Genomic DNA, 71,793 nt, shown 5'->3' with positions numbered 1-71,793 from the left:
TGTTTTCCCAATTTAAATTTTAAAGGTTGGAGAAAAGACTTTGTTTCATTTATCCTTGTAGCTCTAATCACATCCACAGTATTTTGACTCAGTTTATCTTTTAAAGTATTTAACACAGAATACGTTGCCCTTGTATCAACCAGAAATTTAACATTATCTTTCCCTAGCTTAGCTACAACCGAAGGCTCTGCTGGGGTAGTTACCTTCGGTCCCTGTCAGTCCATAGTTACAGTTAGTTCTGAAACTGGGGGCTTCTTTTCTGCTCGTGATGGACACTCATTTTTCCAGTGCCCCTGTTTTTTGCAAGTTGAGCATTGGTCCTCAGATAGGGGAAAAGGGGGACCCCTTTTTGATGTGTCAGATGACTTTCCCTTATCATACTTCTTCTTGTGGTGGGTTTTATGATGTTTATCTTTGTCTGCTAAGTCTCTGTTCTGGTATACTTTCTAGGCTACATTCAACAATTTATTTATGTCCGGTCGCCCATCTATCTTTTGCAGCTTTTTCTTTATGTTATTAGTGGATTGACCTATAAACAGGTAGGCCAGGTGGATCTGCTGCTCAGGTGAGTCAGGGTCTATGGTACTGTATTTTTGTGCAGCTTCTTTAAGCCTATTTAGAAACTCTGTGGGGGTCTCATTTGGATTTTGTTTGATCTCATATAACTTCGCCCAATTCACTGCTTTAGGAAGGGCACATTTTAACTCAACAACCACCCATTTTTGGTATCACTTCCACTTTTCCATCTGTTCTGGGACATTGGGATCCCAGCCAGGGTTTGCTATGGGATAGATGTCATTAACTGACCCTTGGAGACTCCCAGTTGCAATTTGAGTTTCTATAGCAGATATAGCAGCTTTGTCAACCATTTCTCTCTCTGTTTTATCCAATAATTCATCTAGCATAACATTTAGATGACCCCAATCAGGGTTTTGGGATTTTATGGCCATTTCTACACGCATAGCTACTCTCTCTGGGTTGTCCCTGTACTTCCTAATTGAGTTTTTCCACTGCTGTCATTCGCCGAGGGAAAACGGTGTCTTTATATAAATGACTCTTTGATTTCCCACAGCCTGACCAGAGGTGCTTCTAATGCAAGTTCTTCCTCCCTCCCTTTATCTGTTTTGGACCTTGTGTGTTTAGCGACGGGACTGACTGCTCTCATAGCTTCTTGGGCTATCCTGCCCCTTCTTCTACCACCCTCTCTGTGAGAACCATCTGTATCAGAATCATCCCATTCGCTTTTGATTGAAATTGCTTCGTTGGTTTTTCTTATGGGTTAGCTAGCATAGTCCCGGAAGTGATGTCCTTGCAAAGGGTGGCTTACAGCTTCCTCTATGACCTGACAGAACCTATCAGATGGCCAGTTTGAATGTGGACAATTCTTTGAGCCACTTAAAATTGTGACTGCCTCTGTGATACACACTTAAGAATAGTAAACCCTGAGGCAAAGTCTCTCTCTCATTTCCGGTGCTGGGACAGGTGGCTGCGGGCCCCGTGCGGGGGCCAGTGGGCCTGGCCCAGGCCCTGCTCGGGCCAGGCCGGGCTGGGCCACGGCCATCCTGGAGCTGATGGGCCCTTTTCCACCTGTGGAATCGCCCCCACAGCAGGGCTGTGGGCAGCCGGAGCGGCTTGGCCCCCCCCCCTCCACTGCGATAAGCCACATTCCAGCTGCAAGGCCTAGGTGAGATTAACCCTTTTAGTACTGTGAAGAGCTGAAAACCTGAGGGAAGAGAAAGAGGAGATGCTTAAAGCTGAAAGTCTGTTGTGAAGCTATGATATATCAGAGTATCCCGTTGTAATTTCATGAAGATATGGGGGGTGGAGTGTTCAACTCGTGCTTGTGAGCAAAAGCACCTGTGCTGAGATAGGCAGATGCTGACGCAGCTGTAATTTCATGAGAAGTTTGAACAGGGAGACATGGAAGCGATGAGGACTTTTGCTCCAAATGGGAAAGGAGAAACCTCAGTTCCTAGAGATGCTCCCAGAGATAGTCCTAAAGATGAAGATGAGGAAGACCCTTTGCTCCCAGGGAAGGAGAAGGGCCTCTGTTTTTGTTTCTGAACAGCTCAACCTTAAAATTGTACCCCAAAAACCTTCAAGAGTGGACCCTCGAAAGCAGTCGTGGGAAATGCTGCAAGTTGGGGGAAGGGACTCGCATGCGAGCAGAGAGACTCCTCTTCCTAAATGGACTGAACAAAGTTATTTGGAAGTGGGCAGCTGTCTCGTTGTGATAATGTGTTCATAGCATGAGCAAGAGAGATTCCTCTTCCTAAATGGACTGAACAAGGTTATTATGGAAGTGGTAAACAGACTGAACATCTCAAGGGTTGTGTTTTTACATTGTCACTTGGAGAAGGGAGGAAGGTGGGGGGAGGAGAAGAGTTCTAAAGGTGTGGTATAATTTTTTTTCTTCTTTTAGGTCTGTTAATAAACTTCTTTATATTCTTTCAAGTTTGGTGCCTTCTTTGCGTTTCTCCTAATTCTTATCTCACAGAAGATAAACAGTAATGAGTATCTTGGACCAAGCCACTACAATTTTAAAGATTGTTCCAGCCGAATGTTTATCAGGAACTGTCTCGCTTTTTGCAGCAGTGGAGGGGTAGGGAGGCAGGGGCTGCAAGCAGCTTCTCCCGTCCCTAGCTCCGCAAGAGCCGCCTGCGTTGGGGCTATCCTGTCTGCCCTCATCTTTAACATTGGCCGCGCCACAGGATGGGGAGAGCGAGCGGCTCCTCCTGTCTCTGGCTCGGAAACTTGCGGTTCCCTGTATTGGGGAATGCCACCGCAATTGCCCGTGTCCATTTCTGCCTTCACTTCCATGTTCAGGGTACTCGGGGAAAGTTGGCCAACCCGCCCCTTCCCCGTCTCTGCCTCTGGAAAAGTCAGGGGGCGGCGGCCAGTCTGCACTTTCTCTACCTCTGGGGTGGTCAGGGGGTGGTGGCCAGTCCACCCCTTCTCTGCCTCTGGACCGGTCAGGGGGCAGTGGCATACCTGCCCCTTCTCCGCCTCTGGGGCTGTCAGGACGCGGTGGCATACCCACATCTCTCCCATCTCTGCGCCTGCCCTCCGCCCCTGACGAGGCTGGGGGCAGGGAGGCCCCGCACCACTCCTCTGGCTTAGAGCCGGCCGCTCGCTGCCTCCCCTGCCCCCGCTCAGACAGCGGCGGAGGCAGCCAAGGCGGCGAAGGCAACGGCGGCGGCGGCAACAGCAGACAGGGGGCGGACCCACCCCCCCCCACTCTCTGCCCCTACCCCCGCTTGTGCGGTGTTATAAACATATATTATAATATTGGCTTCTTGCAAAGAAAGTAGATATTATATAATGCTAGAAATGCTTTTTGCTGTGTGGATGTAGTTTTCTCTCTTTTTAGCAAGAATGTTAGCAAGTGTGAGCAAGTAAGATAACCTCCAAGCGGGCAGAGGATGAGGCCCAAGAAGCTGCTAATCAACACTTTGTCCAGGGAACAAAAGGGCCCAAAGGCTACTCCGCCCGGAGAACGGGCGGCCAGGAGGGTCCGAGAGCCGCTATCACCGCTCTGCCCAGGGGGCAAAGAGGCCCAAAGCTGCAATCAGCCCTGACTGTCTGGAGAATTAAGAGATCCACCCTACCATCGACTCTTACCTAGTGGGCCCAACCCCAAGAATCAAAAGAAATAAAACCACAAGGCCGAAGACTACGCATGCTCTAAAAAGGCGGACCCAAGGAGTGGCCATGCAGATCAATTCCTGGAAAAGTTTTAATATGAATAGAGAACAGACAGTAAAAATGGTATAAAAAGGACTCACCTCGAGCATCAGGTGTGCTCTTGGCAGAGCGCCAAGCCACCCGGCTGTTATCCCTTTGCTTTATTTTATGTGTCTCTTATTGTCTTTATATTAAACTCTTTAAATTCTAACAGGAGAGTGAACCTCGTTTTTCACATGCGGGCTGCCCCAGCGGCGGAGGCAGTGGCAGCAGTGACGGCGGAGCCACCGCTCCCCCACACCGCCCCCCGTGCAGGCTGCCCCGGCGGTTGAACGGGGTGGGGAGATCCCCCGCCCCATTGCGCAAAGCTGGTGCTACCATATCTGTATCTGTCATATCAATTTCTCTGTCCGTATTAGTATGCGAGTCAGCTTGCTGCAGCATTTTCTTTCCCTTTCTCTTCCTCAAAGTCATTTCCATATTACTTTTGTCTACTACATATGCTTCTTCCCAGTTCAGATACATAGTAAAAAGTTCTGCATATCTTAGTTCATCAAACCTATGTAATGATCTCAGTTCTGCCATCAGGTCAGTAATGATGTTACTTTCCAAACTCCTATAGTGAGGCCAATTTCCTTGACTTAATTTTAAAGTCGGCCAAACCCGTGTGGACAGTCTGATCAATTCTTGGGTGTCCAAAGTAGTTTTTCGTCTCGTCAGCTATTTCCAGTGTTTTATTATCAACTCTAATGGGCTGTTAGGAGGGATTTTTTCATTCACACCACCCATGTTTGCTCACAGACAGAAAAACTCTGCCAGAGGGAAGCTCTTAACTCCGGAATTCAGCCTGCAATCCGGCCTTGTTGCAATTATTAAAGGATCAGGGGCATGGATCATTGATAGAATTATGGGATCAATAAAAGAACTGTAGCAATAGGCCTGTAAGCAAAAGGCCTGTGTGTGAGAAAAACTCTCCATGAGAAAATTCTTGTGGGAAAAAAACAGGGCTGGGAACAAAGAGAGAGTTTGAAGATTTGCAGCTGTTCAGATAAGACCCGGAGAAGGGAGGTAAACTTTGAATTCTTTTAATCATAACATAACTGTAGAAGCTTGCCAATGCAAGTCCAATTATGTAGAAGTAGAAATGCGCTAAGTTTTAAGCGACTTAAGAGTTAACGAGCTGGTATACTATATAAGTGCCTTTGGATTGCTAATAAACGGAGTTTTGCTCTTATCAACCACATTGGTTTTGGACTGCAATTTTCTCCCCCCGCCGGAGCCACCGGGCCTTTTTCTTTTTTCAATTCCAACATTTGGCACCCGAACTCGGAACTCGGACTGGGACTGGCACTTCATTTTTTTTTCTGACTTTGGTGGGAGCCAACGTGGCCCCAATATAGCAGCACTTGGGGGGCAAAAGATCAGCACCTGCAGGCCAGTGTCTGATCCATGCCTGGGCTGACCTGACATCAGGGGTCCGCCGAATCGGCTGACAAGGGCTAAACCTGCAAGGCTGCACGACCCTGACAGCAGGGACAGCGGTAAGACGTGGATTTTGTTTGCGGTTAGACGCAGTTATTGCGGTGGGACGCAGTGCGGTTGGACGCAGTTATGGAAACAGAGGTGGCCCTTGGTTTATGCTTTTTAGAAAAGCGGGGACTTAAAGAAGTACACCTTTATAAGGAACTAGCTGATCCAAGATCGTTTAAAAAGAAAGCTAAAGAAACAAAAGCTCTCAAATTCACCTGGAGAGAAGTAACTAACACTCTTGCAGAAATAAAAACAGAACAGACAGTGGCCACAGCCGCCATAGAGACTTTAGAGAGTGGCAGCACTGGCTGTAGCAGCTCCGAGAAAGAAACAGACGGGGGTCTTACGGAGCGGCGGGCAGAGACCGGAGCCGAGTCTGGGGTAGCACGGTCCTTCGGGCTGGCCGCGAGAAATCCAGTTAAAAACACAGCAGCACGCGTCTGCTTACTGCAGGAGCTGCTAAACTCGGCAGAGCCGGATGTTACCCCTCCGACGGCCGAGGGAGAAATGGCCGCGAACGCAGAAGCTGAGCCGCCAGACCCAGGGGGCGGGGCGCAGGCGGGCCAAGGAGACACAGACAGTCCTGGTGCCCCGCCAAAAGCGGCAGAGCAACAGAGAGGTCCTAAAACCCGGCAAAAAGCGGCAGAGTGTAACCCCCCCCTGCTGAACTGCGGGACGTCTGGCAGCGGCGGGGCTTCTGCGGTTTCGTCTCCTGCAAAGCCAAAGCCGGCCGGGGCGGCCCGGAAGTAGCCCCAAAAGAGGGTGAAGTACCAACAAATGCAAAAAGTAATCTAAAAGCTTGCTGACTTATCTACACAAAGCATTTTGCAGTCTATCTTTACAGCAGATGTCCTGTGTTCAAATGATTACATCAGCATCGTACAGTTGTTGTTAACCCCTTCACAGTTCCTACTCTGAGAACGAACGTGGACTGCAATGCTGCAGAATGTCCTGCAACAACAGGGACAAGTCATCGCTGCATCACTGACCAGAGCTGTGCCCAGCAAAGTGGTGCCATGCTACAGGACCCCGAAACGAGAAGGCACAGTCAGCATCAACTCCTGAGGAAAGTGACGCCACTACTTCAACAGCTGGGACTCTGAGACCTGTCCCGAGGAGTCTTGGGAGAGGCTGCAGACGTGGCTGAGTGAAGGAGCTGAGGGCTTGCCAGATCCCCCACTCTCTGTAGCAGGAGAAATAGCGAGACTCTGGGGCGAATGTAACAGCTGCCCTAGGTGGTTGCTAGTGACTTGTGGTGGGTGTCGGGGAACCCTTTCCAAAGACAAAACTAAGAAAAAAAATTGCATAAATTTTTGGGTATATTGCATAAATTTTTGGGTATAACACCAAACACAGAAGTAAAGTGAAAAATTGTTTTTTGACTTTGAGACAAGAGCATTAGCAGGCATTTTCAATCAGCTGTCTGCCCATTTAGATAAAGTGAAGGCAGTCAATTTAGTTAGCATTTATGTTTTTACCTGGTACTTTAGCAGCCAGGGCTCACGCTATTTTGCTTAAACTTGCTTGTTGGGAGAGGGATAAGTTTAATATGACTTTGCAAATGCTTAATGAGTTAAGTGTGAATGTTATTAGTATTAGACATATAATATTACAAGATTAAGCAGCCATTGATTTTCTACTATTAGCTCACAGCCACGGCTGTGAAAAGTTCCAAGGTATGTGCCGTATAAATCTCTCTAACCACTTTTTCCTACTTCACAAGCAGATAAGTGAGTTACATCAATTAACTACACAATTACAGAAAAAAGAAGATGCTCTCAGCTTAGAGGGATGGTTAAAGTTATTAGGATTAAAAATCGTGGCTAGTTTTATTTGTGTAGCATTTGATTACTGTAGGACTAGTAATATTATTAATAATAGTGTGTTCACCTTGCCTTCCAATGCTTGCAAAAGATAATATACAAAGTCACTACATCTGTGACCAATCAAGTACTGCTTGTACAAAAAGAAAAAAAAAAAAAGAGGGAATTTGTTGCAATTATTAAAGGATCAGGGGCATGGATCATTGATAGAATTATGGGATCAATAAAAGAACTGTAGCAATAGGCCTGTAAGCAAAAGGCCTGTGTGTGAGAAAAACTCTCCATTGTCGGGTGGAGTCGCGGGAGACAAGCACTCAAGGCATGATGTTCAGCAAGTCTCGATTTATTTTTCAAAACTACACTTACTTATAGTACCTTTAATTAGCTCATACATATTGCAAAAGTTGAGCTCCTCATTGGTGGGAGCTATTCCGTGGGATCTGCAAACACGGTGGTCTTATCTTCCTCTTCCATATGGTTTCTGTCTTCTTACTTATCTGAATGCACATTCTGTTATCTATGCAACTTCTTGCTCAAGGACTCAGTGTCTGCATCTTTTCTAAGCCTCCTGTGTTATCATGACCTTTGCTTTTTAGCCATTCTTCAGAAAGACTCTCAACACTTCCCCTGTTTTCTTTTTGCATGATCATAGTCATATTGACTGACTTCGAAATTAAATTTTTTATACATGACATTATACAGCTAAGCATAAGTAAACCAAGCAAAACAATTATTAGCAACAGCATTAAGGATTTAATCACACTTTTCATCCATCCTTCTAAGCCCATCCACTCTGTAAGTCCTTCTAATCCGAAAAATCCGGAGTCTTTTTTTTATTTTTTGGGAGTGTTCAATCAAATTCTTAATTTCGGCGTGGATGGACTTAGAATGATCCTCAAGATCCATACAGCACATTCCTTCAAAGTCTTCACAGCCATGGCCGTGGGCTAAGAGTAGAAAATCTATAGCTGCTCTATTCTGAAGCAGGGCGTGTTGGACTGAACTCAGATCTTCTGCAAGTTCAGACAACACTCGGCTGGTACCGTTTGCCTGTTTAACTACCCAACATGCCAGTTTTTCTAAGTGACGATGGGCTCGTGCCGCAGCTGCACCAGGAACAAAAAGGGAGGTGAAAAGCACTTCTGATTTGCTCCATAGCGTGAGGTCATTCTGACATTCAGGTGTTATAGTTTCTGTTAAAGACCTCTGCCATTGTGTTCGGTGTGTAGCATTAGGATGGTGCTGTGGAAGTGCAAGACTCAGTTGGCCAAAGGTACAGGGCCCACCTACAGGCCTGGATGGAATACCTGACCAGGCACGATTCCCACAAATTAGGAAAAACCCTCTGGGTAACTTTCGAGGGAAAAACGTTCCAGGGGCTGCAAGAGATCGATTTCTCACGGTAACGTTGCACCATTCTAAATCTCACTGTGAAGCATTGCCAATAGGATAAATCAAGGTGGGGTTGGATTCATTCAGTCGACAGCCATTAAGGCTGCCCTCTTGGCATAAATTACGTGAACTATTAATATAAATACAGGCTGTAGCGTTAAGAGAATCAACTAGTTCTATCTCTTGTGGCTCAGGACCCACCGGGAGTTTATCATCCCAGCTATCATACTCTTGTAGGCCAGCGGTAATATTCATTGTGGATTTTAATGGTCTAATAATTTTGAACTGGTTCTGGGTCTCGATTACGAAGTTACGCCATGTATTATCTGTTAGTGGTACTCCAACTAAGCATGTCAAAAATGGGGTACTGGGTGTGGCTAAGGAGGCACAGAATGTTGTGGTGTTCAATTCACGTGCCAAGGAGACTCAGATATTATCTCTAGGGTCAAACACTTTAGGAGGATAGGAAAGGGGGTGACCCATTACTGAGCCTGCGATTAGCAGCACGATGCTTAAACCGCCGGCAAACATGATCCCACTTTCTTGGGTCAACTTGCCACTGAATGGGGACCCCGATATTTGGTTGGCATGAGGATTGCAAAACTACAGAGTAGCTATCGGCTAAGATCTTTTTTGCTAAATGCTGTACTGACCACGCTAATTCTCTTAGCCGCAGATCTTCAAGATTTTCAACTAATTGCAAACTGTCAATGATATTTTTGCCTGTGAGTTGTACTAATGCTCCTTGAGCCGTCTCACGGTGCCAGTGAAAACTGCAAGACTGACACCAAAACCCTTCTGATAGATGTTGCTGGTGGACCCACCACTGTAAATTACAGCCTCCGCAAAGCAATCTTACCCACGCCTTATGATTATTACAATTACATGCAAAGCAACTAGACTGGCAAAAAGCGCAAAAAGTGTCTCTGCAAATGTGGGAGGAGATAACCCTCTATCTCCTGTTCAGAGTCCACAAGGAAGGTAATGCAAAACCGCTGCTCAACTTCCTGCAGGATCTGTGATATCTTCCTCTGTACCCTTCTTTTCTTCCTCTGTTGTGGGTTGCTCATCAGTGACAACAGGCTTAGTCCATTTGGCCGGAACCCATAGGGGACCTGTCGGAGTGGACACACATAAGTAACCTCTTCCCCAGTACAAGGTTTTTACAGGATCTTGCCAAGGTCTCGTCTTGGGGTCTTTGTAGCGCACCCAAGGCATGGGCGTCGGGGGTTGAGGATAGGTTCCAAGGTGATGGACTCTGCCTGATGCAGCAGGAGACAACGCTTCCGTGGGCGGGAGGTGAGATCAATAGTGAGTAAGGTCAGAGATCCAGTAGAGCCAGGACTTGGCTGACACCTAAGTGCATCACAAACAGGCAGAATGCTTGAAGCCAGATGTGGTAATGGTACTAGTTGTGCTAACTTTTGTCCTGCCGGGATCTTAACGGGAGGATAATCGGTATGTGCTAAAATAAAAATTTCTCTAGCGGAGTCAGCATCAACAAGACCAGTCTCTACTAGGAGTCCCATTGTAATTGCAGATGAACGACTTACAATAAGTCCTTCCATAGCTTGGCCATTAATGTACACAGGTCCGATGACACCAGTGGGAATGCGATGGATTTCTGATGTTAGCAACTCGGTATCTACTGAGGTTGCCAGGTCCAGGCCGAGACTTCCACTTGTCGCTGGGCGGGGACAGGTAGAGGTGCTGGAGCGGTTACTTGTGTCGTCGCGCGGCCGCTGTTCGCGCTGGGTCGCTAAATTCTTGCGGCTGTACATTCGCGACGAATATGACTGGGTGTCCCACAGCGATAACACTTCATGCGGCCACCTGGAGCTGGGCGGGGACGTGCTGCTGCCGCTTGGAGAGGAGCAAGGGCTGCCATAACCTGATTTTGAGAGCTAATAGCCTGTTCTTTAAGCCCTTCACCTAATTTTGCTAAGGCTTGTGCTAAGAACAGCTGAGAGCCAGTGGGCATGGTAGCAGCCTTTTCTAGGAGCTGCTGGACAGTCCAATCCCCTGGGGTGGAAGTAATAAGAGCACGGGTGGCCTGATTGCCATTTTGTAAAAGGCATTGCTTAAGTAACGGGTCATGCATATGCTCTTGAACCCCAGCTTTTGAGATGGCTTCCATAACTTTGTCAACAAAAGAGCCTAAAGATTCTTCTCTGCCTTGCTTAATGTTCATATACATCGGGATCCCACCCGGGGCTCGGACTTTACCCATAGCTTTCTTAGCAACTGCCATAGCTTCCTGTAGCTTGGCAGGGCCTAGTGCAGCCTGAGCCTCAACCCTCATATGTTGACCCTGTCCTAGAAGTTCATCTACAGTGATATCTGCTAACGGATCTCCCTGGGGTCTAGCGAGATCTGCACTAACAGCTGCCTCCTCCCTCCAGCGAGCCTCAAAAAGCAGTCGCTGATGCGGGGTATACATGAGCTTAGTAATGCCTTTAATGTCAGCAGGAAGAAGGGTAAAAGCGTTAAAAATATAATCAAGCATCTGTTTAACTGGTTCACTGGTGACACCGTAATTCCCCACCGTTGCTCGTAGCTGAGCTAACAGCTTCCAATCCAGATTAGTCACCTGCGCGATATTGCCGCCCCCTTGCGGATTAGGGACAAATAAGACAGGGAACGCTATGCTGTCCTGAGCAGCCGCTAGCATGTCAGAATCACCCTTTTGTAAGCCCTCACGAGCAACCGCAGCCCAAAGTTCTCGATGGCCCCTAGCCATGGCCTCCGCGAGGTCAGACTCTGCCCCAGGGACAGGCTCAGGGCTAACAAAGGGGTTTCGCGAGCGAGAACAGTCCGGCGGAGACGGGTGAGGCAAGGGAGGAGGAGCAGGCTGCGGCAAGGAAGGCGTGGGAGGAGCAGGAGGGGGGGGGGGGGGAGACGCGGAAGGCAACTCAGAGGCAAGGGCCTCAGGGGGTACGTGAACCGTAGCAAAGGTGGGGGGATTAGGCGGACCAGAGAAGGGAGAGGGACCATGTTCCCCGTAAAGACGATTACGGTCCTGTGCAACTTTAATCTTTTCTGCGGCTTTCTTTTCTGCCTGTACCATTAAAAGTTCATTATAAACAACTCTCCATAGTTTAGCTATCTTTTTAGCTGGCTTATCGTCATCTAAGACAAGATCCCAAAGTTTGTCACTATACGCGCGCCACTGACTTAATTCATGAATGGAGTGGGGGTCAGCGAAAAAACCGTAAGAGCGCGCATGCGTTAAAAGAGCGGGGAGGTCTTTATCAAGATCAATCCCTTTAAAATTATGCTTAAGCAAAAAAGCCTTGAAAAGTTCCTGTGCTGCTTGCCTTTCTATACTTACGTCGGTACCGTTGCTAGCCCCTCCAGGCTTCGGCAGCACGTATCGGCGAGCCCGCCTGTGCGGTCGCTCGGGCGCGGAGGAAATCGCTGCAGTATACGAGACCTCTTTCGCCGTCCGTCTAGCTGCGGGACCCGACCCCAACGCAACTCCCCCGTCGCATAAGGCTAGGGCAACTTCTCCTGTTCGGGCGCCAGATGTTGGGTGGAGTCGCGGGAGACAAGCACTCAAGGCATGATGTTCAGCAAGTCTCGATTTATTTTTCAAAACTACACTTACTTATAGTACCTTTAATTAGCTCATACATATTGCAAAAGTTGAGCTCCTCATTGGTGGGAGCTATTCCGTGGGATCTGCAAACACGGTGGTCTTATCTTCCTCTTCCATATGGTTTCTGTCTTCTTACTTATCTGAATGCACATTCTGTTATCTATGCAACTTCTTGCTCAAGGACTCAGTGTCTGCATCTTTTCTAAGCCTCCTGTGTTATCATGACCTTTGCTTTTTAGCCATTCTTCAGAAAGACTCTCAACACTCCATGAGAAAATTCTTGTGGGAAAAAAACAGGGCTGGGAACAAAGAGAGAGTTTGAAGATTTGCAGCTGTTCAGATAAGACCCGGAGAAGGGAGGTAAACTCTGAATTCTTTTAATCATAACATAACTGTAGAAGCTTGCCAATGCAAGTCCAATTATGTAGAAGTAGAAATGCGCTTTGATAAGTTTTAAGCGACTTAAGAGTTAACGAGCTGGTATACTATATAAGTGCCTTTGGATTGCTAATAAACGGAGTTTTGCTCTTATCAACCACATTGGTTTTGGACTGCAATTTTCTCCCCCTGCCGGAGCCGCCGGGCCTTCTTCTTTTTTCAATTCCAACACGGCCTCGGAATTCCGACTTCCCAGGCAGTTTATTTAGGTTACTACACAAACACTTCAAAACAGCACTTTAAAATACTAAAAAGCAACTAGTTTTAGGAAACAGTAAATGCGTGCGCGCGAAAATCTGTTCTCAACAGGATTCGAACCCACAACTTCCCGACGTCCCAACCAACCAACCAACCAACCTCTGAGCCACTCCTGCGTCTGCATAGGGTGCAGCCTCTGGGCTCTTGTGGACTCTATGGAGGGCGTCCCCTCCTTTTCACAGTTTGCAGGGGAAAAGTTTAAGCTTTTCCCTTTCATGGGCTTTTATGCCCCCAACCTTTCCAACCCCCTCGGAGATCTCCTTCCCTAGTGCTAGCACAGTCTCAGTAGTACTGATCCCCTTTTCACTCACCTCTTTCCGTGCTTCTGCCTTTCCGTGCTGGGTCCTAAAGTCCTGGTCACAGTCTTAGATTGTGGCTCCAGCCCCTCTGTAATTTGCCGGCAAAGAGAGGGGCAAAGCAAGATGTGTTCCAACCCAAGACTGCGAGTTTCAAGGTCTTTAGGGTCCCTTCGTGGTCGCCAGCAAATGATGCCTTTTCCTGGTCTTAAAATCAAGAGTCATACACGGTTAGAAGGGGAAAGGTATTTTACCTTGGTATTTATTTTAAGGATCCTTAGGTGCACACGTCCAGGTCATGTGCATCGAGATGCACCCCGCCGAATATGCCCCAAAAGATCGGGTATAACATTATAGGTTTTACTAATTAGCATATCTATCAAAGATTCCCCAATGAGAGGCTCAAGTGAGCCCCCCTCCCCAAGGAGCCTTCCCCTGGATGATTCTATCTTAGTTTACAGAATGTGTTCTGGAGAGGACCTTGGGGTCTGGGGCACACTGATCTCTAGCTATGAAGCTTCTAAAATGTTTAATCTCTCAGCTTGACAAACGAGTCCAAGAATGTAGGCAAAAAGCACTAAGAATACAGAAGTTGTAAAAAAGATATAACAAGAGTATAAAAGAAAAGGCAAAAAACCTTCATGGCATCTGGGGTATGGTGGCTACCTGCAAAATGTGTTCACCCTGACCTACGGCACCAGAGGCAGAACAGGCAACCTCGAAATGATGACCAGAATGCAGACCATCCAAATGGCAACCAGAACGTAGATCATCAGCCTAATGACTCTTCTGATGATGACCAGGATGTCAACCGTCAGGCAGATGGTCCTTCCGCAAGCAGAGACTGGTGTGGGGTATGCCGAGCCCCCGCCCTGGAGGGATGTCTGCTGAGAGAAGGAGAGTGCTTAACCTCCCAGCAGAACTCCCCTGGAAAGGGAGCTACTCTTCAGTTACGGCGAGAAGAAGACAAACCCAGAATCCTCTGGGAGACCCTATGCAGATCCTTTGTAACCCATCGGCCCTTACACTCTGATACCCACCCCCTGTATCCCTATAAAGCTAGCCCTCTGCCCCTGCAAGGGCAGAGAGTGTGCTCGTCCCTAGTCTCCCTTCGTCGAGTGCGGACTAATAAAGCTATCTTGTGCGGAACAGCTATACGGGCCTCTCGTCTCTCTCTCCCTGGTCTGGCTTGGAGGCTGCCCTGCAGAGCTGAGCTGAAATCACGAGCTGACAATCACTAAAGAGCTGACAGCCTCTGCACGGGCCCTCCAACTAGCAGCTGAGGGAAGACACCGGGCCTCGGGAAGACGATCTCTTTCGGGACCATCTCTCTGGACCGGTCACAGCTTCCTCGGTCAGAGCTACTGACCCCATACTAGTTGCTATAGACTAGGATGGTCCTTCCACAAGCAGAGATTGAACTTTAAATTTCTTGTTATGGAGTCAGATAGTTAAAGCCCTTAAGGCTATGTTTAGAATTGATAACTGATGTAAATTTCTATTTAGGATTAATACCTAGTAGAATTGTTATCTTATAAAACAAAAAGGGGGATTGTGGATACAAATATTGCTGCTAGCAAGAATTTTTCTTGCTTCTTTCCAGTCCCGTGAGATACTTTTCTCTCTCACGGAAGATAGTAGCAGAGTTCTATAAACTATGAACACCTGCGACTGTGCAGAGCTTTGTTTATGGTGCAGTAGAAAAATATTTTGACAATGGATATTTTAGGATTTTAGCCAATCACCCCAAGGGATGGCTGATCCTTTGACCAATTAGACTATGAAGAAAAAAGTCTATAAAAGAATTTGTAAAATAATTACTTAAAGGAATCTTGCTGCACAATTCCTGCTTGTTGGATCGCTCTTCTCCTCCCTACCACTGCGGGATACCATGACACAGAAATGTTTGAGAAAGGAGAGAAAATCATCCAGAATCTCCTGGAAGCTGGTTTTGCCATCAAGAAGAGCAAAGTCAAAGGACCTGCTCGAGAGATCCAGTTCCTGGGAGTGAAATGGCAAGATGGACAGAGTCAGATTCCCACTGAGATCGTCAGTAAGATCAAAGCAATGTCTCCACCAACCAACAAGAAGGAGACGCAAGCTTTCTTAGGTGCCATAGGTTTTTGGAGGATGCATATTCCTGAGTACAGCCCAATTGTGAGTCCTCTCTACCTGGTTACCCACAAGAAGAACAATTTCCATTGGGGCCCTGAACAGCAACAAGCTTTTGCCCAGATTAAGCAGACCACTCATGCAGTAGCCCTTGGCCCAGTCAGGACAGGACCAGAAGTGAAGGATGTGCTCTACTCTGCAGCCAGGAGCCATGGTCTGTCCTGGAGCCTCTGGCAGAAGGTGTCTGGTGAGACTCAAGGCTGACCACTGGGATTCTGGAGTCGAAGCTACAGAGGATCTGAAGCCAACTACACCCCAACAGAGGAGGAAATCTTGGCAGCCTATGAAGAAATCCAAGCTGCCTCAGAGGTAATCGGCACTGAAGCACAACTCCTCCTGGCACCCAGACTACTGGTGCTGGGGTGGATGTTCAAAGCAAAGGTTCCCTCTACCCACCAATGCCACATGGAGCAAATGGATTGCTCTCATCACACAGCAGGCCTGTATCAGAAAACTGAATTGCCCTGGGATCTTGGAAATAATCACAAATTGGCCTGAAGGTGAAAACTTTGGTCTCACTGATGAAGAGGAACAAGAACAAGTGACACATACTGAAGAAGCTCCACCGTACAACCAACTGCCATCAGAAGACACACGCAACGCTCTTTTCACCGATGGTTCTTGTCACATCGTAGGAAGAAAACGAAAGTGGAAAGCAGCCATATGGAGTCCCACAACGGGTTGCAGAAGCTACTGAAGGAGAAGGTGGATCACGCCAACTTGCTGAACTCAAGGCTGTTCATCTAGCCCTGGACAGTGCTGAAAGAGAGAAGTGGCCAAAGCTCTACCTCTACACTGATTCATGGATGGTAGCCAATGCTCTGTGGGGATGGCTGGAAAAGTGGGAAAAGGCTAATTGGCAGCGTAGGGGAAAACCAATCTGGGCTGCTGCAGAGTGGAAAGACATTGCTGCCCGAGTAAGAAAGCTAGTTGTGAAGGTCTGCCATGTAGATGCCCATGTCCCCAAGAGTAGGGCTAATGAGGAACACCGAAACAACAAGCAGGTAGATCAGGCTGCAAAGATAGAAGTGTCACAGATAGATTGGAAACACAAGGGAGAGTTGTTCCTAGCTCTATGGGCCCATGATGCCTCAGGCCATCAGGGCAGAGATGCCACCTATAAGTGGGCACGAGACCAAGGGGTGGATCTAACCATGGACAGTATCTCCTAGGTTATCCATGATTGTGAGACATACGCTGCGATCAAGCAGGCCAAGCGAGTGAAGCCTCTGTGGTATGGTGGGCGGTGGTCCAAATACAAGTATGGGGAGGCCTGGCAGATTGATTACATCACACAGCCCCAAACACGCCAAGGCAAGCACTATGTGCTCACAATGCTAGAAGCCACCACTGGATGGCTGGAGACCTACCCTGTGCCTCATGCTACAGCCCGTAACACCATCCTGGGCCTTGAAAAGCAAGTCCTTTAGAAGCATGGTAGCCCTGAGAGAATTGAATCTGACAATGAGACTCATTTCAAGAATAGCCTTATCAACACCTGAGCTAGGGAACATGGCATTGAGTGGGTGTACCATATCCCTTACCATGCACCAGCTGCAGGCAAAGTGGAACGGTGCAATGGATTGTTGAAAACCACTTTGAAGGCACTAGGTGGGGGAACTTTCAAAAATTGGGAACAGCATCTAGCAAAGGCCACCTGGTTAGTTAACACCCGAGGTTCCACCAATAGAGCTGGTCCAGCCCAATCTGAACCCCTTCATACAGTAGATGGAGACAAGGTCCCAGTAGTGCATGTCAGAGGTCTGTTAGGAAAGTCTGTGTGGATTAATTCTGCCTCGAGTACAGACAAACCCATCCATGGGGTTGTTTTTGCTCAGGGACCTGGTTGCACATGGTGGGTAATGCAGAAAGATGGAACAACACAGTGTATACCGCAGTGAGATCTGATTGTTGGGTGAAAACCATGTGTAATATGAAATGCCTGTATATCACTGCTTGCTGAGTGTCACTGTCACTGTTTGTACATAACTTTATATATATATATATATATATATATGAATTAATGTGTGTGTGTAGAGTTAGAATATCTTAGTTTGGGCATTGAGCCGACGATATGGGAAAAGGGGTGGAATGTTTTGGGGTGACTTTATTATGTGTATCCCATATCGCTGCTTTATGCCCGAAAATTAATTTTGTGCATTTCTGTGCCTTTAAACTGAGCCTAAAATGGGGGAGAGGAAAAAAAACTGAGCAAACTTTTCAAAGCAGTTGTTCAAGGATACATATACACACTCCTCTGCTTCTAACAGCAGCAAGAGTGGAGGAAGCAACCTGCTTGCTTTTCAGCCAGCTTTCGGCTCCTCTTCTCCGGAGGGAGACTGAGAGTTGAACTTTGTTTTCCTGGAACTTCGGTTTTTCCCTTCTTCTCTTCTGGACTGTTTCAACATCAGAACACATTGGGTCAATTTTCCAGCGAGGCCCTGGAGGTGGGCCTGTGGAGTATGCCCAGCCTCTGCCCTGGAGGGAGGCCTGCTGAGATAAGGAGATTGCATAACCTCCCAGCAGATCTCCCCTGGAACGGCAACCACTTTTCAGTTACAGTGAGAAGAAGACAGACTCATAATCCTCCAGGAGACCCTGTGCAGATCCTTTGTAACCCATTGGCTTTTACCCTCTGACACCCACCCCCTGTATCCCTATAAGATCTAGCCCTCTGCCCCTGTGAGACCTGAGAGAGCTCGTCCCTGGCCTCCCCTTCGCGGGGTGCGGACTAATAAACTGCCCGATGCGGAACTGCTATACGGGTCTCTTCGTCTCTCTCCTCCTGGTCTGGCCTGGAGATTGCCCCACAGAGCAAGAGCTGAAATCACGAGCTGAGAATCACTAAAGAGCTGATAGCCTCTCTGCAAAGGCACTCCAGCTACGGCTGAGGGAAGACACCGGGCCCCGGGAAGATGGTTCCTCACGGGACCATCTCTCCGGACCGGTCACAGCTTCCTGGGTCTAAGCTACAGACCACACACCAGCCACCTCATGGGCCCACGACCCAGCTCCAAGGAGGAGGAGAGAGACCACACCTACAGAAGGACTCTGAAATTTTCCCAGGTTTCTCTCCACAGCGAGAGGTTTTATTATTTAGCATTATTATCCTTTTCCTGTGTGTTCATTAAATAAATAGTTTTTACCTCTTTCACCTTCCTCTGAGGAAAATTTCTTTTTTCCCGAACCTGGTGGGGGAGGGGTGGTTTGTAACCTGCCTTCTATCAGAGGATATTTTTCCTCCAAATTTGTCCAAACTAGCACAAATCTCCATTCTCTTTCTGATTTGTGCACAGGCCAGATGGGACTGTTGAAGGGTGAGTGGGTTGTGCTGATGACCCCTTGGCTCTCCAGCTCATGGATCATCTTGTGGATGGGAATCACAGCATCTCAAGTTGTCCTGTATTGCCGGCGATGCACTGTTGAGGTGGCAATTGGTACTCTTTGTTCTTCCCCCTTCAGAAGGCCTACTACAGATGGGTTCTCTGATAGTCCAGGCAAGGTGTTCAATTGCTTAATGCCCTCTGTCTCCACAGCAGCTATTCCAAAAGCCCACTTGAGTCCCTTTGGGTCTCTGAAATACCCGCTTCCGAGGAAGTCTATGCCAGAAATGCACGAGGCCTCTGGACCAGTCACAATGAGAAGTTTCTTCCACTCATTTCCGGTCAGGCTCACCTCAGCTTCCACTAGGGTCAAGTCCTGTGATCCACCTGTCATGCCAGCAATAGAAACAGATTCTGCCTCCACATGTCACAGTGGGATTAGCGTGCACTGCGCACCAGTGTCGACCAAAGCATCATATTTTTGTGGTTCTGATGTACCAGGCCAATGAATCCACACAGTCCAAAAAACATGGTTTTCCCTGACCTCTACTGGGCTAGAGGCAGGGCTCCTCTAGTCCTGGTTATCCTTCCTTCCCTGAGCATATATTTTAGAGGTTCCTTCAAGGGGATCAGACATGTCACCTTCTCTTCCATCATTTCTGGTGGTTCGGCTATGGGCAACTGGAGCTACTTCCTTTTTGGTGGAACTTCCTTTCTGAGTCTTGCGCTTCTTCAATTCACGCACCCGTGCTGCCAGAGCAGAAGTGGGTTGTCTCTCCCACCTCCTCATGTTTTCCCCACTATCACACAGGAAGAACCACAGCTCACCTCGTGGGGTGTCCCTTCTCTCTCTATTGGGGAACGTCTGCGTCTGGTAACAGAATCTCTGGTTTGTACTGCTGAGATTTGGAGAAGGTGCTCTTTAATCTCCTTCTTGTGTTCCTGGTGATTTTCCTCCATCCTATCTTCCACTTTCTGCAGATGTGTTTCCACAGCTGTGATTCTTGCATGTGTTGGGCCATGCATGGCATCTGCATATGCTCGGAGCTTCTTTGCCATATCACCCATGGTCTCATCCCCATCATCCAGTTTCATTATCGCTAAAGCAGAAGCATGTTCTTGTAGCCCAAGTCGTATGAGTTTTCGTCACATCAATGGTGTAATTTTGGCCTTGTCTGGACTCCTGAATCCTGGGTCACCTGTTTAGACAATCTCTACCACCACTAGTTGTCTCAAGCATTGGATCCCTTGTTCTATGGTCTTCCTTGGGGTTCGCTGCACATAGAAATCATCTTTGCCCCACACTTCTCAAGAGCTGTGTCCAAAGACTGAGAGGTTCAGGCCTCCTTACTATCCCTTGGTCGATAGCCGGATCATGTGACAAGGATCCCAAATACCTTGCTTCAGCACTGTCCTGAATTGTATTATTGCCTGCAGCGTCCCAAATATAGACCATCCAACTTAATATAGATTAATCAGACCGTCAGTATAATCCTATCTCAGGCCACGAAGGTCCTTCATGGACATGGACTCAATAATGATTTCTGGTTCTGAGTCAGTTGCTGGCTTTGAGGATCCTTCACCCCCATCATCATCATCATCACCTTTCACTGGGCGATTGGTTTTGGTTGTGTGTTTTTTTCTCATGGTAGGAGCAACTCAATTGTCATTAGCGTAGGCTCCCTGTCTGATTTGGCTGCAGCCTGAGTGACTGGGGTGTCTGCTGATTTATCTTCCTGCCCCTCTACCTTTATCTGCTGCCCTACAGTATCTAGCAGGGTGCGATAAGCATATGCCAAGGCCCAGCATATTGCAATGAGCTTTTTCTCAATAGAGATGTCATTGCACTTCTCTTTCAGATATTTCCCCACCTCAGCTGGGTTCTGAATTTGTTCAGGGGGGAAATTCCAGGCTATTGGGTCAGAGAATTCCTTCAGGGTTTGGCCCATATCCTCCCATTCCCCACACCACCCAGGATTTTCCTCACCTGGGTCAGGTGTCTCATCAGCCACCCTGGAAATCTCAGCCCTCATTCTAGACAAGCTGCAAACAACACAGAGGAAGCCTACCAGATAAAATACCAGGAAGGTGGTCTCTTTAATATTCAGGGGAGACTGAACATTCTCAAAAGGAAATGTATCAAATTTAAAGGGGAAGGAGTTTAAAGGCTGGGAAACCCCATCCCCTCCTCCTCTAACAAACTGGGTGGAATTACTAATAAACTCCCAAAACAGATTACTGAAACTAGGATTGGGGTTAGGATGGAGAAACTCTCCAGTCAAAATATGTCCCAAATATTTAACCTTTTTCTCTACTAACTGCACCTTCTTTTCAGATACTCTAAGTCCCTTTTTAGCAAGAAAATTAAGCAGCTTCACAGTAGCCTCTTCAACCACCTTTTCCTGTTCCCCTGATAAAAGCCAGTCATCCACCTACTGCAACAACTTAACTCCTGAGGGTGGAATAAACTTTCTTTTCTGCAAGGCTTGCCCAAACAAAACAGGTGACTCTGTATATCCCTGCGGGAGGACTGTCCATGTCAATTGTTGTTTTACCATTTTCTCTTCTTCTTCCTGTTCCCACTCAAATGCAAAATACTGTTTAATGTCCTCTGTAATTGGACAACTCCAGAAAGCATCCTTCAAATCCAGTACTGAATAATACTGATGTGAAGAAGGGATTTGATTCAGGATGGTATAGGGATCTGGAACTGTGGGATGCCTTGGTTTAACAATTTCATTTATTATTCTTAAATCCTGCACCATTCTGTAGGTTCCATTTGGTTTCTTAACCAGCAGGATAGGAGTGTTATAGGGAGATATACATGGCTCCAAAAGACCTGCCTTTAGCAGGGACTCAATGACAGGCTGTAATCCCTTCCTTCCCTCCCTTGAAAAAGGGTATTGCTTTTTAGACACCACTTGTCCTGGTTGCTTCAAAGTAACTTGGAGAGGCTCTATATCTAATTTTCCATATTTCCCTGGTGCTGCCCACACTTCTGGGTTTATTTCAGCATAAGCCTTCTCAGACATTTTACACAAAGTTATCACAGTGTTAGCCTCTGTATCATTTTTCACAATACTAATTTGCATTCCCACTTTAGCCATCAACTCCCTTCCCAGTAAATTACAATCACAGTTAGGAACAAACAGGAATTCATGCATTTCAAACCTATCCCCCACATCAATAACAGCAGTTGAATAAAATGCACTTGCTCATCCTTTCCACTCACCCCTTGAATAATCAAAGATCTTTTTGACAATTTTCCCCCTTTGGGGATAAAATTCAAAGTGGATCGAGAGGTCCCTGTGTCTACCAGGAAACGCACCTCCTCTCAATCTGGACCCACCTTAAAAGTTAACAAGGGCTCCAGTGTGTTGGGTCCCTGGTATAATGGGAGCTCCTGACACCCCTAGCAATCCATCTCCATTATCCTCTGGACTTCCTTCTCCTGAGGATCCAGCTGTTCCTGCGGACAGTCCCGCTTCCAATGTCCTTCTGCCCTGCAGATAGCATACTGATTCCTTCCCAACCGCTGTTTGGGTTGGCTCTCCCCTGCTGAGGAGGGAATGCTTCTGCCACATCCTTGTGGCCGACTGCATCCCTTCTATCCTGGGGGACCCCTTGGGCCCTGCAGTTTATCCCTCTGGGGCCGTAAAAACTCTGCCATCACCTTTGCCTTTGTTTTTGCCTTTTCCTCATCCCTTCTTACATACACTTGCTGTATCTTTCTAACCAGTTCATCCAGGGACTTATTCTGTCCTTCCTCTGGTTCCCCCCAATACTGCCTGTGGGTACTCATTCTCCCACAGCTCAAAATCATTCGTTTCTCCAGTGACCCAAACAAAATCTTTAAAAGAAAATCCTAATCCTTCCACGTACAATCTGCATTTCCTGGATATTCCTTCCTCCTCCTCCTTGTGCTCACTCTCCTCACCACACACCGTATACCAGAGCCAATCTCTGTGCTGCAACAGTGTCCAAACGGCTCTCCTGCCCCCAGTGCTCCCGGCAGGCACGGCCGACAGCACTACAGGCGGCCAGGGCATCCCGCAGCCTCATGGGGGCCGGCGGCCACTGCCGCCCCTGCCCGAGGGTGGCAGGGTCAGGCACTGCCCGGCGCTGAGCCCTGGCTGCCCCACAGCCCCCACAGGCCCCCAGCCCGTGCTCCCAGTCCCACAGCTCTGTACCCGGTCCTGTTGCTTCTTGCCTCAACCATATTTCTCTACATTCCCCTTCAACTAATTTTTTTTCCTCAACATCTCAACACTATTTGTCCATCTCCTGTTGTCAAGACTCATTCTCAACTCTCTTTATTGCCCCTTCTGGGAATGGATTGTCAAGACCTTTTCTCAACTTTTCCTTATTGCCCCCTTTGGGCATCCATGTCCTTAATTACCTCTGACAGAATGTGTAAACTAACTCCACATTCTTCCAAGGGATTCTTCGGAGATATTTTGGGATCGTCATCTCTTTTGCCGGGGCCCCTTCCTGGCTTTACCTTTGCTACCCTCCATGGGTGCCTTGTTTTACCTGTGCTACCCTCCATGGGTGCCCTCCCAGGTTTACTCCCCGAAGATCCCATTGTACTCACCAGTGGGATTTTCAGTGGTCCTTCCTTGTGGACTCTTCACGGACCCCCCTGGTCCCCCACTCATCTGTCTCCTGGACAGTCTCGGGAACCCAATCAATCGCCCGGTGCTGGCCGCCACCAAGGGGAGCCGATCACCAAAACTGGGTGAGGCACGTCTTCAGCTCTGCTCACTGCCCACCAGCCCCGGACAGTAGAAATATCCCAGACAAGAGCCCCCAAATTGTCAGGAAAATTAATCCACAAACACCAGAGGTTTATGTCCAAAAAGGAGACAGAGGAGTCCTGTTACTTTATTCGAATAAAGGGAGAGGTCATGGGCACTTCCCATGGGGTCTCTCAAATTGTTGGAGGGCACAGCCTCATTTTTATCCTAATTTCCCGGCTGCATTTCCCTCTCTCTTTCCCCATTGGCTGAGGTACTGGAGAGGTACAGACTTCCCGAATCGCTTAATACAAACCCCCTTTCTAATTTGTACCCCCCTTTTTTTCTTTTCCTTGTGTCTCTGTTCTTTTTCTCTAAATCCAGGGATTAGCACAGTCTTGAATGAGTAACAGCCTGTGTCAATTAACTGGAATTCCTATGGAATTTATGGTTCCTCTCATTGCTTCTTTCACCTCTCAGTATCTGGCTTTATCTACCATCAGGCCCAGAATTTGTAAAGACGCCTCCTTCTCATTCCTTTCAACACGATGACAGAAAGAGGAACCGGCACTTTTCTGAACAGCGCCTCAGCGTGCTGCGGTTTCAGTATGCAAAGTCAACGCAGCTACACCACTTCAGAGCGTTTCCTCTCCTTCTCTCGGGCACGGCTGCAGGCGGGGCGGTTCTAAACGAGATCGAGGAACCGCTGCTGCGTGCAAAAGAAAACAACTATTTACAGATTTATTTTTAAGGGTTCCTTTTAGATATTAAGGGCCCTCCTCTCGGTCCCCTCTCACAGCCCCCAAGTGGAGTGCAGGCCTCCCCTCAGCGGAGCCGCAGTCCCGACGGGGCCTGGCTCCAGGTAGGGCCCTGCCAGCGGTCCCATAGGGCTCCCTAAATTGGAATGATGCGTAGCCCCGTGGAAGCCAGGGGTTTTTTGCGCCTGTCCTAGCCGGGGCGGGAGAGGTAGGAACGAGTTAGAAAGGTACGCGTCCCCTTTAAACACCTCCCCCTGCTCCCTCCCACGTGGTGCAGGGCTGGGGCGGGGATTCTGCGATGAATCTCTTCTGTTTCTTCCATGGTGTAGAGGAGTCGTGTGCGAAGTAAGATGTGAGCATTTGGGTTCTTTTGCGTGTTTAGTTACGGCTGTTGTCGTGTTCTTTTTCCTCCATCCGCAACTGTAGGGCGCTCGGCATCTCCTAGCCTGGTGTAGGAGAGGCGCGCTGGGTAACCGTGTGGTGAGGCTTTCCCTTTTCCTCGGGTGCCCGCTATGCTCTGCGGGAGGAATGCTCTGCCGTGGAGCGGGAGTAGGAGCCGCTGCCGTGTTGGGGGGGCAAAGAGGATTTGAGTGAGGGAGAAAATGGCGGTGGGGAACCGCCCAGCTCCATTCACCCCGCACCGGGAGCAGGCCCTGCCCGCTGACGACCCTCGGCCTTTTTTTTGTGTGTATGTGTGTGCTGTGTTGTGTTGTGTTGTCTTTCCTTCACCGCCGGTAGCCTGCGTCTTTCTTGCTGCTACCCTGCCATGGGAGGACCTGGGTGTTCTTGCCCGCGCCCCCCTGCCGCGTCCTCGCTCCTTTCCCTTGGGGGGGCAACACGAACCGTAGGAAAGAGGAAGAGGGGAGGAAAATGGCGGCAGGCATCCGCCTATCTGGTGTTCCTAGTTCGTACTCGCTTGTCTTTTTCATGTTACTTTCCCTTGTCTTCGCTTGTCCCGTCTCATTCCACCCTTGTTCTCCCCGGTGCTTCGGTGTCCTCACGCTCTGCTTGCTAGTTTCTCACGAGGGGACACCCACCCCACCCCATTTATTTTTCCTTTAGTTTCCGCATCCATCTTCCTCCATGTTGTTACTCTCCCTTCCTGATGCGGACTCTGGAATTGTCCTCTGCAGGTGTCCCGCCCTCCGCGTATCAGACTTTTCTTGTTCGGCTTCCTTATTTCATGTCATTGCTGTGCTTATTTTTGTATTGTCCCGTTCCAGCTCTCCTCTGCCTGTCTCCATCCTGTAGCGTGGTTTATGTGTGCTTCCCATACCCTGTTTCATTTTCAGTGCTACAGCTTCTATCGTTGTGCTCCAAACTATTATAACAGAATTTACTCTACTTTAGAACCACGTTGATCCGTTATTATTATTCAGACTCTGTTTTTTCCTTTGCACATAGTTTATTTCATTGCCAGTTTAAAAACACTGCTATTCCTTTTTCTTTCCTGAGGTATGCTTCTTTAATACTTTATTAGCCTTTCCTCGCTAGTTTATTTTATACAGATTCTCCATGTGATGCTGCTTTGTATTCTGAAATCACAAACGAGCTAGTTATTTGTTAGAATTTTTAGTAGCAGGCAAGATGTTCAACTGCTGTATCTAATCATGTTTGCGTACTAGAGATGTAGAAGTACACCTGGCAGCATGCATTCAAGGAAAGTTGAATGTCCACTTGTCTAGTAAATGAATAGATTCTAGTGACTGATGTGGTAAAGTGGCAATGGAAATATTAATTACAGCACTGTAGTTCTCTGCAACGGAGATATTTTCAGACTTTTCTATTACTGATGGGAACTTTAGCTTCATCTATGACAACTATGCAGCTGTTACTCGCAATTTCAACTAGGCAAAATGCTCATGTAAGAATATATGTAGTGTTGGGGCCTTAATTGTTTATATTTATGAATGTTATGTTGAGAATTCATCTGGACACCAGTTTTGTATTGCCTTTTTTTTTCCATTATAGTATCTACCATACCTGGGAGAATATGAAACTGGTGAAAAATTGTCCTTTTGTAAGCAGTTCAGAATCTAAAATACTGCATATAAGGCAGTCACAGCAAAAAGGGGAAGAGCTATAAGAGGGAATGGTGTTTGTGATCACATCTACAATGAGTATTAAAGGTTATATGAAAAGGCAGGAAAGTCTTCAGGAGGATTTTGAATAAGATGAGCCTTTACAAACAGGTTTGAAGATGGCTTTCTAGCCATAATGGGATGTATTCCTTGTATAGTGTTCTCATGTTATCTTTCTCTTCCTAGAATGCCTAAGTCAAAGGAACTTGTGTCTTCAAGCTCATCTGCTAGTGATTCAGATAGTGAAGTTGACAAAAAGGTGACCACTATATGCAGTCTATAACTACTATGTTAACTGTTCTATTTCAGGCTGGGGCTAAGGAATTAGTTGAGTGTTATGTCACAAAATGCATGTCATTCCATATGATTTATCTGACACTTAAACCCCAAACATCCCCTTCCAACCCCAAACCAAACCCAAACAAAACCCACCCCCCAAGATTATGGTTTGGGTGGATGCTTTTTGCTTTGCAGTACACTTTTTTTCTTAAGATGCATTTTGCTTCACGTTTTTCTGTATGGTATATTTAGCCACAAGCTTCCTGGAATTCTTTGCTGCTTTGTGGCAAGTGATAGAAGGCTTCTATATAAGCTGCCTTTGGTGGCAAGAATTTGAACTAATTTTGAGGACACCCCCCACCTTCATTTTGATATCTGGATTACTTGCAAGTCCAAAACGAAAACCCCCACTTGCCTTGTCATCCATGTGCCGCTTGCTTATCTTGCTCACATTCTTTTTATGTTTCAGAGTCTTACGTTTACTGTAATACCATCTGCTAGTTTCTCACTTAAAAGTGGAGTCAACCTGAATGTTTTTGAGTTGATAATTTTAACATTAGCTGTTTTAAATGCATAAATGTAATGTTTTCTTTTATTTTAATAGTGATTTAATTTATAAATTTGTATAGATGTTTCAGTCATTGCAAACAAATTGAATACAATAGTCTATCTTTTTAAGAAATGCTAGGTGGTAATGCAGACATTGGGTCTTTTAGTGCAGTATGTGAAGAGACTCAGTCTGATATCCTGAATTGGTTCAAATGTGAAAATGTGATTTGGTTGCACCTAGCAAATTAGGTATTTTGTGAAATCTTAATATAAGAGAAAATGGTCAGGTTTTTTTTTTTTAGTTGTTTGTGAAATGTATTCCTGATAAGACATAGTGTAGCAATCAACTTCAGTGGGCAGTAAGGTGGTTGGTTTTGGTTTTTTTCTATGACAACCTCCCATATTTTTTTGAGCTGTTGCTCTTTAAAAGAGGTTATCTACAATATGATTCTAGCAGGTGAGAATAATTTTTGGTATCTTTGTATTATTCTTTCTTTATGGTGGGCATGATTACTATATAATCATTAGTGGAAATGTAGCATTCTCTGTAGCATCTGCTAGCAAAGTAATCTGATTTACAGGTGATATTGCCTGAATGTTTTAAAAACATGTTTAATTTATCATGCTATGAACAGAGATTGGACTTCAATTAAAAAAAAAATTCTCTTGTATTTGATTTTTCAGATCCTTTTTTTCATTATCTTATCTACTTTTATTTTTTTTAAACAGAGTTGTTAGCTGTTCCCCATTTTTCATTGCAGTCTCTGGAAAGTGAAGCTTCAATCAGACTTTAAGATTTTAATTAAAACTGACAATATTATTGCACAAAGAAAGTAGGCTTTCTGAAATGTATTTTGATCTAATTAATTTCTCTTTAAAGCCAAATTATTATGGTAAGCTTCACTGAGAAGAGAAATAGGCTCATTTGAAGATTTTTTTTTTTTGTTCCAGTCTAAATGTACAGTATTGGATTCCTGCCTTCACAGGAGGAAGGTGATAATGTGTATTGCATAATAGTAGTTTGTGACCTCTAACATAAACTTTTTTTATAATTTATAAAATGAGTTGTGATTCATTACTTTTTTTTTTTTATTCTTGCTCCAAGGCAAAGCGGAAAAAACAAGTAGTTCCAGAAAAGCCCATAAAGAAACAAAAGACTGGTGAAAGTTCAAAAGGTGCAGCTTCTTCTAAGCAAAGCAGTAACAGAGATGAGAATATGTTTCAGGTAAAATTGATGACTGTCTTAGAGCCTGGTTAAGGTAACCATTTACATCATAATCTGTATAAGTTTTATGAGGCTATCTGAATATCATGATAGCAGTGCTTGGTCTCCTGAAATCTTGGCTGAAGGGGATTACGATGCTAGCATGCAGATGAGATCCTGAGAAAAAGCACTGTTAGGTTTCAATAGAGTAAAAGAATCAGAGTTGTGGCAATTGATTCTAACCCTCATGTCTTTGCATGTCATAATTCTCTGGGTAGTCATTTTGTCTGTAAATATTAGATCAGGACAGTCTTGGAAACCCAAAATATGGACTCTTAATTCCTATTTAGCTAGGTCAAGGGAACTTGGCTACTGTCTTCTGAGGCAGTATCTTGGAATAAGTTTTGCTTGTTCCTTTATGATGCAGGTTTTTCTCACTGAAAATCCAATATTTCAATTTTTGACATTGTCAAAATAGGATGAATGTACATTTTTTTCAGTAGCCAGAAACATTTGTGAGTTCAGGGTATTGCATATCCTGGGGTTAGCTGAGGAAGCAATGTATGCTGAAAGCTGTGCAAGAATATGAATACCTCAGAATTCCTTTTTTTAGGGGTGTGGATCAAGACTTATTAAATTTCTGACTGGCTGGCTTGAAAGGGGCAAGGGATGAGAAAGGGACTTAAATTCTTAGAGACTTTGATTCTTAAGTTTGTGAAAAGTTATGAGAGAGGTGCCTAATAAGATGGTTCCAACACTGAGTAAGGCAAAATAAATGGTTTTGGGCTGTAGCTGTGCAAAGTAATACATGGGGGGGAAACTCTAGTGAAGGCCCATGTCAATTTTCACTTTACTCTGTATATATAGTTGGAGGGAGAGCTTCAATTGAAGACCCTGGGCATAACTGCTTGGACTTGTCCATTGAAGAAAGAATATAATACTTTTAGTTCTGCTGGAGCATGCTTTGATCCATGTAGGAAAAATGAGATAGTATCTTCTGCATCTAATGAGGTGAACTGCATTTAGAACTCAAACATCGCATAAAGCCTATATGTTTGGGATTTTTTTGTAATCGGTTCAGAAATTGCAGCCTTGGGGAAAAGTTAATTTTAATGCACTCCCAATGAAAAAAAAAGAGAAAAAACAAAAAACAAAGCAACATAACAAACCAACATAACCAAACCAACCAAAGCAAAAAAACTTTCAAATAAAAGCAAAAGTATTTGTGTGCTCTGATTTCTTTCAACCTTTTTGACCCAAGGTAATAAGTTACTAAAAACAGACAGTAGAGGACTCATATTACTCTAAGAGCAGGATTCTTCTAGTGTTGACTACAAAGCAGAGAAATATTTCAGTATCACCCTGACCTAAACCATCAGTGTTCCTAAGTTTCTGCCTGCCTTTAGTTACTCAAGAACAAAAGTTTTTTTAGATTGTTTGTTGTGTTATGTGCATTCTTTTTTCATGCAACATCAGCTTATGTGTGTTAACTAAGATGCACCTGTTTCAGTGTAGAAATAGCACTGTAGGTCTGAGGATGCTCCCTCTCTCTCCTTTCTACCCAAGAGAGCATGCTAGATATAGTTGCATGTTAATTTTGTAGGTATTATTTTGTTTGTTCTAAGAATATTAATAATACTAGAATCTCTCCTTTCTGCTTCCCCATGGTAATAAAAATGATCAGTGTACAAGTGATTTTGCAGCATAACTTACAAGTGTGTCTTCAGTTGATGGAAATGAGGCTGTAAAGCATTCATATGATACTCAGAAATTCTGTGGCATCCATATTATGTGTGGGAATGATAGCAACTGACATGAAACTTAGTGGTTTGCTGTTTTACACCTTTGGGCTGTGTTCTTAAAGTATACAGCTTCCTTTAATATTGAACTCATTGTGACTGCTGTATTCAGAAGATTAAACATTTCCGTAAAGATCTATACTTGATTATTTTTGTTTGAAACTAATGTTAGTGTAATGGTATTCTTGAAACTAATTATGAAGAATAAAATAATTGTAAGAAGGGAATTAAGTATAAGAGACCAAGTATGTTTTATTTATTTACGTCATTGTCTTTTTAGGTTTTATAGGTAGCCTAGTATACTTTGGAATTTGTTAAAGGATTTGAGTGCAGTTGAAGTGTGGAAATTTACCTTACTCCCATTTGTGATGTATTACTAGAGGCCCTAAGGACAAGCATTATTCATGTTATATTAGCTTCCTGTCTGTGGCTTCAAGCCAATGTGAGTTGTTCATCGTGTACCTTGGTTAGTTTGAAAAATCCCGTCATCGACCTATGCCTTATTTGGATAAGGTTCGTTAATGCTGATGGGTTAGGTATTAATATTAATTATCCAGAGTGGAACCACATTACATGATTGGGTATTTCACAGAAATTGTTACTTGAAAAGTAGTTTTCCTGTTGCATGTGTGCCCCCCCCCCCCCTTTATTTGAGTTTGGGTCAAAATTGCTTTTTTCACTTGTGAGAAATAAGTTCTTCAGTTTCCTGGTGTAATGTCTTTATCTATCATAGGCTCGTACTAGTTTGAAAACAAACCAGTGGGAGATTGCAAGTCAGAATTAAAATTTAATAGGAAAATTAAAATAAATGCATTAGTACAAGAACACTGACAGAGTCAGGATACAACCTGACACCCTGTTAGTCAGGGTGGTGGTAGCAGTTGAGATGAAGTGGTGCTGTTGAAGTGGTGATCCTGTAGAAGGGTCTGGTCTTCACCTGAAGTTCCAGTGTCCAGTGGTAGCTCTTGTCCTCTGGGAATCCAGTAGGTAGGGCTGACTGTAGTGTTCCAAACTTCAGATTATATCCAGGTAGGAATGCTCTGTTCCTTCCCCTGGGTGGAGCATCTCACAATGGGATGATGTAATTTTATGAGTCATGCAGTGAGGCTAGATGGCCTATTAACAGAAAGATATCTCTCTGGAGGGAGTTATCAGGGATGTGTCATGGAAGAGATAAAGAACATTGCCCCACCTGGTTTTAACAGATGGTGATAGAATACATACTTTTGGTCACATCTTACATTGTAACCCAAGACACTCCTGAAAGTAGATAAGTAGGTAATATATGTTTGTGATGCTCTGGAATGTGATTGTGTGTCATTGATTAGCAATAGTATTCTCCAATTTAGTCCTTGCACTAAAAAAACCATACCCATGTGATGCTCCCTCTTCCCCCCTGTCCAATTGGAGGCGCAAAAGGCAAAGATCTGTAGAGAAATGGCTGAGTGAACAGGGACATGTGTACGTGCACAATCCAAGCTATATTAGTGAACTGTCCTTGACTAGGGAAAAAAGAGAGGAGCAATGCTGATGTGGCAAGACAACAGGATGTTGCGGAGGGGGATGCTGACCATAGAAAGAGAAAGACTTATGTTAGTTAGTCGCATGCATATTAATCTGTAACCAATCGCTTGCTATTAAAGGCCGCGTGAACAGTAGCTGTAACCCAATAGTATGGAGCTTGCTTATGTGTGCTTGGGGAATTAGGGTATAACTATGGGACTGACAATAGAATAAACAGAGTTCCATCATATCTCTATGAGAAGCGTGGTTCATCCCGGCAGATCTCTGGCTATTAACCTCCTCGCTGTGGAGAAAATCGGTGGATTCAGAGTTCTTTTCTGCAGCTGACTCCGGCTTCTCCCGAGGTCTGGGGCCGGGATATGGTGTCTCCGTCGGTCCACAGTGTCCGATGATCTGGTTCTCGGATCACAGCTAAGCCGAACAGTCTCAGGAGAAGCCACAGAAGTCACTGGAGAATGGCTATTACAGTCTCGGGAAAACTTCTTGCCTCAGCTAACAAGCTGGCTAAAAGCAGAAGAAAACTCTCCCACCTCAAAGCTGAGCAACACGGGGGAGTGTGTGTGCTTGAACACAAACCGTGCTGAGGAATTTTCCCCAGCTTCCACCACTCCTCCTGAACCCAGCTTAAAGCTACAGGACCCATTTCTGGGCATAAAGCAGATGATGGGGAATACGGTATTATCATAAAATCACCCCAAGACATGCATGAAAAAAGAATTCGTCAGAAATGACTCAATGCCAGAATTGCAGGTAACTGAACTTCAGGAAACATCACTTTGCTTAGCCAAAATCTAGGTTTGAATTTTTTAAACTGTACTTTGAAAGCCTATATAAAGCTTTTCAGCAGTGACAATGGTTTTGTATTGAGTTTACCTAAACATTTGAAATTTAATGTGAGTGTTCAGCTGAAATCTAGACAGTGATATAAAATCTAACAGTTTTAGCATTTTCATATGGAACTGTTTGTATTTAAGGTAGACTTACTGACTGAATAAATGTTGTGTACTTTGTATTATTGCCCCTCGCCTTACTGTAGTTGAATTAAGACATGTAGCCTTATCTTTAATAGACAAATTATGCACCAGTTTTTACTGTATTTGCAGATATAATCTGCTATATCATATCAGATTTTTTCTTAAAGTAAATCTGGAGTTACTTGGCAATGGACTAATAGTCTTTGATAGATCTCGAGGAAAAAAAAAAAAGGTGTTGAGGAGTATTACAGCTTGAAGCTGGTTTATAGATGACCTTAAAAGTCACCGAAGCATTATAGGGAAAACCAATAAATGTTGTTCATGAAGGCTATTTAGGATATCCTTTTCCAGCAGTGCTGATGGACTTGGACATGTTACCAAGTTTGGTCTGAAAGAACTCAGCTACTGTGACATAATACCTTATTTTTGAATGTTAAATTTGTAGTGCTGTGAAAGTGTTTAATAAATCAATCACAAAATACTATCATAAACTTTTTTATTTTAAAGGATGCTTTGAAGTAGGAAAACAACTGCTTCAGGCTTATGCTATTTAAAGACATCCCAATTGTTTAAAAATAAATTTTTAGTGTTAATTTAGCATGATCTGCATAAGAAGAAAAATTAGTTTAAGCAAGCACAAAGCCTATTTGTTTATGTATATTTTGTGAAATAACTTTTATGACTTTGTTTTGCTGGTGGGTAGGGTCAGCACCAGACACAGACACCAACTTAAGGAATAGTGTAATTTACTATAATGCAAAACTGCAAAGAATCACAAAAGGATAAGCTAAGCAATGCACCTAATCATTACTACAGAAGATTGCCCATAGTGATTAAGAAAGATACATTACCAGTTACCCTAATACTTTACCCCTTCATCCGGATCTGCAGTCATCAGCTGGGGGAAGCTGTCACAACAAAGGACTGGAGAACCACTCCCGGTAACTGGGAAATTCTGTGGTGCATCCACCTTTGCAGGCAAAGAGGCTTCCGACTTTGCTGTGAGGGTAGCCCAGCTTTTATAATAAACAAGTTACCATTACTTCTAATGTGTGAACATCTGGTTTTATTCTCCTGTTGGGTTTCTCCCCAAGCCTGGCCAGGCCTCAAGAAGGAACCAAGGGAGTTGTCTTTGATCCTACACCCCCAGACAAGGCCAGATGTGGCCTTGTCTGGTTGCTAAATACGGAAAGGTAAATACATGTTTTGCCAAAGAGTGGATACATATATCATATTGCTAATAATACTTCATTAATGAGTGGATGCATATAACATTTGGTTGGAAGGCTCATCTAGAGGTCAACTTTGGCTCAGGGCCTGTTGTTCAGGCCTTAGTATTTCAGATTTAAACATCTGTGGATGGTTTTAGTTGAGAGAGAGAGTTTAGTTAAGAGTTGGAGAGTTGAGAGAGTTGGACAGTTGTTCATGCTTTCTGGTTAGACTTAATGCTAGTGAGATGTGTTTTGTCGCCTGTTAAATTACGTCAAAGTGCAAGATGTGTAAATTAAGGAAGGTGAAAACTAAAACTAATGTTTTATCAGGAAAGAATATTCTATTTTTAAAATTGTTTACTTTATTGTGTTCTTTCTTCACAAAGTGTATCCAGAAGGTGCATACAGAATACTAAGATTTTTTTACATTAATTGTTTGACTGATTTTATTATTATCAAATTTCTGATTCTCAAATTCACATTATATTTTGAATTTGTGAACAATTTTTTTTTTTTAAATAAATTTTTTTCAAATTTGATAAAGCCTAAATAATGTAATGTGTAGTGTGCCTGTTGTCTCTTTTTCCCTTTGCCCCTTCTTTGGAGAATAAAAAAAAAGCCCTCATAATTCAGTTAAGCCACTGTGTGAAAATCTGTTATTTCAAAGTCATTTCATACCATTGCTGTGTTGGTAAACTTAAAGTATTTGGATAGGGGTTTTTTTGGGACATTTGGTACAGTCTTTTAACCACAGTTCCAATAAAGTGTCCCAATGAACTGGCGGAAGCAGGCATGGGGCAGTTGGTGTCTTACTTCTGTTTCCATCTGTATTTACTGTGTTTTAAAAAAGAAAAAGGAAAAAGAAAAAGGGGGGGGGGGGGAACCAGTTAGAAATTGAGCCCATCTCATGTGAATATCTAATTTGATTTCTGTACATATGGAATGGACTAAAACTTAGATTTGGGAGTAGAGCTCCTTCTTCCCTGTTTGTTTACAACTGTTGCTAACAAAGATGGTTATAACAGAGGCAAAACTTTATTTCAGAAAACAGTAAATTTTAGTGGGTTTTATAAGATGTAAGCTTGTTAAGAAGACAGGTATTTTTTTGTTTTAGGAGAGAGCCACTCTTGCACTGAGCATTGAATGCTGAATGCTCAACAGATTTTAAGTCATTCATCTATTTATATTGACATTACTTATTTGCCTACTGATTGCTTTGGATTAAGCTTTTGATCTAGTTGTTTTACTGGTGTCTAAAATAAGCTGCAGTGTGCAATGTCACATATCCATGTCATACTGCTGGGAAAAGTGAATGCTGTAATATGTAAAATATCTAAAAAATATCCTTATATGTGTTTTGACAGATTGGCAAAATGAGGTATGTCAGTGTTCGTGACTTTAAAGGAAAAGTCTTAATTGATATTAGAGAATATTGGATGGATCAAGAAGGTGAAATGAAGCCTGGCAGAAAAGGTATTGTTCTGCTTCATGTTATTTTGTATTAAAACATTGTCTGCAGTTTGCTGGAGATCTTTGTGTATCAGATTTCTATACTTTGTTGCTACGTGGTATTTTTAGAGTAATATTTTTACTTATTAATGATTTATATTTTAACATATAATTAGTTTTATCTGTAGACTATAAACAAAAGCAAAGTGGTTTCATTGGCCTGAGTCTGTTTTCCTAAATGGTTCCCCCATAATTTATGGAAAACAAGGCATCGAATACAAACAGATTTGGTATGGGAGTTATATATATAGCCATACATTTTCCCATTGATTAACTTCACTTCTTGCTTTTATTACAATTGGATTTCCATGTTGGTTTTTGAGTGCTAGGGAGTGGTAATAGTATGTCCAAAATGTTACTTATAGTTTGTTATTCACAGTGCTTTAATAAATGTGAGGGGAAAAAAACCCCAGAATTATGGTACTTTAAAAGTGCATAGAAGTTCAGTCCACAGAGGTATGGCTTTTAGAAGCCAACAGGAATGTGGTTGATTTTCTTATTTCTTTTGTACTGCCTTCTGTTAAGGCCAGCACGGTATTTCTGTGTTTAGCCTAACACTTGTGAATTAATTTGTTATACTGGACTCATTTTCTTTGTAAGGAGATAAGCTAAGGTCTAAAGTTTAACTGAAGTGTTCCAAATGAGTAGTTTCTTTGTAACCGAGGTGGTTGTTACACCTGAGATAGGTTAAGCATTAATAGTTGTGACATACACTGTGTATGAAACCAGCCTTAACAGTAATTATGCAAGATTCTGCACTACAAATTTTTTTTTGTCCTAAGTATTTCTTTTTAATGCGTTTCAGGTATTTCTTTAAATCCAGAACAGTGGAACCAGCTGAAGGAACAGATTTCTGATATTGATGATGCAATAAGAAAACTGTAAATACAGAGCTATACAGAAACCTTTTATCATTTTAGTTGTTTTAAGTGGTCTTTTTACATTGGCATTTGTTTTTTAAAATATAGTTTTCCAAGCTATTGTATATTTATTTGGATTGCAAAATGATTTGTAAAATGAATATTTTGTGCATTAAAAGTGTATTCTGAGTGAGGCTATTTGTGTATACATTACTAAAAGGAAATGTGTTGCTTTCACCTCATAGTATAAAATAAATAATATGTAAAGCGTAGATGTTTATGGCCTTTTGATTGAAGATACTGGTAAGGTTGCCTGATAGCTTTAATTTTAGTTTTAGTTTAGTTAACCATTAATGTGATTTTTTTTTTTCTGAGATTTCCTTGAATGTCTTCATTTTAATGTTTTTTTTCTTTTATTTCATATTATTTGGTATCGCCCTGGCAGCTTTCAGCTTTAAGACTTGATACAAACAGTGAATACCTGGTAAAACCCATTTTTGTAGCTAATTTTAAATACTGCATTTGCTAATTTACTGTATTTATTCAGATGTAAACAGTCCTGAGTATATAGACTTTTTTGCATTACTTGCATGAAGTGTTATGCTAAACAATAACATTTGAAAACAAGCCACACACTATTTCTCCCCATTTTTCTATAGCTTGATTGACTTAGAAAATACAATTAGCTTTTATTCTTAGACCCCAGATTTTGAATGTGATAGGGCCTTTCACCCCCTGACACAGCAAAAGACTTATCTACTTCCCCCATGGCTAAGCTAGGCCGGAATGGTTTGTCTTGTGATGAATTATCTCAGCTGAAAACACCCTTGGTCAGCAATAAACATCCTTCCTTGAATGATGGGAAAGGATAAGCCAGAAATAAGTGACTGACAGACAAGCACTTTTTACAACTATAAAAGACCACTATGATTTTCATGAAATCAGAAATCTCTTATACACTCTGAGTGTTTAGAGAGTTCTCCTCAACGTGGAGACGTTCACATTGAGATACTACCCTGAGACTGAGAGAAATGAGGAAATTCTTTGCACACCACCATCATTCGTTGGTAAGTGACATTGGTTCCTAATCTATACGATTTCTTTGCTATCTGTAATATAGGTACCTTTATTATCATGCACTATTTTATCTACTAGTAGTTCTTTTTGTGTTATCCTGTGTAGTAAGTAGTCTGTTTAAAGTCTTATGTCTGTTTTCCTTGGTCTATTCAATAAATAATTCATGTTGTAATAGGTTCGATCGGTCATTATTAAGAACTTGAGAGCGAGAGTGGGTTTTGGGGTGCTGGCTGCCTCAATAAAGCTGCTGTCTACTGCCAGAAACCTGGAAAGGCAGGGACTTGTCTAAGCTCTCCCTTCTCATTCATAACAGTGATGCATAAACTTTTACAGTAATAGACATACCTCAGAGTAAGATAGTATTTAAAAGCTCCAAATGAGAGTATTGTGTAAACAATGATGTTTAAACTAGGCTATAACACAGATTAAACAATGAAAGGGAGTTAAGATTGCTTCAGCCAAGACAGCTGGCTATCATGCTTCTGCCTTGTCCACACTGCCTGCCCAAGCCATTTAACTTGGCTTGCCTTGTGTGGCTTACATGCACACAACTGTTTTATATTTTGTACAGAAAGTACTTAGTGCTTACAATGGAGCACTGGTACAAAGTAGATCATGACTAGTGAACTTTGCTTGTCTACCAGTGTACTATTCTGGTAAGAGTCTTCTGCCCAGTGGAAGTTCTATTAGACTAGATGCTGCCCCAGATGAAGGGCTTCTTGGTAGGTGTGACAAACTATGGAATCAAGAAGGGAGAATATGATATTCGAGTAGAACTTGGAGTATGTCATAGGTTAGCAAGCATAGTCCCAGAAGTGATGTTCTTGCAAAGGGGTGCTTACAGCTTCCTCTATAACCTGACAGAACCTATCAGCTGGCCAGTTTGAATGTGGATAATTCTTTAAGCCACTTAAGGTTGTGACCGCCTCTGTGATACACACTTAAGAATAGTAAACCCCGAGGCAGAGCCTCTCTGTCTCATTTTCGGTGCTGGGACCGGTGGCTGCGGGCCCCGTGCGGGGGCCAGTGGGCCTGGCCCAGGCCCTGCTCGGGCCAGGCCAGGCCACAGCCATCCTGGAGCCGATGGGCCCTGTTCCACCCGTGGAACCCCCCCCACAGCCTTGCTGTGGGCAGCCGGAGCAGTTCAGCTCCCCCCTCTCTCCACTGTGATAAGCCACATTCCAGCTGCAAGGCCTAGGTGAGATTACCCCTTTTAGTGCTGTGAAGAGCTGAAAACCTGAGGGAAGAGAAAGAGGAGATGCTTAAAGCTGAAATTCTGTTGTAAAGCTATGATATATCAGAGTATCCCGTTGTAATTTCATGAAGATATGGGGGGTGGAGTGTTCAGTTCAACTTGTAAGCAAAAGCACCTGTGCTGAGATAGGCAGATGCTGACGCAGCTGTAATTTCATGAGAAGTTTGAACAGGGAGACATGGAAGCAATGAGGACTTTTGCTCCAAATGGGAAAGGAGAAAAGCTCAGTTCCTAGAGATGCTCCCAGAGATAGTCCTAAAGATGAAGATGAGGAAGACCCTTTGCTCCCAGGGAAGGAGAAGGGCCTCTGTTCTTAGAGGTGAAGTGCTCCCAGAGATGGGTGAAGAGAACTTTTTTTTTGTGAACGGCTCAACCTTAAAATTGTACCCCAAAAACCTTCAAGAATGGACCCTCGAAAGCAGTTGTGGGAAAAGCTGCAAGTTGGGGGAAGGGACTCACATGCGAGCAGAGAGACTCCTCTTCCTAAATGGACTGAACAAAGTTATTTGGAAGTGGGCGGCTGTCTCGTTGTGATAATGTTTTCATAGCATGAGCAAGAGAGACTCCTCTTCCTAAATGGACTGAACAAGGTTATTATGGAAGTGGTAAACAGACTGAACATCTCAAGGGTTGTCTTTTTACATTGTCACTTGGAGAAGGGAGGAAGGTGGGGGGAGGAGAAGAGTTCTGAAGGTGTGGTATAATTTTTTTTCCCCTCTTTTAGGTCTGTTAATAAACTTCTTTATATTCTTTCAAGTTTGGTGCCTGCTTTGCGTTTCTCCTAATTCTTATCTCACAGAAGATAAACAGTAATGAGTATCTTGGACCAAACCACTACTGTGTTGAGAGTCTTTCTGAAGAATGGCTAAAAAGCAAAGGTCATGATAACACAGGAGGCTTAGTAAAGATGCAGACACTGAGTCCTTGAGCAAGAAGTTGCATAGATAACAGAATGTGCATTCAGATAAGTAAGAAGACAGAAACCATATGGAAGAGGAAGATAAGACCACCGTGTTTGCAGATCCCACGGAATAGCTCCAACCAATAAGGAGCTCAGCTTTTGCAATATGTATGAGCTAATTAGTAGTACTATAAGTATGTGTAGTTTATGATAATAAACGAGACTTGCTGAACATCATGCCTTGAGTGCTTGTCTCCCGCGACTCCACCCAACACTACAGAGTGATAAGGGGCATGCCAGTGCAGAAGTTAAAGGTGACAGATCAAAGTTAGCTGACAATAATACCTACAGTGAAGAAATGTGTTAGCAGAATTGGATACGAGTTTGTTTTCTGACTTTATTCAGTTAATCAAAGGAAGAAGATCATAGAATCGTAGAATAGTTTAGGTCAGAAGGGACCTTTAAAGGTCATCTAGTCCTGCCCCCTCCAATGAGCAGGGACATCTTCACATAGATCTGCACAATCCAATCTGACCTTGAATGTTTCAAGGGATGGGGCATATATCACCTTTCTGGGCGCAATATTCCAGTGTCTTACCACTCTAATTGCAAGAAAATTCTTCCTTATAGCTAGTCTGAACCTCCCCTCTTAGTTTAAAACCATTGCCCCATGTCCTATCATAACAGGCCCTACTAGAACGTCTGTCCTCATCTTTCTAATAGGCTACCTTTAAGTACTGAAAGGTCGCAATAAGGTCTCCCTGAAGCCTTCTCCAGGCTGAACAACCCCAACTCTCAGCCTTTCCTCATAAGAGAAGTGTTCCATCCCTATGATCATCTTTGTGGCCCTCCTTTGGACCTGTATATTTGGATTTGAAACAGCTTAAGAAAATTGGCATTTCAAGACTATGTAGCGAATATAACAATTTATTAGTTCAGCTGTAATTTTCCAATTTCGTGTTAAATTTATTGCATTTTTTTTAATTGTGTGTGCATAAACAGGATTTACTATTTGTTTATTTTTTGGATTATTTTAATATAATTGTTTATATTGCAAACTGTGCCGGTTTGGGCAAATTTGAAATATATCCTCTGAGAGAAGGCAGGTTACAACTACCCTTCCCCTACCAGGTTTGGGAAAAAAGAAATTTTCCTCGAAGGATAGTGAAAGAGATAAAACTATTTATTTAACAAACACACAGAAAAGGATAATAATGCTAAATAATAGGACCTCTCGCTGTGGAGAGAAAAACCTGGGAAAATTTCAGAGTCCTTCTGTAGGTAGCCTCTCCCTCTCCTCCTCGGAGCTGGGTCGTGGTGGTGGGCCCACCTCCAGGGCCAAGGCCTCTGTGGAAAGTCCTCCCAATGTATTCTGACGTTGAAACCATCCAGCAAAGAAAGGAAAAATCGAAGTCCCAGGAAAACAAAGTTTAACTCTCTGGAGGAAAAGGAGCTGAAAAACTGGCCGAAAGCTGGCTGAAAAAAAAGCAAGCCGGGTGCTTCCTCCTGCTCCCGCCGCTGCTGTTAGAAGCAAGAGGAGTCTGTGTGTATATCTGTGTGTCCTTGAAACACTGCTTTGAAAGCTCTCTGGGTTTTTTTCCCTCTCCCCCCTCTCAGGCTCAGTTTAAAAGCATAGAAAGCACAAAATTAATTTCTGGGCATAGAAGAGTGATATGGGATACAACATCATAAAGTCACCCCAAGACATGGAAGTCCTATTCTAAGTGCCATACACAGACTGTTCCTGTGCTGCAGAGTTTATAATTAAATACAAATGGATATTGAAGGGTGAGGAAACATGACTTCATCAAATCAAATATATATTATTTAATAATATATAATTTTAACCAGTATGTCAGATACTGTGCCTGTATGGCCAAATTTAGAAATATATCCTCTGAGAGAAGGCAGGTCACCACCCCTCCCCCACCAGGTTCGGGAAAAATAAATTTTCCTTGAAGGAAAGTGAAGGAGATAAAAACTATTTATTTAACAAACACACAGGAAAATGATAATAATGCTAAATAATAAAATCTTTCACTGTGGAGAAAAAAACCTGGGAAAGTGTCAGAGTCCTCCCTTTGGTCTCCTTGAAGCTGCGGCTTGGCCCAGGGCCAGGCCCTCTGTGCTCAGTGGAAAGTCCTCCTGATGTGTTCTGATATTGAAGCAGTTCAGCAGAAAAGGGAGAAAATCCGAAATTCCAGGGAAGGAAAAAAGTTCAACTCTCTCTCCAGAGAAAAAGAAGCTGAAACTGGCCAAAAACTGACCAGGGAACAGCAAGCCGGGTGCTTCCTCGCTCCCCTGCTGCAGCTGGAAGAAAAAGTCGCTATCTCTGTGTGATCTTGAACAAGCTGCAAACTGCTTTGAAGAAGTTTTGCTTAGGTTTTCCTTCCTCCTCTCAGGCTCAGTTTAGAGGCATAGAAAGGCACAAGAATTAATTTCTGGGCATAGGGCAGCGATATGGGATGCACATCATAAAGTCACCCCAAGACAGATACCTCCACCCACTTTTTAACTTATCCATTGTTGATATATTTAAAATAAAGTTAAGCTATGTTTTTGTATGGCTTCAGTAAATCTGAGTTTTTAAAAACTGCTCGAGGGTGAATAAAAGCGTGAAAACATATTTTGTGGTAGCAGCTTTTTTTTTTGGAGCACAACATTCTTTTTGGAGTGACTCTTAATGGCATGTCAGGGTATTTGGACCAAATAGAAAAAGTATGAAATATCTGCTAAAATTTTCAGATGAATGTATAAAAGAAATTGCTTCAGATCACTATCAACAGATTCTAGGTGTAGTTTTTATTTGTGGTATGTATGTATGATTTTTATTTTCTTTTAAATCTGCAATTTTGCAACCAGATTTAGCCCATTTTTATCTCGAAACTTTCATATGGCCACTTTAAACTGCATGATTATCATAATAGAGGGAACATTGTCCTCACGTAGACTACTGTAGTAGTAGGTCATTGGATAACAGTTGTGTACAATATAATTGTGTTCAGGAAGGTGGAGAATTAAATTCATTAATTTTGGGGAGTAAGTGAAAAAGTTTTCATAACGGTGATTAGGTCTCTTGTGGAAAATGATGGTAGAGATGTTCAAAGAAATTAGTATTTGTTCATCAAGAACTATTAGTTCCTCTTATAACACCCTTGCTGAATTTGTGATTATAATTACTTGAGAAAACTTGGCACAATTTGATTTTACTTAGCTTGTGTAAGAGACGGTCTGAAGATCCCTCATCTGCCTCACGATCATCGCCGAAGACAGAGACTGAACACAGCAGTCCTGGCCTGGCTGAGGTGGGATGTCTGCCAAGAGTTGCCTATTAGTAACTGCACCCAGATTGTTAGAGGAGGAGGAGTCGGGGTTTCCCTTCCCTTTAAATTTGATAGGTTATCTTTTGAGAATGTTCAGTTTCCCCTGGATGTTAAAGAGACCACCTTCCTGGTATTTTATCTGGTAAGCTTCCTCTATGTGGTTCGCAGCTTGTCTAGAATAAGAGCTCAGATTTCCAGGGTGACTGCTGAGACACCTGACCCAGAGGTGGAACATCCTGAGTGGTGTGGGGAATGGGAGGATATAGGCCAAATCCTGAAGAAATTCTCTGACCCAATGGTTTGCAATTTTTCCCCTGAACAAGTTCAGAAAACAGCTGAGGTGGCAAAATATCTGAAAGAGAAATACAATGACAATTCCAATGAGAACAAGCTCCTTGCAATATGTTGGGCCTTGGCATATGCCTATCGCACACTGCAGCAGGTAAGGGAAGAGAGAGAGGAGATGCTTAAAGCTGAAATTCTGTTGTGAAGCTATGATATATCAGAGTATCCTGTTGTAATTTCATGAAGATATGGGGGGTGGAGTGTTCAACTCGTAAGCAAAAGCACCTGCGCCGAGATAGGCAGATGCTGACGCAGCTGTAATTTCATGAGAAGTTTGGACAGGGAGAGATGAACCAGATGAGGACTTTTGCTCCAAACGGGAAAGGAGAAAACCTCAGTCCCTAGAGATGTTCCCAGAGATAGTCCTAATGATGAAGATGATGAAGACCCTTTGCTCCCAGGGAAGGAGAAGGGCCTCTGTTTTTGTTTCTGAACGGCTGTTGGGGTTTTAGTTTAGTCTTAGTTTTTTTCCTGTTAAAGGAATTTTCTCCCATATGCATGTTGCTAGGGGACAAATAGCTGTACTTAAGAAAGACAAAGTGGGGCGGGCCTGGCTACTCCTTTGTCTACACCTGGGTGTGGGGTCAGTTCGCTCTGAACGTCTGGAGAGAGAAGCTGCAGAGAAAGGAGCTGCTGCTTCTGTCTTTTTGGCCGTTCTTTTCTTCCTTCTGGAAACAACGCCGGGACCCCAAAAGCCGCTTTCCCTGCCCTGCTGGAGGCCGAGCTGTGGCTGCCCTGCCCCGCTGCTGCTTCGAGCTTTCGCTACGCCGTAGCCGTGCTCGCCCTGCCTGCCTGGGCCTCCGTGGGGTTCTCCCATCTGGATACATCTCGCCTGCCACCCGGGATTTGCGTTCGTCCCTGCCGCTCCAGCCTGCCGTTCTAGCCTGCCGTTCCAGCCTGCCGTCCCAGCCTGCCGTTCCAGCCTGCTGCTCCTGAGAGTCCGGGATCGGCTGCCCAGGGGTTTGTGAAGCCTTTGTCCCATCCCTTCCCGGGATCCCAGGCTACCAGTGCCGCGTGTTTCCCGAGCTCGCTCCGGAGCGCCCCCTGCAGCCGCAGGGGAACCATCGCACCTGCCCTGCTCACCGGGAGCCGCCAGCGCCCCTGCCGGCTGCGAGCGGAACTGCACCTGAGGGGAAATAGCCTGACAGCCGAGAAGGCTGAGACTGGGTTTGTGTTTGCTGTTACTGCCATAGTTGTTGTTACTTTGTTTGACTGGTTATATACATATATATATATATATATAGTAAAGAACTGTTATTCCTATTTCCCACATCTTTGCCTAAAGGCCCTTGATTTCAAATATAATAACTTGGAGGGAAAAGGGGTTATATCTGCCATTTCAAGGGGGGCTTCTGCCTTCCTTAGCAGACACCTGTCTTTCAAAACCGAGACAACGGCTCAACCTTAAAATTGTATCCCAAAAACCTTCAAGAATGGACCCTCGAAAGCAGTTGCGGGAAAAGCTGCAAGTCGGGGGAAAGGACTCACACGCAGGCAGAGAGACTCCTCTTCCTAAATGGACTGAACAATATTTGGAAGTGGGCGGCTGTCTCGTTGTGATACTGTTTTCATTCATAGCATGAGCAAGAAGAGACTTCTCTTTCTAAATGGACTGAACAAGGTTATTATGGAAGTGGTAAACAGACTGAACATCTTAAGGGTTGTCTTTTTCCATTGTCAGTGGGAGAAGGGAGGAAGGTGGGGGGAGGAGGAGAGTTCTGAAGGTGGTATAATTTTTTTTCTTCCCTCTTTTAGGTCTGTTAATAAACTTCTTTATATTCTTTCAAGTTTGGTGCCTGCTTTGCATTTGTCCTAATTCTTATCTCACAGCAGATAAACAGTAATGAGTATTTTGGACCGAACCACTACACTAAATTGGTGTTTCCGCCCGGTTACAAACCGAACCCGCGACAAAATGGTGGAGAATGCGGGCAACTCATGAGAACTGTGAGATAATGATTAATTAGGAGGAATACTGGGCAAAGCAAGTATTAAGTCATAAGTTAAGTAGCATGATAGTGAGAAACTTACATTGTAATTGTATTGAACTATCTAGGGGTGGAATATAGTAGAAGTTGAATGTAATTTTGATAATAATTCTTAAATGTGTCTTCACAGAGGTGAGGGGTGGAGAATGTCATAGGTTAGCAAGCATAGTCCCGGAAGGGATGTCCTTGCTAACGGATGCTTACAGTTTCCTCTGGGAACTGATAGAACCTATCAGCTGGCCAGTTTGAATATAGACAATTCTCTAAGCCACTTAAAGTTGTGACCACCTCTGTGATCCACATTTAAGAATAGGCAAACTCCCCCCCCAAGCTCTCTCTCGTTTCCGGCGCTGGGACAGGTGGCTGCAGGCCCCGTGTGGGGGCCAGCGGGCCCGGCCAGGCCCTGCTTGGGCCGGGCCGGGCCGGGCCACGGCCATCCTGGGTCGATGGACCTGTTCCAGCCATGGAACCCCCCCCCACTGCCTTGCCGTGGGCAGCCGGAGCGGCTCGGGTCTCCCCCCTCTCCACTGCGATAAGAAAAAATTCAACATTCCAGCTGCAAAGCTGCAAGGCTGAGGTGAGATTAACCCTTTTACTGCTGTGAAGAGCTGAAAACCTGAGGGAAGAGAGAGAGAGAGGATCTGAAGCCAACTACACCCCAACAGAGAAGGAAATCTTGGCAGCCTATAAAGGAATCCAAGCCGCCTCAGAGGTAATCGGCACTGAGGCACAACTCCTCCTAGCACCCCGACTACCAGTGCTGGGGTGGATGTTCAAAGCAGAGGTTCCCTCTACCCACCACGCCACCAATGCCACATGGAGCAAATGGATTGCTCTCATCACACAGCGCACCCGTATCAGAAAACTGAATCGCCCTGGGATTTTGGAAATAATTACAAACTGGCCTGAAGGTGAAAACTTTGGTCTCGCTGATGAAGAAGAACAAGTGACACGCGCTGAAGAAGCTCCACCGTCCAACCAACTGCCATCAGAAGACACACACTATGCTCTTTTCACCGATGGTTCTTGTCGCATCGTAGGGATGAAACGAAAGTGGAAAGCAGCCGTATGGAGTCCCACACGGCGGGTTGCAGAAGCTACTGAAGGAGAAGGTGGATCAAGCCAACTCGCTGAACTCAAAGCTGTTCAACTAGCCCTGGACATTGCTGAAAGAGAGAAGTGGCCAAAGCTCTACCTCTACACTGATTCATGGATGGTAGCCAATGCTCTGTGGGGATGGCTGGAAAAGTGGGAAAAAGCTAATTGGCAGCGTAGGGGAAAACCAATCTGGGCTGCTGAAGAGTGGAAAATCATTGCTGCTCGAGTAAGAAAGCTAACTGTGAAAGTTCGCCATGTAGATGCCCATGTCCCCAAGAGTAGGGCTAATGAGGAACACCAAAACAATGAGCAGGTAGATCAGGCTGCAAAGATAGAAGTGTCACAGGTAGACTTGGACTGGAAACACAAGGGAGAGTTGTTCCTAGCTCGATGGGCCCATGATGCCTCAGGCCATCAGGGCAGAGATGCCACCTATAAGTGGGCACGAGATCGAGGGGTAGATCTGACCATGGACAGTATCTCCCAGGTGATCTATGACTGTGAGACATGCGCTGCGATCAAGCAGGCCAAGCGAGTGAAGCCCCTGTGGTACGGTGGACGATGGTCCAAATACAAGTATGGGGAGGCCTGGCAGATTGATTACAACACTGCCTCAAACCCGCCAAGGCAAGCGCTATGTGCTCACAATGGTAGAAGCCACCACAGGATGGCTGGAGACCTACCCTGTGCCTCACGCTACTGCCCGGAACACCATCCTGGGCCTTGAAAAGCAAGTCCTTTGGAGGCATGGCACCCCTGAGAGAATTGAATCTGACAATGGGACTCATTTTAAGAATAGCCTTATTAATACCTGGGCTAGAGAACTTGGCATTGAGTGGGTGTACCATATCCCTTACCATGCACCAGCTGCAGGCAAAGTGGAACGGTGCAATGGATTGTTCAAAACCACTTTGAAGGCATTAGGTGGGGGAACTTTCAAAAATTGGGAACAGAATCTAGCAAAGGCCACCTGGCTAGTTAACACCCGAGGTTCCACCAATAGAGCTGGTCCAGCCCAGTCTGAATCCCTGCATACAACAGATGGAGATAAGGTCCCAGTAGTGCATGTCAGAGGTCTGATAGGAAAGACTGTGTGGATAAATTCTGCCTCGAGTACAGACAAACCCATCCGTGGGGTTGTCTTTGCTCAGGGACCTGGTTGCACATGGTGGGTAATGCAGAAAGATGGAACAACGCGTTGTGTACCACAGGGAGATTTGATTGTTGGGTGAGAACCACTGTAATGTGGAATGCCTGTGTACCACTGCTTGCTGAGTATCACTGTCACTGTTCGTATATAGCTGTGTATATATATATATACATATTAATATGTGTGTAGAATTAAAATATCTTAGTTTGGGCATTGAGCCAACAATATGGGATAAGGGGTGGAATGTCTTGGGGTGACGTTATGATGTGTATCCCATATCGCTGCCTATGCCCAGAAATTAATTTTTGGGCCTTTCTATGCCTCTAAACTGAGCCTGAGAGGGGGAAGAGGAAAAAAACTGAGCAAAACTTTCTCAAAGCAGTTTGCCGCTCATTCAAGGTCATATAAAGATAGCAGGTTTTTTCCCCCCCCAGCTGTGGCAGGGGAGCGAGGAAGCACCCGGCTTGCTGTTTTCCAGTCAGCTTTTGGCCAGTTGTTTTCAGTTTCTCGTTCTCCGGAGAGAGACTGAGAGTTGGACTTTGCTTTTTCCTTCTCTGGAATTTCAGATTTTCTCCCTTTCCTACTGGACTGCTTTCAACCTCAGAGCACATCGGGAGGACTTTCCACTGGGCACAGAGGGCCTGGCCCTGGGCCAAGGCCCAGCTCCGAGGAGACCAAAGGGAGGACTCTAACGCTTTCCCAGGTTTTTCCTCCACAGTGAAAGATTTTACCATTTAATATTATTTTCCTTTCCCGGGTGTTTGTTAAATAAATAGTTTTATCTTCTTCACTTTCCTTCGAGGAAAATTTATTTTTTCCCGAACCTGGTGGGGGGAGGGGTGGTTGTGCCTTCTCTCAGAGGATATATTTCTAAATTTGGCCAAACCGGAACATTTAGCTTAGCAAAAAATCTAAGAATGTAGGCAAAAAGCACTAGGAGTACAGAAGTTGTAAAAAGGTATAACAGGGGTATAAAAGAAAAGGCAAAAATCTTCATGGCATCATCACAGGAAATTACACAGATAATAACTACAATTACAACTATTATGAATATTTCTTTTACCCAGCCCCAGTTTGGTAACCATGAGGTGAGGGTATCAAAAATATGATCAAATTTTGAGGTGTTATTTCTAGAAGCTACTTCATGTAGAATTTGAGTTCCCTTCCAAATTTCATCCAAATCTTTCTTAATTCTTCTATTAAAATGCCAATCAATGGCCAGTGACCCTTCCCATCTGGGGGTGGTAACTGAGTACAGATCTAGCAATCGCTCTTGTTAAGAATTTTGGACACATTTTGGACCACAGTCTTATGTAAATCATGGGGTGAACCTTGAACCATGGTTACCAGTTGGGCAAACAGCAAACATGTAAAAAACAGTTTAGACTGCATCTTTCTGATTTGTATTAGTCTCTGTCTTCTTGGTGATTTTGGGAGCAGAAGCGTTCTTCACTCTGGAGTAGTGAATCCACGGTCCTTTGCCAGCAACCTTGACCGCAGTAAAAGTGGTCAGCAAAACTTGGAATGCTGTTCTACCACTTGATGTAGACCCAGTCTCCAGGCTGGAATGGATGAGCAGGTGTGTCCAATCCTATTGGTTTGGATAACACGACGAATCTCTGGAGCTTCTGCAAAGTGGAACTCAGAGCCATTAAATATTTCTGCAAATCATTTTTACCTCTCATATGAATTTCCCCCGGAATATGTGGAACCTGGTATGTCCTGCCATATGATATTTCATAGGGACTGATGTTGTCCCTTCGCCTTGGCTGTATGCTGACTCTCAGCAAGGCTGTAGGCAGGGCTTGAACCCGTCATGGATATCTCTTGACAAATCTTGCAAATCTGGGTTTTGAGGGTCCCATTCATGCGTTCAACTTTGCCACTTGCCTGGGGCCTGTATGGTGTGTGCAGGTCCCAGGTAAGTCCCAAAATCTTGCTAACTTCTCCAACTACTGTTGCAACAAAATGTGGTCCCCTATCTGATGACATTTCTAAAGGAACCCCAAATCTTGGTATTATATGATTGAGCAAAGCTTTCATTACTTCTTTTGCTGTGTTGGTGCAACAGGGGAAAGCCTCAGGCTATCTACTGAAGGTGTCAACTAGTACTAGTATATACCTGCATCCCTCTTTGTTTGGCATCTCAGCAAAATCTACTTGCCAATAATCTCCTGGGAGATCTCCTGTCTTTGTCACTCCTAACACAACTCTCTTGCTTGTGTCAGGGTTGTTTTTACAGCAGGTTTCACACTTGCTCGTTACAGATTGTACAATATCAGTTATTCCTCTCCTTATTACTACTTTCTTTAAATGTTTTAAAAGATTTTCTGTTCCCTAGTGGGTACTTTCATGCTCTCGTTGGGCTATTTCCCAAAGGATCAGGGGTGGAACTATGACTTGTCCTACTGGGGTAACAGCCCACCCACCTTCTTTGATTTCAGCCTTAAGGAACTTAATTAATTTGTGATCTCTGATCGTATTTTGGGGTAAATGATGACAAATCTTTCTGTGGTACCACTGCAAAAATGCCTTTTTCTGCAATCCCCCTGGCTGTTTTGTCAGCAAAACGATTTCCCAGTTCAGGGGCTGTTTTCCCTTTTTAATGACCCTTGCAATGCATGATAGCCACTTCCGTAGGCTTCCAAATGCTCTGTAAAAGTGCAAGAATTTGTTTAGCATGCTTCACCTCATTACCTTGAGCAGTCAGCAGGCCACGTTCCTTCCAAATAGCTCCGTGGGCATGAACAACACTGAAGGCATATTTGGAATCAGTCCATATGTTCACCTTCTTCCCCTCGCTCAGTTCTAGAGCTCTTGTTCGTGCAATGAGTTCAGCTTTCTGTGATGATACATCTGGAGGCAAGGCTTTTGCATCAATGATTTTATCTGAGGTGGTTACGGCGTAACCAGTCATCCTCCTACAGTTTCTCATGAAGCTGCTTCTATCAGTGTACAATTCCCAGTCTGGATCTTTCAAAGGAACATCTTTCAGGTCTGGTCTGCTGGAATAAGTTTCCTCTATTGTCTGCAAACAATCATGCTCAGGCACACTGTCAAGGAATGTGGATGATAAAAACATCGCAGGGTTTATCAAAGAAGTTGTCTTTAGAGTAACATCATCCTGTTCTAACAACACAGATTGGTATTTGAGCATCTGTCCTGGGTTGCAGTGTATTCTATTACCATCCTCAGGAGCTGTTGAAATCAGGTGGGGCAGTGTTTCCTTGCCTCCTCCCCCCAGACTATCTTTCTGTTAATTGCCCATCATTGTCCTGCCGCCTGACTCAGAGATAACTCCCTCCGGACTATCTTCTGTTAATGAGCCTAATCAACACTTGGCCTCATGACTCATTACCCCATTGTGAGATGCTCCACCCTGAGGGAGGAACCAAGCATCCCATCGTGGATATAATCTGGGACTCTGACCACCAAAGACAACCCTTCCCACTGGATTTCCAGAGGACAGGAGCTACACAGCCACCATTGGACTTTCTGAGGAAGAGCAGACTCTTTTACTACAGGATCACTGCTTCAGAGGACTGCAGCCACCATTCTACCAGACTGCTACCACCACCCTGCCTAACAGGGTGTCAGGTTGTACCTTGACTCTGTCAGTTTGACAGTGTTTTTCTTTTACCTTTTTCTTCCTTTTCTTTAATTTCCATTAAATTGTTATTCTGACTTGGTGCCTCCCACTGGTTTGTTTTCAAACTAGTACAGCATCCTGCTAGGGGAGAGCCAGTGTCCCCCCTTTTGCTCTAGCACATTTATCACTGCATGGGGTACATACACGACAATGTGCTGCCCAAGGGTGAATTTACGGGCCTCCTGTATCATGAAGGACTGTTGCTGCCACAGCTTTCAAGCATCCTGGCCAACCCTGGGCTACATTGTCTAGTTGTTTTGAAAAATAGGCCACAGCTCTTCACTGGTCTCCAAGGTGCTGTGCCAGTACCCCCAGAGCAACATTCAGTCGCTCCTGTGTAAAGAGTCCAAAAGGTTTAGTCAAGTCCGGCAGCCCCAGAGCTGGGGCTGACATCAAGGAATGTTTCAGCTGTTTAAATGCAGCTCTGGCATTCTCTGTCCACATAATTGTCCCCTTTTCAGCTGCTTTAAGGACCTCATATAAAGGTCTCACCATTATACCGTAGTTTGATATCCACAGGCAACACCAACCTACCATTCCCAGGAAGGCCTGCATCTCTCTTACGGTATGGGGCTCTGGAAGTCGAGAGATGGCTTCCTTCCGTTCTCTGCTGAGTTGTCGATGTCTACGGAAAATTTCCAGGCCCAGGTATACTACTGTTTACCTGGCAACCTGTGCCTTCTCTTTTGAGATCCGATACCCACTTTGGCTTAAAAAGTTCAACAGACTTACAGTGAGCTCGATGCAGTCATCTTGTGTCTTGGCCGCTATCAAGATGTCATCAATATACTGGAGAACCGCTCCTCCTGGTTCTTGTTTCCTCCAGTCCTCAAGCTCCTTTGACAGCTGGTTTCCGAATATGGTCGGGCTGTTTTTGAATCCTTGTGGTAAAACTGTCCAGGTGAGCTGGGTCTTCCTCCCTGTTTCTGGATTCTCCCACTCAAAAGCAAAGAGTTCTTGGCTATTCTTATGCACAGGAATGCAGAAAAAGGCATCCTTGAGATCTAAAACAGTGAACCATCCTAATTCATTTGTTAGTGTTGTCAAAAGTGTGTAAGGATTCGCTACCACTGGGTGTATGTCCTCTTTTATCTTGTTGATTTCTCTTAAATCCTGTACCAACCTGTATCTTTTACCATCAGCTTTCTTTACTGGCAAGATTGGTGTGTTGTACCTGGATTCCCATTCTACTAACAACCTAAATTTGAGAAACTTCTCAATCACAGGTACTAATTCCTTACGAGCTTCTAATTTCAGAGGATATTGTCTTTGCCTTACTGGTGTAGCCCCTGCTTTGAGTGTGATACTCACAGGTTCAGCTTTTTTGGATCTCCCAGGAGAATCATTGGCCTACACTATTTGAATGACAGCCTCTTCAACTTCTTTGGGAATTTTTCCATGGCATTCCTGTACAAGTATAGCAGCTGCTTCGATAATTTTAGTTTCTGGGATTATAACTTTCACTCCCTCTTCCTTTGAAAACTTAATTTCTGCTTCCAATTTTTCCAATAAGTCTCTGCTTAACAATGGCATTGGGGAATTTGGCATATACAGGAACTGGTGAGTGACCCAGTGTTTTCCCAATTAAAATTTTAAAGGTTGGAAAAAAGGCCTTGTTTCACTTACCCCTGTAGCTCCAATCACATCCACAGTGTCTTGACTCAGTTTACCTTTTAAAGTATTTAACACGGAATATGTAAATTAACTCAACAACCACCCATTTCTCGTATTGCTTCAGCTTTTCTATCTGTTCTGGGACATTGGGATCCCAGCCAGGGTTTGCTATGGGATAGATGTCATTAACTGACCCTTGGAGACTCCCAGTTGCAATTTGAGTTTCTATAGCAGATATAGCAGCTTTGTTGACCATTTCTCTCTCTGTTTTATCCAATAATTCATCTATCATAACATTTACATCACCCCAATCAGGGTTTTGGGATTTAATGGCCATTTCTACATGCATAGCTACTCTCTCTGGGTTGTCCCTGTACTTCCCAATTGAGTTTTTCCACTGCTGTAATTCTCTGAGAGAAAATGGTACTTTTATATAAATGACTCCTTGATTTCCCACAGCCTGTCTCAGAGGTGCTTCTAATACAAGTTCTTCCCCCCCTCCTTTATCTGTTTTGGACCTTGTGTGTTTAGCGACAGGACTGACTGCTCTCATAGCTTCTCGGGCTATCCTGCCCCTCCTTCTACCACCCTCCCCGTGAGAACCATCTGTATCAAAATCATCCCATTCGCTTTTAATTGAAATTGGTTCATTGGTTTTAAAACTTGTTCCAGGCAAATGTTGATCAGGAACCATCTCGCTCTTTGCGGCAGTGGAGGGGTAGGGAGGCAGGGGCTGCAAGCAGCTTCTCCTGTCCCTAGCTCCGCAAGAGGCGCCTGGGTTGGGGCCATCCCGTCTGCCCTCAGTTTTAACACTGCCTGTGACGCAGGGTGGGGAGAGCGAGCGGCTCCTCTTGTCTCTGGCTCGGAAACTTGCGGTTCTCTGTATTGGGGAATGCCGCCGCAATTGCTCGTGTCCATTTTTACCTTCACTTTTGTGTTCAGGGTACTCGGGGAAAGGCGGCCAGCCTGCCCCTTCCCCTTCCCCTTCCCCGTCTCTGCCTCTGGAAAAGTCAGGGGGCAGCGGCCAATCTGCACCTTCTCTGCCTCTGGGGCAGTCAGGGGGTGGTGGCCAATCCACCCCCTCTCCGCCTCTGGACCGGTCAGGGGGCGGTGGCCAATCCACCCCTTCTCTGCCTCCGCGCCCGCCCTCCGCCCCTGAAGAGGCTGAGGATGGGGGGGCCCAGCGCCACTCCTCCGGCTTGGAGCCAGCCGCTCGCCCCCTCCCCTGCCCCCCCTCGGACAGCGGCGGGGACAGCGGAGGCGGAGGCAGCGGCGGAGCCACTGCTCCCCCATCCCCCGCCCCCACCTGTGCGGGCTGCCTCGCCGGCGGAGGAGTCACCGCTCCCCCATCTCCCTCCTGTGCAGGCTGCCCCGGCGGTTGAACGGGGTGGGGAGACCCCCCCCCCCCCCATTGCGCAAAGCTGGTGCTACCATATCTGTATCTGTCATATCAATTTCTCTGTCCGTATTAGTATACCGGTCAGCTTGCTGCGGCTTTTTCTTTCCCTTTCTCTTCCTTAAAGTCATTTCCATATTACTTTTGTCTAACACATATGCTTCTTCCCTGTTCAAATACATAGTAAAAAGTTCTGTATATCTTAGTTCATCAAACCTACGTAATGATCTCAATTCTACCATCAGGTCATTAATGATGTTATTTTCCAAACTCCCATAGCGAGGCCAATTTCCTTGACTCAATTTTAAAGTCGGCCAAACCCGTGTGGACAGTCTGATCAATTCTCGGGTGTCCAAAGTAGTTTTTCGCCCTGTCAGCCATTTCCAGTGTTTCATTATCAGCTCTAATGGGCTGTTAGGAGGGATTTTTTCATTCACACCACCCATGTTTGCTCACAGACAGGAAAACTCTGCCAGAGGAAAGCTCTTAACTCCAGAATTCAGCCTACAATCTGGCCTTGGAATTCCGATTTCCCAGGCAGTTTATCTAGGTTACTACACAAACACTTCAAAACAGCACTTTAAAATACTAAAAAGCAACTAGTTTTAGCAAGCAGTAAATGCGCGCGCATGAAAATCTGGTCTCAACAGGATTCGAATCCACAACTCCCATCGTCTGAACTAACCAACCAACCAACCAGCCAACCAACCAACCTCTGAGCCACTCCTGCAGCTGCATTGGGTGCAGCCTCTGGGCTCCTGTGGACTCCACGGAGGGCGTCCCCTCCTTTCCACAGTTTGCAGGGGAAAAGTTTAAGCTTTCCCCTTTTGTGGGCTTTTATGCCCCCAACCTTTCCAACCCCCTCGGAGATCTCCTTCCCTAGTGCTAGCACAGTCTCAGTAGTACTGATCCCCTTTTCACTCACCTCTTTCCGTGCTTCTGCCTTTCCGTGCTGGGTCCTAAAGTCCTGGTCACAGTCTTAGATTGTTGCTCCGGCCCCTCTGTAATTTGCCGGCAAAGAGAGGGGCAAAGCAAGATGTGTTCCAACCCAAGACTGCGATTTTCAAGGTCTTTAGGGTCCCTTCGTGGTCGCCAGCAACTGATACCTTTTCCTGGTCTTAAAATCAAGACTCATACACGGTTAGAAGGGGAAAAGGGATTTTACCTTGGTATTTATTTTAAGGATCCTTAGGTGTACACGTCTAGGTCATATGCATCGAGATGCACCCTGCCGAGTCTATCTCTGTGACTGTCTCTCTCCCCCAACATTGGGTATAACATTATAGGTTTTACTAATTAGCATATCTATCAAAGATTCCCTAATGAGAGGCTCAAGTGAGCCCCCCTCCTCAAGGAACCTTCCCCTGGATGGTTCTATCTTGGTTTACAGAATATGTTCTGGAGGTGACCTTGGGGTCTGGGGCACACTGATCGCTAGCTACGAAGCTTCTAAAATGTTTAGTCTCTTAGCTTAACAAACAAGTCTAAGAATGTAGGCAAAAAGCACTAGGAGTACAGAAGTTGTAAAAAGGTATAACAGGGGTATAAAAGAAAAGGCACAAATCTTCATGGCATCAGCACCACCCGCGGCTCCACCACTTGTCCCAGCGGCGGCGGATCCGCCAGTAGCCCCGGTGTTCCTGACGCCCCCTTCAGCCCCTGCGGGTCCTGTGGGAGTCCAGCCCATCGCTTTTGGGGTCCCCCCCCCCCCCCCCCCCGGCTTCGCTCCCCGTCCCAGCTCGGCCCCGGTTCCGATGCCCGCGGCAGTTCCATCAGCCCCTGCCGCCGCTGCGTTGCCTGCCACGGCTCTGTAGGTAGCCACGGCATTCCCACCTCCCCCTCCAGCCCCCACGTGTCCAGCGACAGCCCAGCCCGCCGCTTTTGGTGTCCCACCTATCCCTAGTCCGGGTATCTGTTCCACGGCAGCCCAGCCCGCCGCTTTTGGGGTCCCCCCCGCCCTTGCCCCGGTGGCGGCCCCAGTTCCGGCTCCAGCCCCGGTCCCGATGTCCGCGGCCGTTCCACCAACCCCTGCCCCCACTGCGTTGTCTGCCACGGCTCCATTGAACCCGGCTTTGGCCCCGCGGGCAGCACAGAGTCCTGCCGCCATGACTGCTGTGGACCGTGTGCAGAGAGTCCATGCTAAACTCTGGTATCCGCCAGAAGAACTTGTCCCCTTGGTGGTTCCGGTGGCAGTCCTCACCTACGCCCCCCCACTCCTGGAGGAATCAGCTTCTGAGAGGACTCCCACCTCCTACCCCCACTCCCTCGCCTGCACCGTTCCCCTGGCAACGACCGCTTCTGCTGTTCCTCTTAAGGAGGAAGCAACACACCAAAGTACTGGGAGCTCAGTTACAGAACAGCCCTCTCCCGACAGCCCCCCAAGACAGGAAAGAAGTATCATAGAAGAAAAAGGACACAAGAACTGGGATGGAGAGGTCCGTTTGTTCCCTTTGAGGGAAGTTCCAATGGGAGCTGGGGGAACAGTATTTGTAAACGTCCCCCTCACTTCTTCAGAGGTTAGAAATTTTTAAAAGGAGATCAAAGGACTATTATACGATCCTATGGGTACAGCTGAACAATTAGATCAATTTTTAGGTCCAAACATTTTCACTCGGGAAGAGATGCAAGCAATAATGAAAATATTATTTTCTCAAGAGGAACGAGAAATGATTAGAGTTGCAGGTATGAGAATTTGGGAAAGAGAAAACCAGCAGGGACCACCAGGGGACCAGAAGATGCCATTGACACCTCCTGCTTGGAATCACAATGAAGAGGCTGGGCGAAGGAATATGAATGATTACCGTAATTTAATAATCAAAGGAATAAAAGAGGCAGCACCTCGAGGGCAGAATTTAAAAAGGGCTTTTGAAGGGCAACAGGGAAAGAAAGAGTCTCCAACTGAATGGTTAGAGAGACTTAGGAGAAATATGAAACAATTTTCTGGGATAGATCCCAAAACAGTAGCTGGGCAGGCTTTACTAAGAGTCAATTTTGTCACTCATGCTTGGCCAGATATTAGGAAGAAACTAGAAAAATTGGAAGACTGGTGCGAAAGATCATTAAACAATTTATTAAGAGGCTCAAAAAGTTAATGTTAGGAGGGATGAAGAAAAAACCAAAGTAGAAGCCAAAATTATGGTAGCCACTATGAGAGAAAGTAACTTTCAAAGGAATCTGAAGCCTCTGGATACCACTCCTAGAAATTCGGGCTTTAGAAAAGGGGAAAGGGAAAAAACAAAGTCCCAGTACAAACAAAAACCCAGGAGCATTCTAAAACTGCTTGCTATTACTGTGGAGAGGAAGGGCATTTTAGAAGAGAATGCCCTCACTTAAGGAAGGACGTGAAAATCTTCCGAGAAATAGGCCCAGACGAGGAATAGGGATGTCACCGGCTCTATTTTCTGGGGGACAAATACCATCTAGAGCCTGTGATAACATTAAAAGTCGGTGCCCAGGAGGAGGAGTTAGAATTTGTGGTTGATACAGGGGCCAAAAGGACCTGCCTAGTGAATACTCCAAAAGGTTGTAGTATAAGTAAAGATACCATAAAAGTAACAGGGGCAAAAGGAGAAAGTTTTACAGTTCCTGTCATCAAAGACATCATAAATGAAGGAGAAACTAGAATTTGGATGGGGGATGTTTTATTAGTCTCTGGGGCAGGTAGTAATTTATTAGGGAGGGATTTACAGGTGGAGTTGGGAATGGGAGTTATACCAGAAGAAGGGAAAATGACGGCTAAAATTTTAAAACTTGGTCAAGACAATGAAAAGAAAATTAACAAGGAGATTTGGGCTGGAGAAGGGAATAGAGGAGGACTGGATATTGACCCCATAAAGGTCATGACTGAGAAAGAAGAATGTCCCATACGTGTACATCAGTACCCTATATCCTTAGAAGGATGAGAAGGCTTGAAATCAGTAATAGAAGGACCAATAAAGGATGGGACATTAGAACCTTGTATGTCTCCTCATAGCACCCCTATTCTACCAGTAAAAAAGCCTGATGGGACTTATAGATTAGTGCAAAACTTACGGGAAGTTAATAAGAGGACTCGGGCTCATTATCCTGTGGTACCCAATCCCTATACTCTCCTGAGTAAAGTCCCACCCCAGCATTAGTGGTTTAGTGTAGTGGATTTAAAAGATGCTTTCTGGACCTGCCCACTGGCTGAAGAAAGCTGAGATATTTTCGCCTTTGAATGGGAGGATCCAAATACCGGAAGAAAGCAGCAACTAAGATGGACAAGATTACCACAGGGATTTACAGAATCTCCAAACCTATTTGGACAAGCTTTAGAAACAATATTACAAGCTTTCCCTACTCCACCAGGAATACAAATCATCCAGTATGTGGATGACTTATTATCTGGGGAAGCTGAAAGTGAAGTCAGAGAAGCAACGATAAAACTTCTGAATTTTCTTGGAGAAAAGGGGTTAAGAGTATCAAAAGGGAAACTGCAATTTGTAGAATCAGAAGTAAAATATCTTGGTCACTTAATAAGCAAGGGAAGTCGAAAATTAAACCCCGAGAGAATCAAAGGCATTCTATCCCTTCCCTCTCCCTTTTCAAAGAGAGAAATTGGAAAGCTACTTGGATTATTGGGATATTGTAGACTATGGATCGAAGGATATACACAAGCTGTAAAATTTCTGTGTGAAAAGTTGACAGAAGGAGATGATATAAAATGGACCAAAGAAGATAATAGTAAATTGGAGAAATTGAAATTAAAACTCACCTCAGTACCAGCTTTAAGCTTACCCTCATTAGAAAAACCCTTTCATCTGTATGTGAACATGGAAAGTGGAGTAGCTCATGGAGTTCTGGTCCAGGAGTGGGGGGGAGTGAAGAGACCAATAGTTTACTTGTCAAAGATGTTAGATCCAGTAAGCCATGGCTGGCCAATATGTATTCAAGCTATAGCAGCTACTGCAATCTTGGTAGAAGAAAGTCGTAAGCTTACTTCTGGGAACAAGTTAATAGTGTGCACACCTCATGCAGTTCGAAATGTGCTAAACCAGAAAGCTGAAAAATGGTTAACAGACTCTAGGATGTTAAAATATGAAGCAATTCTGATAGATAGTGATGATTTGACACTAGAAGTGAGCAAGAGTCTGAATCCAGCTCAATTTTTATATGGAAAGCCAAAAGATAACCTGACACATAACTGCTTAGAAATTATCCAATACCAAACAAAAATTTGAGAAGATCTCGAGGAACAAGCCCTTTCAGAAGGAGAAATAATATATGTAGATGGTTCTTCCAGATGTGTACAAGGAAAAAGAATGTCAGGGTATGCTTTAGTTGATGGGGGGACTATGCAAACCATTGAAAAAGGAAAATTACCCTCAAACTGGTCAGCTCAGACTTGTGAATTATATGCCCTAAAAAGGGCACTGGAATATTTAGCACACAAGAAGGGAACTATATATCCTGATTCAAAGTACGCTTTTGGAGTAGTACATACCTTTGGAAAAATTTGGGAAGAAAGGGAATTACTTAATTCGAAGGGAAAGGGATTGATACATGAAGGACTTATTTTAGAGGTTTTAGAGGCATTAAAATTACCTGAAGAGATAGCTGTAGTACATATTAAAGGACACCAAAAAGGAATGACCTCGGAAATAAGAGGAAATAATTTGGCAGATCAAGAAGCTAAGGATGCTGCAGAAAATGGGACAAAAAGGGTTATGCTAATTTTGACCTCAAAATGATGCTTAGAGTGTAACTCTGAGGTTTCTTGTAGCTTGCTAATTTCTGCTCACTTGTGCTAGGTAGACATAACAAAGCCTCTCTGGGCCTCCTCTCCAAGGTCACCCAGACTGTCCTAGGCCCAAAAAGTATAATCAAAAGAGCTTCTAAGGGGGGCAAGCGGAGGGGAAATTACATCATTGAACTGAAGCTTTAATTGGAGAATTAACCCTGATATGCAAATGAACCAAACCTATAAAAGTGTGAAGAACTCGTGACCTGTCATCCATCTTGGGGTCCATTTTTGGCAATAGCCTGTGGCTCCCAGGGTGTACCTTTGAAGGCCTTTCAAATAAATACCTATTTTATTCTTTTACTCCTGTCCAGTCTGTTTCTGGGAGGCCTCTTAAGGCATCAAAAGAACGAAGAATTGGAGACTCCAAAATTCAGTGAAACAGAGGAGAAAGAATTAAGTAAGATAGGGGGAAAGCCAGACGAATGTGGAAAATGGAAACTTCCTGAGGGAAGGCAGTTACTTAATAAATCACTCACCAGAAAAATATTAGAATACATGCATCAAAAAACTCATTGGGGTACCAAGGCTTTGTGTGATCACTTTCTAAGGAGTTATGGGTGCATTGGAATTTATGGGTTGGCTAAACAAATAACTGAAAGATGTATGGTTTGCCAAAAAGTAAATAAAAAGGTGATGAGAAAAACAACTTCAGGAGGTCGTGAGTTAGCTCTCCGACCATTTCAAAGTATCCAAGTGGACTTTACCAAACTCCCCCAAGTACAGAGGTGGAAATTCCTGTTAGTAATAACAGACCATCTTATCCATTGGGTAGAAGCTGTTCCCACTGTCAGAGCCACAGCCAATGTAGTATGTAAAACCCTCTTAGAACAAATTATTCCCAGGTATGGAATGATTAATAGGATAGACTCAGATAGAGGGACACACTTTACATCAAAAGTTCTGCAGCAACTAACTCAAGCCTTGGAATAAAGTGGGAACTACATACCCCATGGCACCCACAGAGTTCAGGACAAGTAGAGAGGATGAACCAAACTTTAAAGGGAACCTTAACTAAATTAATAATTGAAACTCAAATGTCATGGGTAAAATGCCTACCTCTGGCTTTATTGAAGGTTTGAACACAACCCAGGTCAAACCTGGGAGTGTCACCTTACGAAATGATATTTGGGTTACCCTTTCTGACCACCCAACATGAAACTGTTACCTATGAAGTAGGAGAAATGAGTGTTAAAGAATATGTCAACACAGTTCCAAGGACCCTTGAAGATTTGCAGTTGAAAGGGATAATCCCTCAAACCACACCTTTAGACTTCAAATCCGTAATATCCATCCGGGGAAGTGGGTACTAGTAAAAACATGGAAAGAGCAATCTTTAACTCCACAATGGGAAGGTCCTTTTCAGGTGCTACTGATGACTGAGGCAGCAATCCGGACCAAGGAGCAAGGGTGGATCCACGCCAGCAGAATCAAAGGACCCGTGGAAGAACCTAAGCAGTGGACTATAACATCTATGCCTGGTCATACCAAGTTGACTCTTAAGCGGGAACTGGGTGGTAATGCACTGGGAAGACCCAAATGATCCAAGGGATGCACCAAGAATCACACCTGCTTGGGAAATAAGGCCAAGCTTATATCAGTAGTTTCAAGTGTTGCCTGGACAAGTCCTGAGACACCTCCGATACCCTCCTTGGGGAGGAATGCTTCCACTCCAAACAGGAGGATCAGGACTATTTTGGTCTGAAAGTTCTCATATTCTGACATTAGCCTGTGACTTATTTAAAAAGGAGGAGGAATTGCCACTTCCAACAGTGCCATACCATATACCCTGTCTGATTCATCCTAATACTGGACATGCTAGCTGGGTTAAATGTAAATGTCTAGACTGTAAAAAATATTGGTATTGTAGTTCACTAAAACGACACTCTCATTGCATGAAGTGTCGAATGCCAAATCTATTCCCCATCCAGGTAGAGCAAAGAACAGCTGAAATAGTAACCTTGCTTGGTGGATGGGAATTACTAGTGCCTGTTGAATGGGAGATACCTGAGGAACGGTGGAAAGCTACAATTAAGAAGTGTCAAAAGCAATTTGCCTGGAAATTAGCGAAAAGGAAGTGACAAGGAAATAGTGGGCAAGACCGAATTGACCACTGTACTTGCCACCAAGAAGATCATATACCCCTGCTGTGGGTAGCAACCCCATAGGCATGGGAGGTGGAGGTATAAGCCATATCAGACCTCTGTTATTCCTTTATCTGTCACTCCTCTTTTGTCTCTTCCCTCTGGGGATACTGACACAGCCATGCCATAGGTGTTACCGAAAGCTGTATATGGAAAGACGCCGAGGTTCCTTTTTCATTGCACATACCCATGTCAACAGTCACTGTTATAACCCATCCACATTAGAAAACTGTATACAAAATGGGAAAAAGTACTGGATTGTAGAAAACTTAGGAATGAGTGGTAGCAGGTTGGGAAGTAAATGTCCAAAAGGGGAACGATGGATTTGTTTCACATATATTGTTGGGAGTAAAGTCTCAGGCTTAGTAACACCAGAACAACGGGTAAACAAGAAGGCAAAGCCAGCACAGCAATCTAACTCTATATTGACCCCAATTCAAGACATGTATGTGAAACTCAAACAACAATTAGAAAATGGATATCTCAAAATTTGGAAAAAACCTGTTTGTGGAATTAAGGGAAAGGATAGGTAAAGAGCTTAATGTAACCAACTGTTGGGTCTGTGGAGGGCCTCTGATGACAGAGGAATGGCCATGGAAAGGCAGTAGCTTAAGCCCAATAGAACTCCTTAAGTGGAATCGGACAAGCATAAGGGGAGAAAACAGACCAGAAGGGTGGGTACTGAGTTCAACAGTGATAAGGAGAGGAATGTCTCTGGCGTACTGGGAACAATTTCCTTAACGAAGTAGGAAATACTCCCTGTAAGAGATAAAAAGTCAGTAATGGAACTTTTACCTGGTGGGTCCCTGAGAAACCAGCTCTGTATTGGACTCAGGAAAAAACAAAGGAAAAGAATTGTAAGTACAATAATAAGGTCAAACTCTTTCAATGCAATGATACAAACAAAAATCCTTATTTTGGGATCCCAGACATTTCAAAATTTTGGGAAAATATAAATCAACAAAAATTTGATTACTAGAAGGCACCAGATGGCCTATTTTGGATATGTGGAAAAAGGGCATATGCAAAGCTCCCCTCTCGGTGGGAAGGGAGTTGTACCCTGGAAATCATACACCCAGGATTCTTTCTTTTACCTGAGCCCGATGGAGATCAACTAGGAATACCCGTGTATGAGGATCTAAAAAGAAATAAAAGAGAATTGATTGGAGGATCTCAAAAATGGGAAGACGAGGAATGGCCCTCTGAGCGCATAATTGAAACGTATGGGCCAGCCACCTGGGCACAAGATGGGAGTTGGGGATATCGAACCCCAATTTACATGCTGAATCAGATTATAAGACTCCAAGCAGTTGTAGAAATAATAACAAACCAAACTGGTCAGGCATTGGAATTACTAGCTAGCCAACAAAGCCAAACAAGAGCTGCAGTGTATCAGAATAGGTTGGCTTTAGACTATCTATTGGCTGAAGAAGGAGGTGTTTGTGGAAAATTTAATACATCAGACTGTTGTTTGAAGATAGATGACCATGGGGACGCCATCCTAGATATAGCCAAAAATATCAGAAAAATAGCCCATGTACCAGTTCAAAAGTGGGAATCTGCACTAAAACTTAGCTGGTGGGATAATGTATTGGGAATAGAATGGTGGAAGAAGCTAGGTTTCTTCCTTTTATGTGCCACCGCAGGCTTGATATTTCTCCCTTGCTTGATCCCCTGGTTTATTCGATTAATATCTACCGTGGTCCAAGGCATGCAAATAGTACCAATGCCTGTGGAACCAAAATTGGCTACATCTGGAACGGCACAAAAGATCATGGTGTTGAAGAAGCAAAATAATATCAAAGACCCCTTTGAAGAAGCAAGATTGATTTGTGAAAAAAATGAGCAAATAATAAAGGCTAGGAAACAAGGGATACTGCTCAAGCCAAATGATCTGTAAAAAAAAGGAAAAGTGTATTACCGCAGGCCTGGTTCCTATGGTATATCACCGTGTCCCGCAGCCATAGGAGGAGGAGGAGGAGAAGATCCAGCAGGCAGGAATTGTGCAGCAAGATTGATTTATTTAATTATTTTACAAACTCTTTTATAGACTTTTTTCTTCATAGTCTAATTGGACAAAGGACCAGCCACCCCTTGGGGGTGATTGGCCAAAATCCTAAAACATCCATTATCAAAATATTTTCTACTATACCATAAACAAGACTTTCCAAGGTTGCAGGTGGCTTGGTTGTTTACATTCCCTGCTACCTCTTCTGTGAGAGAGAAAAGTCTCTCACGGACTTAGAAAAATAACAAGAAGATCCTCACTAACAGCATTTTTGTACCTACAATTCCCCCTTTTTGTTTTATAAGATAACAACCCTACTATTAATCCTAAATAGAAATCTACATCAGTTATTAATTCTAAAAATGTCCTTAAGGCTTTAACTATCTGACTCCATAACAAGAAATTTAAAGTTCAGTCTCTGCTTGTGGAAGGACCATCCCAGTCTCTGCTTGTAGAAGGACCATCTGCCTGATGGTTGACATCCTGGTCATCATCAGAAGAGTCATTAGGCTGATGATCTACATTCTGGTCGCCATTCGGGTGGTTGGCGTTCTGGCCATCATTTGGAGGTTGCCTGTTCTGCCTCTGGTGCCGTAGGTCAGGGCGAACGCATTTTGCAGGTAGCCACCGTACCCCAGTATCTGTGGAAACGCAAGCATACCCACGACCCCAAACGATAAGCTCATGTGGGCCTTCCCACTGGTTAGTGAGTAAATTCCGCACCCAGACTTTTGCCCGGGGCAGCTGTCTGTCGCCTGCAGACTGCAATGAGAGAAAATGATTCAGAATAACAGGATTATTTGAATTTTGTGGTACTGTAAGGTGATTAATTATATACAAAGCTTTTGCTAGTCGGCTCTGTGGAGTTTCTCCATGCATCCCCCTTTTCTGTTTCTCCAAAACACGCTTCAAGGTACCATGAGCGCGTTCGACAATGGCTTGGCCAGTAGGAGAATGTGGGATACCAAAGGTATGGTCTACACCCCATAGGTGTAAGAACTGCCGCGTCTTCTCCGAGGCGTAGGCAGGACCATTATCGGTTTTCACAGAAGCTGGCACGCCCAGGACTGAGAAAGCCAATTTCCAATGGGCAATGACATCACGGCCCTTCTCTCCAGTGTGAGCAGTAGCCCACATAGCCGAGGAGAAAGTGTCAATAGACACGTGCACATATTTCAGCCGACCAAATTCTGGGATGTGAGTTACATCCGTTTGCCAAAGCTGCAAGGCTTTTAGCCCTCTGGGGTTTACCCCCGCTGGCAAAGGCGCAGCGAGTCCGTGACAGTCAGCACAAGCGCTGACAATGTCACGTGCCTCGGTTGGCGTTAAATGAAACTGCTTCTGCAGGGTATGTGCACTTTGATGGAAGAAACCGTGCGATGCCTTGGCTTGTGCAATTTTGTCAGGCTGAGGCCCTACCCACGCAGGGTTGGCCAGCATGTCAGCCCTGGCATTGCCTTCTGTTAGAAACCCTGGTAAATTGGTGTGGCTTCGAATGTGCAGAATGTAATACGGATGCACTCGAGCCTGAATTGCAGACCACAAGGTTCGCAACAGTGAAAACAGAGCCGCATTGTTCACCTCCTTTAGAAGTGAACAATCTAAGCGTTGGGTTATATCTGCTACATAAGCAGAGTCAGTAAGCAAATTCAAAGGTTCCTGTGAGAATCGCAGGAAAGCCATGGTAACAGCCCTTAATTCAACTAACTGAGCAGAGCCTGACTCGTGTTCCTTCAGCACCTGCCATTCCGATCCCTCCTTCCAGGTAACAATGGCTTTCCCAGTTTTCCCTGAACCATCTGTAAAGACGGTGGGTCCTTGCACCGGCACTCGGCTATTTCTCGGCCGCAAGGAAAGTATGGTCAATTTTGCCAGCTGCAGTAATTTATGGCTGGGCAGATGGTAAGTGATCTGCCCTGAAAAGTTTTGCAGCGCGCTTTGCAAAGGAGCACTATGGATGAGGCTCCACTCAAAGTATTCCTTTGAGATCGGAATGACAATTACTGCAGGATCCGCAGCCATCAGTTGCAAACACCGTTGACGGCATTTGATTATCAGAGAAGCGACCAATTCAAACACTGTGGTCACCGTCCTTTTTGGCTGGTGAGGCAAAAAGACCCATTCTAGGATATGCAAAGGATCAGGCCATTGTGTATTCCACTGGCCAATGATACCTGTAGGATGGAGATCTGGAATAGTAATGAAAACAGTGATAGCAATGGAGGGATCCACTCGATAAACCTGACAAGCGGAAACAGCCCGTTGAACCTCCTGCAGCGCTTGTCGTGCTTCCGGAGTCAACTCCCGAGGTGAATTCAGACCAGGGTCCCCTTTTAATATATTAAAAAGAGGGGAAAGCTGCTTTGCAGTTAGACCTAAATAAGGTCGTAACCAATTGATGACACCCAACAGCTTTTGAGCATCATTCAAGGTTTTAATTGAATCCGGGAATTGCACCTCTTGGCGTTGAATAGTTTGGTCCAAAATTTTCACTCCTAAATATTTCCAAGGAGGATGCTGTTGAACTTTCTCCGGAGCTACCTCTAATCCATAGGCATGCAGAGCAGTGAGCAGCTGAGGCTGTATTCTCAGCAGCTCGTCCTGTGTGGACGCTGCCACCAGGATATCATCCATGTAATGGTAGCAGCATGCATCAGGAAACTGCTTGCAAACTCCGGCTAAAGCTTGGGAGACATACCACTGACAGATAATTGGGCTGTTCCTCATCCCTTGAGGGAGGACCTTCCATTGGTATCTCTTAGCAGGTTCAGCATTCTAAATGGCAGGCACAGTAAAGGCAAATTTTGGTTTGTCATCAGGATGCAAAGGAATTGTGAAAAAACAATCCTTTAAATCAATGATCAGGATGTCCCACCCCGTAGGAATCATGGTGGGAGAGGGCATGCCTGGCTGCAATGCCCCCATACCTTCCATTACTTCATTAACTTTCCGGAGGTCCTGCAATAACCTCCATTTCCCTGATTTCTTCTTAATTACGAAAACAGGAGTGTTCCAGGGGCTAGTAGAAGGTTCAAGGTGCCCCTGTTGTAACTGTTCCTGAACCAGCTGATGAAGGGCGTCTAACTTCTCTTTTGGTAGGGGCCACTGCGGCTCAAAGACTGGTGTGTTAGTCAACCACCGCAAAGGCAGTGTAGGATACTGTGCGCCCTTACACACAGTGACCCCTGCTAAAAATTTGTCCCAATCCGTACGCCCCAAGCTGCCAACACGTCCCGTCCCCAAAGGTTAAGGGAAGTGGTAGCAACATAAGGCCTAATTGTAGCTGTGTGCCCCTCTGAATCCTTCACCACCACAGGCCGTTCGCTTAAATAGCTCTGTGTGGTTCCTCCTAATCCTGCCATGGCCGATCCCACCGGGGCTAAAGGCCATGAGGGAGGCCATGCAGAGAAGGAGATGATAGTTACATCAGCACCCGTATCAATCAAACCTCGAAGCTGAGTTCGGGGTGGCCGGGCGTTCGGCAGGATCAGGGTACATGTCATCTGTGGCCTTTGGTCAGAGATGTCTGCAGTCCAGAAGGCCTGTGGAAGTCCCGTAGATCCACTGCCGTTATCTTCGTGAATTTGTTCTATCCTGGGGACACAAGACTTAAAGGCACTAATTTAGCAAGGCAGGTCTTTTCAGGAATAGTGACAGGGGGTTTTTGCGTGGAGACCATAGCGCAAATCTGACCTTTAAAGTCAGCATCAATAACTCCTGAGTGCACTAAGATTCCTTGATGGGCAATGTCAGGTTTTCCCACCAGCATTGCACTGGATCCCTGGCCTAAGGGTCCATATGCATCCAAGGGAACCTTATAAATACCGCTAGAGTCTAAGACGACTGCGGCTGCGGTGTGGACATCAAACCCGTCTGATCCGTGGGTGCTGTCTCTAGGGTGGCAGGGTAGGCCTGTGCCTGTGCCACTCTCTGGGGGAGCGACTGCATCGGAGAGCAATTCCCCCTCCTTGCACCCCGGCGGAAGTTTCCCGACAAAGGCTGACCATTGGCATGAGTCCGGGATCTACAGTAGCCCGTGCAATGCCCTGGCCTGCCACACCTCTTGCACTGGGGGATCGGTGTGTTTTCTTTTTGGCTCGGCTTAGGCCGCTTCCGTTTTTTCACCTGTTTTGGTTGCTTTGGTTCACGACCGGAAGATGCGTTAACAGGCTGCAGGAACGCAGCCAAAGCAGACCTTCTCTGGTTCCCAGATCCCACCTTAGCGCAGGCTTCGACCATGTCTGTTACCTCAGGATCCCCTGGTAAGGCATCTATGATTTTTCTGCACTCCTCGTTTGCGTTATCTCTCACTAACTGCCTCAACAACAACTGCCTTAACCCATCATCTTCAACCTGCTTCTCGAGAGAAGCAGCAACTTTCTCTACAAAAGAAAGGAATGACTCTGACTTGCCTTGAACTATTTCAGTATATCGCTTTCTGGGTGCTGACAACTCTATAGTTTTCAACAGGGCAGCCATGCCGACCTGTTGAGCTTGCTGCAGGATGCTAGAGGGCAAGTTACCCTGTAGACTGGGATCAGAGAAGGGACCAGTCCCCATCAAAGCATCCACTCCTGCTGTCTGTCTAGGATCAGCAGCAGGGAGCTGCAAATTTGCCAATGCAGTCTTGTTGGCCAGCTTTCTCCAGGTTGTTTCAAAAACTGTAAATTGTACAGGTTGAAATAGAATTTGACCTAAGTGCCTGATATCAAATGGAGAAAGCAAATCTGTATTTATCACCCTTATTATCTGCATAACCTCAGCAGAACCTAGCCCATATTTTGCCACCTTGGATTGGAGGTCCTGGGCAACTTTCCAAGCAATTACCTCATGCTTGTCATGCTCTCCTGAATCTGGGAGAGCCTTATACACTGGGAAAGCTTGGATCTCTTTTGGGGAACCAGTACCATCCTGAACTTCGGGCACAGCCTGCGGATGGAGTGTAACAGCTCCCCGGTTACTCCCAGAATCCTCAGATCTATTTGGCATTCCAAGGATTTCTAATAACCTCCAGTCACCCTCCCCCAATGCTTGCATCTTAATAGACTCTAAGAAGCGATTATAATGCGTCGGACGCACTGTTACCGTGCAGTCCGGAAAGGTCCAGGGGCGAGACCGGCGCAGCCTTTTTCTTCGCCGCGCGGCTACAGCCGCCTGACGACCTGGGGCCAGAACCTCATCTGCCTCACTGCCTGACGAGGAATCATCAGGCAAAGGCAACTTTGGGGTGCTGGGAGAGAACAGGAACGTACGGGGAGGGGGGGCACCTTGGCTAAGTTCGCCAGAGCCAGAACAGACAGGACAGACTGCAGCTGGCTGCGCGGCAGTTTTTACAGCAGTCTCTTTACGGGAGGCCATCTCGGCCAGTTCCGACCGAGCCGGTACTGAAGCTGCAGCCGACTCTGGGGCTATGGCTGCGCCCGGCGCCACGCTCGTCTCTCGCACAGCAGCCGCGTTCGGCGCAGTCGCTGCTTCCGCTGCTGTTTCGCGATCCCCGGGCGCGCTCGGCGCCGCCGTCTCTGCCCGCTGCTCCGCAGCCGCCGCCGCTTCCGGGTTTTCCCGTGGCAGCGCTGTTCCCGGTTTCACCGCCGGCCGCGCCGTTTCTCGGCTCGGAGCCGCGGCTCCCGCTTCTGGCGGGGGGGGCGCGGCCGGCGCGGACGGCACGGCCGGCGCTGGCACCGCTTGCGGCGCGGGCTCAGGCATTCGCCGCTCTAACAGGCTGAGCAAGTCCTCCATCCTACGGGATAGGTTTCGTAGCTCTGCCAGAAAGGGCAAATGCTGCATAAAAAGGTCCATGGTTCGGTTCTGCGACTGCGCAGAACAGTCCAGCGCCAGGGAGGGCAGCGGGCCATAGCCAGGCAGTCCCGGGAAGGGCACGCCCGGCGCTACGCCCGGTAGGTTAGATCCAGGTGCATACGGAACCGAACTAGGAGCCGCTCTGGGGGTCCAGTTGGCTAAGCCGCTGATCTGCGGCCCTGGATAAGCCGTGGCTGCCGTCCAGCCGAACGGCAAGGCAGGCTGTGCGCCCTGCCTCTGCCCTGACCCCCCCGCCTCTGGCGGCGCGGGGTCCCTGGGGGCTGCGGAGTCCTGAGACTGTGCAGGGTGAGCCGGCGCAGGCTCTGCCTGTGGAGCCGGGGGGGTTATTCCAAATCCACCATCACTTGCCCCGGAAGCCCAGTCAGCGGGACCCCCCTCGGACATTCCTCCGTCACTCATCACCGAGACAGGCGAGCCAGCCCTGCTATCACAGTCAAGGGCTGTCAGCAGAATAAATAACGAACGCCAGGTTTTGTATAATTCTAACGCTGCCGGCTCCCCTGTCGGGAGCTCGTGTCGGACAGTGCATCCAAGCTCTTGCCATAAGGAAAAGTCCAGGGCAGTATCTCTGTCCATGGAAATCCCTTTTAAAGCAGCCCAGTCTAATAATTCCCGAACTGAGTTTTCAGGAATGGAGGTGCGCAATATGCTAAACACACCTTTCCAGACCAGTACGACAGCGTCGTTCTGTGAGCCGCTGTTCGCCATTTCTCAGTCCTGTCGGACCTCCCGGTCCCGGGGGGAAGGGGAACAGCGTACCTCTACAGGAATTCGGCTTGGCTCGCAGCAGCAGGACACGTCAGAGAGTGCAAATCACGTCGGGCAGCACCAAATATTACCGCAGGCCTGGTTCCTACGGTATATCACCGTGTCCCGCAGCCATAGGAGGAGGAGGAGGAGAAGATCCAGCAGGCAGGAATTGTGCAGCAAGATTGATTTATTTAATTATTTTACAAACTCTTTTATAGACTTTTTTCTTCATAGTCTAATTGGACAAAGGACCAGCCACCCCTTGGGGGTGATTGGCCAAAATCCTAAAACATCCATTATCAAAATATTTTCTACTATACCATAAACAAGACTTTCCAAGGTTGCAGGTGGCTTGGTTGTTTACATTCCCTGCTACCTCTTCTGTGAGAGAGAAAAGTCTCTCACGGACTTAGAAAAATAACAAGAAGATCCTCACTAACAGCATTTTTGTACCTACAAAAGTGAGGTATTGTTATGAATGTATTGTGATGTTGGCTTTTTGCATGTTACATAATGTTAGAAAAACTGCCTAGTTTCTGTAATGTAATACATGATATAGAATGTCTATTGTTTATGTAGTCAATTTAGAAAAGATAGGCAGAGAAAGTCTTCACATTCCTGGAGTATCTTATCAGAGAAGAAGAAAAACCAGAAACCAGAGAGAGAAGAATTTATGGAGGGAGCAGAGGCGGAATGGAGCCAAGGAGGAAGATAAGGCTGATGGGATGATACACAGAAACTCCAAAGAATTTATGAATCATGCATGATTGTGATGAATATGCAATAAGAGATGTACTTTTAAAGACGATCTTTTGGATGTAGAGGTGTGCTTTTGGATTTCTGCCAAAGCACCCAGCCATAATACCCTTTTTGCCATTGTCTCCTAATTGTCCCTTTTATTAGACTTTTTTTAAAATTTTACAAAAAGTGAACCTCATTTTTCACAATGAGGTTCAACCAAGCCTTATAATGCAAGTAATAGTTTTCAAAATAGAAAATATACAGTGGTTAACACTATATAGTATTCTCAGGATTGTCCGTTAATTCACCATATGGCATAAAAGATATATTCTGTCTGTAAAAATTAACTTTCAAACTTTCTATGTGGTCTCCATCATTTATAGCATGTTGTCCTGGGGTAACCCAAAATTGTTACAGCGGGGATTACTGTAACACGCATATATCAAACAAGGAGTCCCGTGGAAAAGAAATATATATGGACGGATTCTTCGTAGATGTTTCAGAGATGTTTATTTCTCCAGCCGCATGGCCGGAGCTCTGCCGAGGAACTCTCACAGTCTGGGCTGAGGGTCCTTGCCCGCGCAGGTAAACACAAACCGACCAATGGGGAACGAGGCTGACCAGGGGCTCGGGAAACCCCGTGTCTGTCCCCTCAGGGCCCCTCTCCCAGGGCTACATGGCAGGGGGGGAGGAGACCCCGACACAAAATGTTGTTGTATTTCATATGTCCCCCGAAATTGTTACTGTGTCTTTAAGCACCAGTGTTGAACAGGGAAAC

General features: G+C 45.1%; 1 protein-coding gene across 2 annotated transcripts; it reads left to right on the top strand.

The window, feature by feature from the left end:
• The first annotated feature begins 24,296 nt into the window (after positions 1–24,296).
• LOC309584663 (activated RNA polymerase II transcriptional coactivator p15) lies at positions 24,297–36,710 on the top strand. Of its 2 annotated transcripts, none has more exons than XM_082300824.1 (5): positions 24,297–24,360; positions 26,276–26,348; positions 28,023–28,142; positions 34,994–35,102; positions 35,944–36,710. In XM_082300824.1, the coding sequence occupies exons 2-5, from the start codon at positions 26,277–26,279 to the stop codon at positions 36,021–36,023; spliced, it is 381 nt and encodes a 126-aa protein (XP_082156950.1). In that variant the 5' UTR covers positions 24,297–24,360; position 26,276; the 3' UTR covers positions 36,024–36,710. The 2 variants fall into 2 exon arrangements, with proteins under 2 accessions (XP_082156950.1, XP_082156951.1); XM_082300825.1 differs by having other exon boundaries at positions 24,324–24,353.
• Positions 36,711–71,793: the final 35,083 nt, after the last annotated feature.

Source organism: Coloeus monedula (genome assembly GCF_965178545.1).
Source record: "Coloeus monedula genome assembly, chromosome: W".
In the NCBI taxonomy this organism is placed as follows: domain Eukaryota; kingdom Metazoa; phylum Chordata; class Aves; order Passeriformes; family Corvidae; genus Coloeus; species Coloeus monedula.
Note: the sequence above shows the minus strand (reverse complement) of the source record. Positions and strands in the feature narration are given on the sequence as shown.

Bases quoted from the DNA above. Each gene is read 5' to 3' on its own strand.
- LOC309584663 (XM_082300824.1), top strand. From the start codon at position 26,277: ATGCCTAAGTCAAAGGAACTTGTGTCTTCAAGCTCATCTGCTAGTGAT. The intron at 26,349-28,022 runs GTGACCACTATA...TCTTGCTCCAAG, and splicing joins ATAGTGAAGTTGACAAAAAG to GCAAAGCGGAAAAAACAAGT. The intron at 28,143-34,993 runs GTAAAATTGATG...GTGTTTTGACAG, and splicing joins GAGATGAGAATATGTTTCAG to ATTGGCAAAATGAGGTATGT.